Source organism: Dromiciops gliroides, chromosome 1 (assembly GCF_019393635.1).
Source record: "Dromiciops gliroides isolate mDroGli1 chromosome 1, mDroGli1.pri, whole genome shotgun sequence".
NCBI lineage: Eukaryota > Metazoa > Chordata > Mammalia > Microbiotheria > Microbiotheriidae > Dromiciops > Dromiciops gliroides.
The window spans coordinates 248,622,016-248,691,292 of NC_057861.1; the positions used below are offsets into that span (position 1 = coordinate 248,622,016).

Consider the following 69,277-nt stretch of genomic DNA (forward strand, 5'->3'; position numbering starts at 1 on the left):
TTTTTAGTAGAAATGAGACATAAAGAAAACAAATGGATGGATGGATGGAAGGAAGGAAATAAGTATTTATTAACTATTTAATACATGTCAATTACTATGCTAAGTGCTTTGCAAATATTTCATTTGAGCTTCAAAACAACCTTGAAGCAGACAGAGGTTAAGTGACTTGCCCAGTATCACATAGCTAGGAAGTATCTAAGGTCACATTTGAACTTATCTTCCTGCCTCCAGACCCAGCACCTTATCCATGGTTATCACCTAGAATAGAATAGAAATGTTAAAGCTTAAACCATACTCTCATGATTCAAAAACTAATTTTTGACTGACACTGTGAGAGTCTATCTTTCAGGATGGAAAGCATCACTTTCTTTGGTGTGTTGCCAACCAAGGAATGATGACAATGATAGGGAGAAACTGATTACTAACCCAAAGAGCTAGTAATACATTTAAATAAACAAAGAATTTGTGATATTTGTCACTGCATAAGAAGACACTTTGGGGAGAAGGTTGTCTTTTGGGGGGGGCTGGAGTAGAGAGGTGGTACAGACCTGTGAATTCTTCAATGTGGGAATCTGCTGGTATAGAAATTCTCTGTCACCAATGAAGATAAGCAACTTCTCTTTAATTTATAGTCTGGAAGAGTTGCCTTGGGGCACTGAGAGGGCAAATCACTCACCCATGGTCACACAGCTAGGATGTAACAGAAGCAGGACTCAATGGCAAGTCTTTCTAACTATGAGGTCAGCCCCTCTCTCCATTGTACCATACTGCTTGCTAGCTAAATATTTAATTTTTGCTAAATTTTATTTTCTTATTTGCAATGTCAAAGGCTCTTCTAATCCAATCAGAATGTGCAACTATAAATGTATAAGCTTTGAGTAAGGGAATTCACACATTGAGCTTCATACCACTTTTCTGTAAGAAGGGCTTATGGGTTAAACTCTGAGGACTAAAATGGGACTATAACATATACTGAAATTTTAGGGCACTATTGCAAATTATTCTTATGTGTCTTTTACACAAAAGGCAAATTGGATAAAGCATAAATTCTGCCTTCTTTCCTGAAATTCTCTTGATTATATTAATCTAAATAAAATATCATTAGATGAAAGCTAGGAAGTTTTGTCAAATATTTAAAAGATATGATTATAATAATAGATGATGTCTTATAGTATGTCAAAGCTTACAAAACAATTTTCCTGCATTATTTAATTTTGTTCTCATAATAATCCTGTGGCAAAAGTACTACAGGCAATATATTCCCATTTTACAGAGGATAAATTGAGACTCATATCATTTAAGTGACTTGCCCATGGTTATAAGTCCAGTAAATGTTGTAGGTGGGATTCAATCTCAGGTGTCTCTTGATTCCAAGTTGTGTACTTTCCACTACCTCCACACAATTTATAATATGAATACATCTGTGGTCTTATTATGCATAAAAAACTGTAGAAAAACCTTGTGACCAAACATTAATTGTATATTATCAATAAATACATCATACAAATGAAAGGCTGTAGTAACAATTTATATTATATCTTTGAGCACATGACCATGAGCCTATGTCCACACAGCACAGTCACAAGTGGAGATAACAATTATTCAGTTGTTGATCAATAGTGACACCTTAATATGAGGGTGTAGATACTGAGCTCTGTGCCTAATCCCATGACCCTTTCATGGGAAAAATATGACACAGATTCAAAGACCCGAGATGGTTAATGAGTCATCCAGCATAGTCATCCAAAAGAAACACCATCTACCCACTAGCCACTTCACTGTAGAAAGAAAGGTGCACTGTAGATAAAAGGTAAGTATACAGTTCTATTATTATGAAGAAACATCTCCCAAACAGACAACTAATGGACAGTTCCACCCCCATTCCACCCCCACAGGTGAGGTAAAGGAAAGGCTGAGCCAAGACAACAGAGGCCAGGAGAAACAGTGCGGCTTCTATTTTTTTTTAAATACAAACTTGAATTGTATTCAAGACAGCAAATGACAAAAGCAGAGTCTCCTTCAAAACTGACATTTTCTTTCATTTAAGAGCTAACAAGTGAATTGGATTTGCTGCCTCAGGCAGCTGACAGATACAGATATATGCAGCTAGTGCTTATAATGCTCATTAACACAACAGCTGACAAATATACAGAAATTTTTAATTGAGAAAACAAGGGAGAATAGGGGAGAAGAAAACCAACCTCAGAGGCCAAGGAGGCTCCACACATCACTGTGTTCTGAGTCCAGCATAGGCAATGGGGAGACTGGCAAGAAACTCCTAGAGCAGCTTCTGGGAACAGTGGATACAAAGCAACAAAAGACATACTGGCCACTGGAAATTTGTTCTTAATTTGGGGAAAGGGATGGGGCAGAAAACACAGCCCCTGCCTCTTCGGCATGGACTCCCAACTGCATTAAACTCTCAGTATCTCCAGACAGTTGTAGCAGATGGCTATCCAGTCAGGCTGAATTGATGCCCACTGTACATTATTGATTTCACCTTCTGCCATGTAGGCTAAGATAGGATCCTCAATGGCTGGGGGCATTTGCTGGATATCCCAGATGAGAGCCTGATGGTCATCTGCTACACTACAGATGTTGCAAGATGAATATGTGGTCCAGGCAATGCCATTGACACATGCTCGGTGGTTGTTTAACCTGGCAACAGGGGTGCAGGGAACTCGTACATCCAAAATTACCACCTCCATTCCATCCATGGCCATTGTAGCTAGATAGATAGGGTCCTGCTTGTTCCAACAGAGATGTAACAGAGGATGATGCTGTGGGTCTTCATAAATGATGGTACCGTGCTCTAGGTGGCAGAGATCGATATCTGCACAGAACCATCTGCACCCACTGAAGCAAACATGTCCCTGCCGCCCCTGCCGGACTAAATGCAATGTCATAGACCTCTTTGTCACGTGCTATCAGCTGAGTCTTCACATAGCCAGATACTAGATTCACTCTCCCTAGAACCTGACCAGTCTCCAGACCCCAGATAGTGCAGATTGTATTAATGCTTGAGGTACCTAAGAGATAAGGATCTACCTCGTTCTAGTCAAAGGAAGTCAAGGGAGCACAGAAGTTAGAGTTTGTGTTACTGTTTAGCAAACACTCTAGTCTGGTCTGTTTCACCAACCCTCCACACATGGAGATAGTCACCACTGGTTGCCAACAGATCTGGGTAGACTCCTTTTGTGTCAGGGATCCCCATCAGCTTTGTGGTGGGGTAAGGACAGTCGAAAGTGTTTCTGCAAATAAATTCGGAACTCTCCTCATCTAAACCTACAAGCTGGACCTTGTTCTTGTACTCCTCCACAAAACTGCCCATTGTGGGTGGAAGCGTGTGTTGGGCTGCACACTCCAGTTCATGGCATAGACCAGCCACGATGCCTCATACTTGTAGATCTCCTTCCGTTTTCTGTGCAGGGACATGGCAGCAGCAGGGCTGCCCTCCGGACCCAAAAAGCCAGAGGGGAGGACAGAGCGAGAAGCAGTGCTTCTTAAGGAGGAATATGTTAGATTCTTTCCAATGACTATAAAGATCAGACATTTGGAGACCCAGGATCTAATTCCATCTCCACCATTTCCTAGCTATACACAACCTTGGGCACCTCTCTTATCCTACTTTTCATCTCTTTTCCTTGCCTGTAAAAGGATATTAAGGTCTAAACCCTCCCTAGCTAACAGGGATGTTGGGAAGTTAGATTAGATTCTATCTGTTCTATTTGAACTCTGAAAAAAAAAAGCTGTCATGTCAATTCCAGTTGGCCTTATTTTTCACCTTTTGATTTAGTAATTTTAAAAAAGCAAAAGTGTCTTTGTCTATTTATAATAAAAAAGAAACATAAAGTCTTTAATGTGTACCTGACTACAGTAGATTCTATCATTGCTGGGGTGAGTTTGGCACATTGGCAAACACATTCTTTCTTGTAGACCCTGCCCATCAGTACTACATGTGCTATTCCAATGGCATCTTAGTGATCTGAAGGATTCTGTAAGGATCCAAGGAACAGATTGCTCCTGTCAAGATCTGGTCTAGAGAATAAAGAATCTGCCAGGAGATGATGCCACTCTGTTTCTCTTAGAAACAGGAAGTGACCTAATTGGCTTGAATAAGTGAATACCATTCATTTGTACTATAGGTCAAAGAATTTTTGATAGAAAACAGTCTTCTCTTAAACTAAAGTGCCCATTTTATTAACAATGAAGAAATACATTTTCATTTGAATGTGTTTTGAATTATGAATTATTTTTAATATTTTAAAAAATGTTAGTCTGCACATTTGTTTTGCATGACTTAGTATTCGTAATGGGTTTTGTATTCTTGCCTTCTCAATGGGTAGGGGAGAAGTGGAGAGGGAGAAAATTTGGAAGTGAAAAATAAAATGAAATTGAAAGAAAAATAAATAAATGTAGCAGTTTTTGAGGCTTCCTACAGTATTATATAAAATGTTAAAACTGAAGTCAGGGGCAGCTAGGTGGCGCAGTGGATAGAGCACCAGCTCTGGATTCAGGAGGACCTGAGTTCAAATCCGGCCTCAGACACTTGACACTTACTAGCTATGTGACCCTGGGCAAGTCACTTAACCCCAATTGCCTCACTAAAAACAACAACAACAAAAAAAAACTGAAGTCAATTACGTGGAGTGATTTGGAATAGCCTGAATTTTTTTAATCCTACGCTAAGTGTAATTTTCACATTCCACCACTCAACTAAATCCAGACTAATACATATGATAAAAGTTTTTTTTAATTACTTACTATCTTAATCATTTCCCTATTAAATGTTCTGGAAAACTGTAATTCTCTACATCTACAGAAAATGATGTGGGAAGTTGATTTAAAAACTAAATGTTCAATCTGTTTAAATTTCTTTAAACTGCTATATTTGTGTTCATTATATCCCAACTGGGCTTCACAACCAAGCTCAGCACTTCATATGGGTTCTTGACAAAAAAGAACATTTGCCATTAAAGAAGCTGATCATGATGATGGAGAGGATTCAATGCATTCTGATGCAACTCAACTGGCTGAGGGCTTGGAAACAGCTGAGGAGATCTGAGAGAAAGCAGATGTTTGTAGAAAAGGGAAAATGACTAAGATTGGGTATTATTTTTACTATATGTATTGCATAAGTTTAGAGTTCAAGGTAAGTGAAATTGAGGACAGGACCTACTAGTGTAACCTGAAGGACTAGAATAATTGCCTCATGTAAGCGAAATGACAAGAAGAACTTGGCCAACAAGGCAACATTTTCCTGTATTCCTTTAATCTCCTTTCCTTTTCCGGTTCTTAATGCAGTTATGTCTGCTTTCTCCACTTTCTCACAGCCTCTCTGTTTAGTAAAGAACACTTAGTGAAAATAAGAAGTATCAGAAATAGACTAAAGGAAACTGGGGGTCCCTCCTCAAATTTTAAAAAGCACTTCTCTGAATCTCTCCATTGCGCCCATCAGACTTTACCTTTTATTGTACATATCTGCCTTGCCCCCCACACTCCTGTCACACCAGTAAAAGGTGAGCACCTTGAAGGGATAGACTGTGCTGTTAATTCATTTTTGTATTCCCAACATATCTAGTGTACCCAGAAATTCAGTTCAACACCACAGACATCTATTAAGTGTCTTCTTTTTGCAAAAGACACTGAGCAAGACAATATGAGGTAGTCCAAAGATACTTAATAAATGTTAATTAAATTTCTGAATGCATTTATAAGTGGTCTCCCCATGTCTTCTTAATCAATATCCTTTTTAGCTCTATAATTTGGTTATTTTCACTACTCTTAAAATGAATTTTAAATTTAATCTTCTAACTAATTATAACTAAGGTGTTGCCACACAGATTTCTGAACTATATGCTGGAATTTTTTGTGGATTATATGATATCTTTATTACACATTTTTATTTTTACCATTTCTTATCACCTTTTATACCTTATACAATATTTTATTATATATTCTACCATTTTATACATTATACTTTTTATTATACACTACAAGTAAATATCACTTAGCAACTTCAAAGGAAATCCAATTTTCCAAGTGGCACATGATTTAACAAAGAAGGACTCAGCTGCTGATTTCAAAAAGGACATAATTTGTATTGGCCAATATTTCTATTTACTCATAACATCAGAATGTTTTAGTAGGACGATGTGTGGCAAAAGGGATAACAGGGAGAAGGAAAGAAATGGAGGAATGAAAAGAAGTAAAAGGCTAATTGTAAAGAGAATTGAAGGCAAAGATATGTATCCTAAAATTAGTTAATAAAAAATAATTATTTTATTTATTTGTTTTATTTGGTTTCTAGGTGGTGGTGGAGATTAACGGTGAATTTCGAGTTCAGGTAAAAAATATTTTTTTTCCAAAATTGAAGTAAAATGGAAAATGATTAAATTATAAAATTCACATTTATATATGTCATTGTATATGAAAGTCATATTTACTTAATCATTAGAACAAGTGTAACAAAAGTGAACAGTATATCAAAGGAGCATAGTCAATTTGGCATTATCCTCTCTGATATTAGTTAAAACTAATGTTAATACCTAATAAGTATATATTGTGAATAAAAAATGAGTGCATGAAGACAGAATTATAGAAACTATGACTCTTTTTACCCAAGGTAAGAGACTATAACAGCAAAAATGGCACCATAAAATGGCATTCGATAAGAAGGCAAAAGCGGGAATGGATCAAGTTTGCAGCAGCTTGTCGAGAAGGGGAAGATAATTCAAAGAGAAATCCAATTGCTAAAGTAAGTGGCAGTTATGATAAGAGAATAAAAACTGGAAGTTGAGTTGATCAATCTTGAAATTAGTGAAGTGAGAACCCTTTGAAGATTTCATGAACCCAGTTCCCTGCAAGACTATGAAGGCATAAGAGAAATAGATAGAAGTGATATGTGATCATTCAGATCAAGCACTGCAAGATTATGATAGCTTTAAAAATTCTATTGGAGCTTTGAAAAATTGCTTCATATAGACAGAACTGTGTTGATGTTGCTTTTATGAAATAATGGCACTACTGAAATTGTTAATATTAATGTTCCATTCATTCAATACATTTAAATTATGATTTCAAATGTGTTAGCAATTAATTCAGGTACCTTTTTTAGCTTTCTTGTCATTACAATACCATTCCCTCTATCCCTTCTTTTCCGTCACTTCTCTCCTTGCCACTTTCTCCCTCTAAATAATCAGCACTCTTTTATTTCTAATCCCAATATATCTTGTCTTGTGCTTAACCTGTTATTGTTCCCTCCATGTAGGGAATGAGGATAAGCTATAGTTTAGCCTCTTTCCATTGTCAAGAACTAGGAGAGGTCTCACAAAACCCTTTTTCCTCTTGGTTGGAATTGACCATTTTGAAATCTATAGAAAGTTGCTTTCTGTGAGTGTGTGTCAGGCCAGGACATTGGGAAGGATGGCCCATATTTAATGGCTGTCATGCGTATTGATATATTTGTTTGAGTAATGATTTGCCTTACCCTTTTTTATACCATTGGTCATCATTGCAATATTTGCTGTTATGATCAACCTGGGAGACAATAGTTTTTATTGTTGTTGTTCAGTCATTTTATTACACATTTTATAACCCCTTGGAGAAGGTAGTTTTTTGGCAAAGATATTGGGGTGGTTTTGCATTTCCTTCTCCAGCTCATTTTTACAGATGAAAAAATGAGACAAGCAGGGTTAAATGACTAGCCCAGGATTATATAGCTAGTAAGTGCCTGAGGAAGGATTTGAACTCATAAAGAGGAATCTTTCTGATTCCAAGCCCAGTGCTCCATCCACCATACCACCTAGCTGCCCTGTCATTCTAATCACCTACAACTTTTTTGCCAAGTGACTAGAAGGAAATCATATTCAATATTTTTAAAGAAAGATAGTGCTGGGATATTAAGGGCAGAATTGCTAATTCTCTTTGCTATCATATGTTTTCTGTCTCTCACTATAGATTCACTCAGACTGTGCCAAGGACCAACAAGTTACATACCGCATCTCTGGAGTGGGAATTGATCAGCCCCCTTTTGGAATCTTTGTTGTTAATCAAAAAACGGGTGAAATTAATATAACAGCAATAGTTGATAGAGAGGTCACCCCATTTTTCATCGTGAGTACTTTATCTGTTTGTATGTGAAACCAACTCTGTTCATTATTTATGGGAACTCTTAAGCTCAGACTGAGGAATGTAGCATCTTTAATCAATCAATTAATGAGTATTTATTGTCAACTTTCTTCTACTTTTATTAATTCCCTGGATGATTTATTCAGCAAGCATCCTATGTGAGGCCCAAAGGGAGCTGGAAGAAAATTTCTGAGAGTAGGAGATGGTTTTCCCCCTTATCCAAAGTCATTAACAATACCTCGCATTATAGAATAAAGGTCTCTAAGGTTTATAGAAATCATCTCATTTCATCTACAAAACAACCCTGTGAGGTATCATTATACCCATTTTACAGAAGAAAGAACTGAGGCTCCGAGAAGTTAAATAGCCATAATACTGCTAGTGGATACCTTCTAAACAAACACACTTAACTGTTTTTCTTTACCCTAAGGAAAGTGTAACTAACTACAGGTTTAGTTAGAGACTTGAAGGGGAGGATGCTAAGGGGGAAAAAGAGGGCTTATCCCCCTAGCTTTTAATGCAGTTGAAGGGGAGAGAAAAAGCCTTTTCATCTGATTTCTACAACTGGAGAATTTTTTCAGGTTCAGTATGATGTCTGTCTTCCTGTTCTCCTAGATCTATTGCCGGGCTCTGAATGCACAGGGTCAAGATCTGGAAAGGCCTTTAGAGCTCAGAGTCAGAGTGCTGGATATAAATGATAATCCTCCAGTGTTTTCAATGACTGAATTTGCAGGAAGTATAGAAGAAAATAGTTATGCAAGTAAGTAACTTCCACTTTGAAATATCCTATATATGTCTTTATTGTTTATAGAAATAGCAGGTACTATCATGTTAAGGAAGAATTACCTTACACGAACCTCAGTCTGTCTCTGCAACTCCTAAACACTGTCCCCAATTTTGCCCTCTGGGATCAAGCTGGACCAATCTAATTCCTCTTCAGCATGACAGTCCTTCAGTATTTAAAGCTTTTTAAAGCGGCTTAACCATTCAGTTCAGCTCCCTCATCCTCTGACACTGCCATTGCCCTGGTGAATATCCTCATCGCCTCCCTCCTAGACTATTGGCATTCTGATGGCTTTCCCTACCTCCAATCTCTCCTCATTCCAGCCCATCCTTCATTGGCTGTCAGACTGGTCTTCCTAAAGCACAGGTCTGACCATGTCACCCCTTTATTCAATCATTTCCAGTAGCTCCCTATTAACTCCAAAATAACATATAAAACCTCTTTGACTTGTAAAGGCCGACATAACCTCGTGTATTCCTATATTTTCAGTTTTCTGCAGCCTTACTTCCCTCCACGTACTCTTTGATCCAGTGACACTGATCTCCTGTTATTCTTCACAAACGACACACAGTCTCAGCTCTGAGCAGTTTTGCTGGCTGTCCCCATGCCTGGGATTCTTTCTCTCCTCACCTCAACCTCCTGACATCCTAGGCTCCCCTCAGTTCTCAGCTAAAATTCAACTTAATACAAGAAGCCTTTCCAGATCCCCCTCAATTCTAGTGCCTTCCTCTGTTAATGATATCATTGATCCTCTTCAAAAACAAAGGACAAATAACAACAATCTCCAATTTATCCTGAATATATCTTGTTTTACATGTCTCCCCCATTAGGCTGTGAGCTCTATCCACTTTTCCATCTAGCTGACTAGATCACAAACATCCAGCCAGGCTTGAAAAGGCACCGTTTACATTATGCCAATAAGCACATCTGGGGGGCAGCTAGGTGGCACAGTGGATAAAGCACCGGTCCTGGATTCAGGAGGACCTAAGTTCAAATCCAGCCTCAGACACTTGACACTGTGTGACCCTGGGCAAGTCACTTAACCCCCACTGCCTTGCAAAAAAACAAAACCAAAACAAAATAAGCACATCTGGTCTGTGAATGCTAAAGAAAATCTTTATCTGAGAAGTAAATTTCTTGATGTAATACAGTAGAAGTTTAAACTTTATAACAACCAATTTCTCTTACCTTTTAGACACTCTGGTGATGGTGTTAAATGCTACTGATGCTGATGAACCAAATAACCTGAATTCAAAAATCGCCTTCAAGATCATCAGTCAGGAGCCTGCAGATTCACCAATGTTTATTTTGAACAGATATTCTGGAGAACTTCGAACCATGAATCCTTTTCTGGACCGAGAGGTAAAATCGTTGTTTGTTGTTAAAGTTGTTGTTGTTTTAGCTGTTACTGTTGTAACCGTTGCTGTCGCTGTTGTTTAAAAGAGTGGTTAGTACTAACAGATTTTATTCAAAGAGGCACAAATAAGAGGAAGAAAAATACTTTGCTAGAAATATAATAGCAAGCATTTATATAGTGCCTACTATGTATACAAATATCGGTTCTCACAACAATCCTGGGAGGTAGGTGTTATTGTTATCCCCATTTGCAGCTGATAAAATTGAGTGAAACTTAAGTTAAATGACTTGCCCAAGGTTGCTTCCTGGGAAGAAGACTTCAGAAGTATACTTTTTGTATGAAATGAAACACACCTATACTTCAGGTTAACACTAGAACATGGGGAAATTATTTCATTTCTACTGATAGTCACAGTAATTATAATAAAGGAAAATAGATAAGCATTTTAACCCTCTTAAGGCTGAATATTAAAGGTAGATGAAAGAGAGTCAGAGGAAGATTTTCAACACATTGGGCAGATATGCTTTGGAAGATTTATGGAAAGAATAGCATAGGGTAAGAAAGTATGGAGAGTTCTAATCTGCTCCAGTGGAGGATATGATCACATTTAAGAAATTCTAGATTGGGGCAGCTAGGTGACACAGTGGATAGAGCACCAGACTTGGAGTCAGGAGTACCTGAGTTCAAATCCGGCCTCAGACACTTTACACTTACTAGCTGTGTGACCCTGGGCAAGTCACTTAACCCCAATTGCCTCACTAAAAAAAAAAAAAAAAAGAAAAAGAAAAAAGAAATTCTAGATTTATCAAAGTATCCATGAAAATCAAGATAGTATTTCCAAAATCTGCTAATCATTCCTGAGAAGAAAGTAGTGTGTCAAAAAAAGAAAGGAAGGAAGAGGGGCAGCTAGGTGGCGCAGTGGATAAAGCACTGGCCCTGGATTCAGGAGTACCTGAGTTCAAATTTGGCCTCAGACACTTGACACTTACTAGCTGTGTGACCCTGGGCAAGTCACTTAACCCTTATTGCCCCGGAAAAAGAAAGAAAGAAAGAAAGAAAGAAAGAAAGAAAGAAAGAAAGAAAGAAAGAAAGAAAGAAAGAAAGAAAGAAAGAAAGAAAGAAAGAAAGAAAGAAAGAAAGAAAGAAAGAAAGAAAGAAAGAAAAGAAGAGTCTCTAGGAAGAAATGAAGAGAGGTAAGGTCAGCAGTGCCAAACCCAGCAGATAGCTTAAAAGAGATTCAAAGTGAGAAAAGAACATCAGATTTGACATTAAGAAAATCATTGATAACTTTAGAAAAAACAGTTTCCGTGGAATGAGAGGTCAGAAGCCAGACCGCAAATATTCGGGGAGTAAATTAGAGAAAAAGAAGTAAAGGCAAAAACTGTAGAAATCTTTTTTTCCTAGAAGTTTGAGTAAGAAAGGGAATGAAAGGGACCAGTTAAGATTGTTTTTCAGGTTGGGAGAAATGTGGCGATGTTTGAAGGCAATAGGGAAAGTACTAGTTAGAGAGAGACTAGGGAAAGAAAGGGATGAGTGAGGATGCAATCTCCTAAAGAAGATGGAAAAGAATAGCTCAAAGGGTTAGCCTCAGCAAGAAGGGCCACCTTTTTTGTTGTAGATGAGAGTGAAAAATGAAGGCAAGGGGTTTTGAAATGTGAAGAACGGTGATGGGAGAAATGAAGAGGAAATTCAGATCGAATTACCTCAATTTGTTTCAGTAAAGTAAGAGGCAAAGTCCTCAGCTGAGCAGTGGGATGAAGAGGCATGGGAAGGGCTGCAATAGGCAAAAGAAAGTTTGGGATAGGTTCTCTGGGAAGTGAGATAGAGAGTCGGGAAGGAATAAAAGGAGTGCCTTGCTGTGATGAAAGCCCAGGTGAAGTTACATAATATAGTTCTGGGATTTCCTCCAGCTCCATTCAGCTGCCCCTGGGAATGAGTAGAAGCAAGCATAAAGTGAGATCAGTCCAGAGCTGAGATCTGGCAAGAGAAGAGAGGTGCTGGGACAAGGGGGCAAGGACAATGATAAGATATTCAAAAACAGATTTTAAAAATTCTATTAAGTGTAAGAGTTGAAATGCCTAACTATTAGGTTAAGGTTGAAGGGGAAGAAGTAAAGTAGGATTGAGGGGGGCAGCTAGGTGGCACAGTGGATAGAGCACCGGCCCTGGATTCAGGAGGACCTGAGTTCAAATCTGAACTCAGACACTTAACACTTACTAGCTGTGTGACCCTGGGCAAGTCACTTTACCCCAATTGCCCCACCAAAAAAAAAAAGTAGGATTGAGGGTAATGGTAAAGTACTGAAAGGTGGAAGGAATGAGTCAGTCAGTTAGCAAACATTTATTAAGTGCCTACTACATGCCAGGCACTGTGCTAAGCTCTGAGGATACAAAGAAAAGCAAAAGATAGCTCCTAGTCTCAAGGAGCTCACAGTCTAACGAGAGCAAAGAAAGGTATAGGAGGGGTAAAACATAGGAAGAGGTGGAATGATAGGAGGTTATGGTCAGATGGGTGAATTTCAGTTTCTAATTAGGAAAGTAGAATACTTGTAGGTAATGGTGAGATCCAATGTGTGATCTTCTATATGTGTGGCTGGCTTGGAGTGAAGGAGTAGGTCAAGGAATAAGAAAATGGGAGGTTAGAAAGTTTGAGGGATCATCTTACTAGGAATCCCCTAGTATAAAGGGAGGAGTTGGAGAGGACAGGAAGGTGGTGAACCAGGTATTCAACTCCTTGAGAAAAGAAAGAGAATGACTTGGCCCTTCTTGCTGAGGTCAATATATTACAACAACCATCATTTGTATTGAGCAGAAAATTTTAATTGTGTAGACTTCAAAAGAGGAAAAGATTACTGAATAAAGAAAGCATGGAAAGATCGTCAAAGTGACCATGGGGAGCAAGAAAAATTTTGAGTTCCCCTGCAAAAGCAGTTACCTTGGTGGGAGAGGGCAAGTAGTATTATCCACAGGTATAGCTGGTGAAAGATAGATAGATAGATAGATAGATAGATAGATAGATAGATAGATACATAGATACATAGATACATAGATACATAGATACATTGATAAATGATAGATATATAGATAATTGATAACTATGCAAAGGCATAAAAGTGTGAGACAAAATGCCAAATTCACCTTGAACAAGTAATGTACATTAATTAATAAGCCTAGAAAGGTAGCCTGTAGTCAGACAGGGAAAGGATTTAAATGCCGAGCTGTACAGTCTTCATTTCATTCTAGAAGAAATAGACAATCTCCTCTAGAATAATTCTAAAGGAAAATGAAAACTCTTAAAAATAGGAGTGATGTGGCCACACCTTTGTTTAAAGATTGGAGAGGGGAGAGATTGTAAAAGATGTAGTAGGGATATGGGATGAATAATCTCCACATCGGACAGTACTTTTGTACCATAATAATAGATGACATTTATTAAAGAGCTTTAGTCTTCAAAGCACTTCATATAATTATCTGCTTTATTTTTCACAACAACTCTGGAGAGTAGGAAACATCCACTGGGCTCCATGAGTTTGCCCAAGAGACTATCTTAAGTAGACATAGAGCCAGGCATACTGACTCAAAACTCCATGCTCTTCCCTACTGAGCCACACTGCTGCTTATGGATTGTCCCTTCATTCAAAGAATTCACCAGGCACTTATTAAGCACCTACTACACACAAAGCATTATTTTGTGTTAATAACTTTCATCTCATTTCCCATTATGGTTCCTTTTTTCTTCTATTACCCACTTTTGGTACACTACAAGGCTTATTACCTTGTCCACCAGAGAAAGCAAAACTCAAACCAGTTAGTGTTTCTGACTAGCACTTCTGGAAAAAGTGTTGATGGAGGTAGAGGTACAATCTGCAATACTAACTAATGTGTGTTAATTATCCATATTTTATCCACCTGTCTCAGAAAGAATGGATTGTTCTTTCTACATCCTCTTCTTGGAATATTATTAGTTTGAATAAGTCATCTGGTTAATGCTTATAAAGAGCTTTGCCTATTTTATAGTAAAGATCAGAGTAAGCACTATTGTTGCATGTAACATTTTTTAATTTTATTTTTTAGAAATATGCTATGTATAGTCTTGTTGTAAGAGGCTCTGACCGGGATGGAGCTTCAGATGGACTATCAGCACAAAGTGATTGCAAAATCACAATTTTAGATGTCAATGATAATTTTCCAAGACTTGAATTGTCCAGTGTAAGTATTTTTTTTTCATAGGATTCTACTAACTTGAAGTAAAAAGGGCATTTTAGGTCCTAGAATAATAACCCTGTATAGCAATATAGATTTTCATTGGCGGAAACAAAACTTCACAAAATTAGATTCTATACTTGGACGTGTATAGTAGCTACAGGGGCTTATGAAAAATAGATTCGTGGAAAACAAGGAGTGATGCTCATATTGTAGCTAACATATAAATATAATTCTTTTCTAAACAATTTATAATATAAGCATTTCCTTGAATTTCTAATGTATTTCTTCCCATACATAAATTAATACTATATTTTTTTAAAAAAAAATTTACCCATCTCTTTCAGAACGTAATAAGTATCCAAGAGAATATGGTTAGCCAGGAAGTGACTCGGTTCAGAGTAATTGACTTGGATCAAGAAGGAACAGACAATTGGTTGGCACTCTTCTTCTTTATATCGGGAAATGAAGGAAACTGGTTTGAAATAGTAACAGATGAAATCACTAATGAGGGAATTTTCCGAGTTATTAAGGTAAAATACAATTACAATGAATATTTTGGATAAAATCATTTTCAAAATAATGACTCATATTTACATCATTTCACAATTTAAAAATGCTTTACTTACATTATCTTAGTTGATGCTCACAACAATTCTTTGAGACAGAGAGTACCATATTTTTATCCCCATTTTACAAAGGAGCTTCCTGAGGTACAGAGAAGCTAAAAGACTTACCCAAGGTCACACAGCTAGTGAGCAGCAGAGTTAGGATTCAAATCTAGGTCTTCTGACCTAAAAGTTCAATGTTCTTAACACTTTACTATCTACAAAGTCTATAATAAAGCAGCTATGTTCACATCTCATCCTAAAGTCAGGTTAATAAGCAAAAACTATTATTCACTGAAATGAGTTTTTGTGGAAAATTGATCTAGGGTTGCTTTGCTTTTTTCCCCCAATTTAGACAAGACTTTATTTTGCTTCTCTTTCTGCAAGTAGTCTACCCTATAAAATTATGAAGGCATCAATGTTAATCAGGTACAAATGTAAGAACAAAATCAAAGTAGAAATAAACATTTTGTTTCATTTTCAGTCTCCCATCTTTGTGTTTTTATGGCATGTCGTGATACCATAACAACAGTAGACACCATTTTAATACCTGAAAATTGCTTTATAGAAATGATTTCATTTCATAATTACACATGTTCTTTTTAACAGTATATTTAACTGGAACTTAACCTTTCCTTTTGGGAAAGTTTGGACATTTTGCAGTCTGTGGGTCATAAGTGTTTAGGCCGTTGTTAAGATCCCATCTATTCCCTTCTACATATGACTTAGCTAATTCTTCACCCAAGCCATAATGTTCCTAATCATTCTAGGGATACAAAACGTTATTTGAGTCACTAGTATATCTCTGACCCACTAGTTCTAGTTCTTTCAACTGATGAGTTCCTTATAAAGAGGCAGTATGTCAGAGGATAAAATGCTGGACTTAAAGTCAAGAACACCTGGGTTCAAATCCTGATTTTGCCACTATGTCATACGACCAAGTCGTTTCAGCTTCAATTTCTTCATCTGCAAAATGTGAATAATACCTTTTGTAACTACCTCACAAGGGTAGCTAAGTGGCTCAGTGGCTAGAATGACAGTCAGGAGGATCTGTGTTCAAATCTGGCCTGAGACATTTATTAACTGTGTGACACTGGGCAAATCACTTAACCCTGTTTACCTCAGTTTCCTCAACTATAAAATGAGCTGGGAAAAGAAATGACAAACCACTCCAATATCTTTGCCAAGAAAACCCCAAATGAGGTCACAAAGAGTCAAGCACAACTACCTGACTAAACACCAATAAAAACTAACGCCCTAGGTTGTTGTGAGATTAACAGGATGAAAGATTTAGAGCTAGAAGGGTTCTCAGAGGTCATCTAATGTAATAAGCTCATTTTACAAATGAGGAAACTGGGGCCCAGAGAGAGAGCAAGTGACTTGTCTAAGATCACACGGGGAGGAAAGAGTAGATGAGATTAGAAACTAGGTCCTTTGCCCCCAAAGCAGAAATAATTTATTCAAAAAGCTTTGCAAACTTTAAAGCATCCCTTTCAAAATGCTCCTTGATAGAATTAACATTCCCTGTTAGCCAGGATACTAAAATGGAAGCTGAAAACCCCCCGAAAGTGAATCAACAACTAATGGTAGCAAGCTATTCATGAGAAACACCACAAATAAGGAAGCCTCTCTCTGCCTCAATTTCTCCGTCCATTAAATGAAAATAACTTTTCCGACGTATCGCTTGTAAGCAATTCCTATTTCCAGCTACTTAGGTCATAGGTTCACAAATAAAGAGCTAAAGGAACATCAAAGGCCATCTGATCCAACTCCCTGTCTTATCCAAGACACTTAAATACCACAAATAGTAAGCATCAAGAAAGGGATTTGAACTTAGGTCCTTTGACTCTACTGCCAATAATTTTTCTGTTGTGGGTATGATATTATTTTAAAAGCCTGAGTTATCATTCTAGATAATCTCTGGATTTTAAATTTGAAAACCTTCATATTCAATAAAGACAGAGACCGGACATTTTAGCTTCATAGAAATGAGGCAAGAGGCAAGTTAATGTTCAACTGAAATTCCAGTGGGATATGAAACAGGAAGATTTGGAGCATGTAGAGATCATGTTTTGTGCTCATGAGTTATCTTTTATTAATGAAGAAGGCTACTAAACAATAAACTACTACTCTTAAGGTCTTTCATTGTTGTGTGCTATGGTCAGTTGAAAGATCAAATAACTAGGTGGCTCTTTTAGCTTCCAACAGCAGCTGGTACCAGTTAAAATCATCTCTCCTCTATCCTCTTTCACTTCTAATTCTGAACCTTACATGGGATAGGAAGGAAGCAGGAGGTAGGAAGGGGGGCTGTAAGGTATAAGCAGACTAGAAAAGTAAGAAGGGGCCAGGTTATAAATGAATTTAAAATTCAAATATAGGATCTTATATTTTATTCTGGAAGTGATAGGGAACCACACTGGTGCTTACTGAATAGGGCAGGGGATCCCGGATGATATGGTCAGACCAGCATTTCTAGGATGATCAATTTGAGACTTGAGACAAGGAAATTAATTAACAGGTTATTGCAATAATGCAGTCATGAGGTGATGAGGGCCTATACCAGGGTGTTGGCAATGTCAGAAGAGAGAAAAGAGTGTATATGAGAGATTGTTAGAGTGACAGTACTTTTCTTTTTATATTCTAGCCTCTTAATTATGAAGAAATGCAGAGCATACAGCTTAGCATTGGTGTTAGAAACAAAGCTGAATTCCATCATTCGGTTATGTCTCAATATAAAATGGAAGCAACCATCATCACAATATCAGTTGAAAATGTAATTGAAGGATCAGTATTTGCTCCAGCTTCTAATACTTACATCATAACTAGGGATATGGGGAAAAATCAGGTCATTGGAGAAATGGTAGCAATTGATCTGGACACAGGAGGACCTTCAAAGACAGTCAGGTAAGATGTCCAATTATAAGCATTCATTTTTTAATAAAAATGCATTTTTTCAAATTTTTAATAATCTCATGAATTCTTCAAAATACAGATATGTAATTGGAATGAATCCTGGTGATTTGCTAGCAGTTAACGAAAGAACTGGCCAACTTATCCTGAAAAATGTAATAACCAGAGAAGTATATCAAAGGCTCAATGGACACTATGAAGGAACTATTCTATCCATAGATGGTAAGATAGCATTTTCTAAAATTTTATAGCTTAAAAGTTTACTAATAAGAGGGACAGCTAGGTGGCGCAGTGGATAAAGCACCAGCCCTGGATTCAGGAGTACCTGAGTTCAAATCCGGCCTCAGACACTTGACACGTACTAGCTGTGTGACCTGGGGCAAGTCACTTAACCCTCATTGCCCAGCCCCCCCCAAAAAAGTTTGCTAATAAAGTCATATTCAAGTGAAATAACAAAATACTCATCATTTCTCACTTACTGAAATAATCTCCCTTTTGAATGAGTTACCAAATTAGTCAATATAGATTGAAACCTTCAAAAATACATATATAGCTATAGATATATTATAATTTCATTAATTCAGAATCTATTAATTTGATGTTAAACTTTTATTACAGCAACTTACATAAACAAAAACCACAAAATAGCCCTCAGTCATGTCTAAGTTCTTTTTCCCCCCCACAGACACAAAGTACTAAAAATAAAATAGTTCTAATTGTCTACAAATATTCCAACTATTGATAATGTAATATCTTTGTCTAATGGCCAGTCACTTGGCACCCTACTAAAATGATTGAGCCATCTCCTTATTGGCATTTTTGTTAATTATGAAAGCAGCAAGTGTAATAAAGATATAACAGTTAAATAGAAGGGCAATTTAGAGTTTTTCCATGGAAAGGTAAGTAAGAGTATTTATGGAATTGTTTTTTACCAGGCACCCAAATGCAACAAGAAACATAGTTTCATGGGATAGTTAATTGTCTTGACTTACTGTGCCCACTGACAATCAATAAATATATTAAGCACCAACTATGTGCCAAGCTAAGTGTTGGAGATACAAAGAAAGTTAGAGACAGTCCCTGCTCTTGAGGATCTTACAGTCTATTGGCAAAGACAATGTGAAAATACAAATAAGATATTTATAGGCTATACTAGAAATAATCAACAGAAAGTGAAGGCACTAGAATTAAGGGGAAATAAAAAAAACTTCCTGCAAAAGAATCTTGAAAGAAGCCAGGGAATTCAGGAGATGGAAATGAAGGGGGACAGGAATGGTGGACAACAAATGAAAGTATTCAGAGTCAAGAGATTGAGTGTCTTATTCAAGGAAGGACAAGGAGGCCTGTGTCATTGGATAACAGAATGGGGGTGGAGTAGGGGATTAAACTGTGTTCAGATTGGAAGGAGGTGACAGGTTATGAAGACTTTCCAATGCCAAACAAAAGATTTTATATTTGATTCTGGAAGTGAGAGGGAGCCACTGGAGTTTCTCAAGTAGAAGAATGCCATGATCAGACCTATTCCTTGAGGAAGATCACTTTGACAGTTGAGTAAAGAATAGACTGGAGTGAAGAGAGATTTGTGTCAGGGAGATCAACCAGCAGGCTATTGCAGTAGTTCAGGTGTGAAGTGAGAGGGCCTGAACTTGGATGGCATCAGTGTTATGGGAAAAAAGAGGACATATAGGAGAGATGTTACAAAGATAAAAATCAATAGGCCTCAGAAACAGATTAGATAGGAGGGGTGAGAGTAAGGAGTCAAAAATGCTGAGGTGGTGAGCCTGAGTGACTAGAGGGGATGGCAATGTCCTTAAGAGTAATTGGGAAATTAGGAAGGAGGCGGGGGCCGGGGAGAAATCCAGTTCAGTTTTGGACATGTTGAATTTATGCCTATAGGATATCCATTTAAGATGGCTAATAGGCAGTTGGAGATGCAAGATTGGAGGTTAACAGAGGTTAGCTCTCTCCTGGACTACATCAATAGCCATCTCACTAGTCTCCCTGCCTCAAGTCTCTCCCCACTCCAATCCATCCTCAACTCAGTTGTCCAGGTGATTTTTCTGAAACTTAGTCTTAGCCATTAACCTTCTTGTTCAGTGAACTCTGTTGGCTTTCTATCATCTCCAGGATCAACTATAAAGTCTTCTGTTTTGTTTTTGATTATTTGGTCCTTTCCTATATTCCAGTCTTCTTACACCTGACTCCCTTTCATGAATTTTATCCAGTTATATTGGCCTACTTTCAAGTTCTCAAACATAATACTTCATAACCTATCTGTGACTTCGCACTGGTTGTCCCCCATGCATGGAATGATCTACTCCTTTATTTCCATCTCTTCATTTCAGTAGGTTCCTTTAAGAAACAGCTCATATCCCATCATCTGTAGAAGGTCTTTCCAACTGCATCCTTCTCCTTTCATATTACCTTCATCTACTTTCTACATATCTTTAACATATATAGTTATTTATGAGTTTTCTCCTCAATTAGAATGTATGCTTTTTGAAGAGAGCAATTTCTTTTTTTGGGGGGGGGAGGTACCTTTTCTTTTTATCCCTTGAACTTAGCATAGTGACTAACATATAATAAACATTTAATAATTGTTTATTGGGTAACTGAAATCAAAGATTTACTCAAGTACCAGGGCCCCAAAATAAAACACAATTATAATTCTTAAGACCATTCCACAACTAGCATGTGTTCTTCCATTAAAACTGACCTTTCTCCTAATTAATTCCAATTAATGAAGCTTTATAATAAACATGATAAAAGATTCTTACCAAAGAGGGAGCACCTTTGGACTCAGTGCTATTATGGTCTTAAAACATTTGTAATGCATGTTGATGAATCCCTACAACCTCTCCTCTATATCCAGCTTATCTGAATAACTCCAACAGTGGTAATATAAATGGTTGGAATTGAAATAATTGATAGAAATTCTGTCCTATTTTTTCTTAACTTGCCCCACATGAAGTTGAGGCTCCTCCTTTGCCTAGATGTTTTATTGCTCTTTTGCTCTTCTATACCCCTTATAGGCCCCTAGCTTTACTTCAGTGTTGTTTTAGTTTGTAGATACTTGTGGTATATTTACATTAGGCAACTAAAGGGACTTTGCTGTCAAATATCCTATGTCCTTCTCTCGTGTTATCCATAACATGGCATTTACTTCAGCAGAACGGAAATAACTTCCAATTAGCTATGCTAGCAGAGTGCCAAAATTATATGTTGTGAATATTAGCAATTTAATGCTTGTGTTTAATTTTGGAAATATATTATGTGGTTATTTTTATAGTATGCTACCTTAGGAAATATGCTTAGCATATCATTCATGATAATCTACATCACCTGAGCAGACATCAGGGGATAGTGATGGCCAGGTGAAGGTAGCTGAAAAGCATGCCGGGGGAGCAGAAAGCCAGCCAGAAGATATAAAAATTGTCCCAAGCACAGACAAAAAAAAGCATTGACAAAAGTTAAATAGATTGAATGTCAATTCCATCAAATGATGTATCTGTTGATTCATGGTCTATGGCAAGGAAAAGTATCAGTGTCAAAGTTCACCAAATAAAGACTGGAGCTTTAAAATCCTCATGTGAATCTCACCTAGTGGATTAACTTCCTTATACAACAGAGTATTCACTGTGAAAACTTCCTCACTGAAGGAAAAAAAAACCAACACTAATCTTTTTTGCTCCCAATGGATTCTGATCCTTTCAAATTTGTTAAATATGAAGAGAAAAAATGACATAGGTGAATCCTTGCATGTCGTGGCTATTCTAATCCCTCAGAAGTTAGGATTTTTGTAAGCTATAGCTTTTCTTAAGTTTAATTATAAGTTTAATAAGTGACATTATTACAATTCTTAAAATTAAATTTCAATGAACACAAGTCATGTGATACCCATCTTTTCTTAGATGTAAATGGTGTTTTTTTTCTCCTAAGAAATTTATCTATCTGCATCATAAATGTCACTTAAGTCTTAAAACATATTTGGACCACCATTCAGATTCAGGAAAGGAGGTACAACTGTAATGCAAATTTTAGCTGGATTTGATATCTACTGGGCCAAATTTTCTTGAAATGAGTCAAGTCCATTAAAAGTTATTTTGGAACAACTAAGTAAATTAAAGCCAAGTCACAAACTGTCAGATTCAAATGAAAATTGCCCTGTATTTAGTCAGTCGTGGTATAAATCTACATACACCTCCCTTTCCGGGCAGTTACAATTTCCGTTTGGGAAATTAGAAGGCCTAGCTCTCTTCATAGAATATGGATGCCCTTGCTTCAGAAGGAGCTTATTTTCATTTCCTTTCATCACTTTAATGAGAGAACAGTCTTTAGGACAGAGGATGTCTTGCTGCTTCAGCTGAATTTTAATTACATTTCTACAGGAGCCCCTTGTAAGACTGGTAAGAATATGACTCTTTTGACAATGCTGAAAAGTCTAAGCAGATAATGATCATATACTCAGGACTTCAGATATGTCATGAGAAAATTTTAAAAAGGAAGCTGCCAATGGACAGAAGAATATAAAAGAAACAGGCAACTTTGTGGAAATCAATTAATCAGTAATCCTTTATTAAGCACCTTCTATATGCCTGGCACTATATTAAATGCTGGAAATATATATTCCGAGCATCTGATGAACTTCATAATGACTTTGGGAGAGGGGACAAGCTGGTAGAGACATATGCTTTGGGATAACAACAGTGTTTTACATGTGACATTCCTTTAATATCTTACCATTTCAGATACCCTCCAAAGAACTTGTACTGGCACCATTATTCTTGATCTGACAGAGCTGGGAGGTGGTGTCACAGAACCGATCAATGGTGGTGGTGGAACTGGCACTAGTGATGGCTCTAACACCAATTCTTTTGGCCCTGGAACCAATGGTGGTTCTAATACCGGCATGCCCCGGGAACCTGTCTCAGAAAACCCTGAGGAAAACGGGAACACCCATACCGATTATCCTTTGACTTATAATACTGTAGATTACAATCCACCCAGACCGCCTTTTGGAGATAATATACATCTTGGTCCTGCTGGCATTGGGCTGCTTGTCATGGGATTCTTGGTGCTTGGGTGTAAGTATTCCATTTCTTTTTCTAGTATGTATAGAAGGGGAAGAAAGGGAGGAAGTGGGTATTTTCTGTTTCTCTACTAAACTTGGCCTCATAATTTCTTTACCATCTATTCAAATTTGAAATCTAGGCTACTGCTAATGTGGAAGAAACATGAGTACCCATGATAGTGAATGACTAAGAGTGTCTAGGTAACTAGTGCAGCACTTATTTGGAAAAGGGCTAGGGGCCTCTAGTTTATACCATCTTTTACTCTGTATAAGGCTGTGCCTACATAAAACAGAATTATTATTTTCATTTAAATTGCAGGCAATGTATTTGTTTCTGATGTTGTTGTCTCATTTTTTTATTGTATAGTTCTTCCTTTTGAAATAGGTTAGAATTCACTGATTCATACAAAACATATTAACTATTAAGATCCTGCTCTGTTCAGGGAACTAGAGGCACCTAGGTGGTACAGTGGATAGAGCACTGGCCCTGTAGTTAGGAAGGCCTGAGTTCAGATCTGGCTGCAGATGACTTACTATCTCTGTGACCCTAGGCAAGTCACTAAAAATTGCTGTCTGCCTCAGTTTCCTCAGCTGTAAAATGGAAATAATAATAGCACATACCTTCCAGGGTTGTTGTGAGAATAAGATAGGATAATATTTATAAAGCACTTGGCACAGTACCTGGAATAAAGTAAGCACTATATTGATGCTTATTCCCCATCCTCACTATACTAAATCCTGTGAGAGATACAAAAATAAATGATAGAATTCCAGCCTACAAGGAAATTAGAGACTAATAGGAGAGAAATGATGTAGGAAAATATCTAGGAATATATGGATAAAACAATGTATATTCATTCAAAGAAAAAAGCAACTACTTATTTGAGTATCAAGGAAGGTTTCATAAATAGGTGGCATTCGAACTGGACCTTGAATTTTTATTAAATGTTTGGGGAAGAGGCCTATATTTCATGGAAGAAGACTATATAATGAATAAAGGTGAGCTCTGGACTTCATTTATTTCTATGCCACATTATCATGAATTTAAGAGTTCAGTGAGTATAGAGATTAGTATAGCTTGGAATAGCTGGAGAAGAATCAATAGAAAACTTGATCTAGGCCTTGATAGATAATTAGGATTTCAACTAGTGGAAGAGAAGGGAATCGTCATTTAAGGAGAGAGAAGCAGCACATGCCAAATTATCATAGACTTCAAAGCCCTAGCTTTTGAATTTGATGAGGCCAACTAGAGGGAATCATCTTAAATTCTAAAGAAGGTGAATTGATGACAAGATTCTAGAAATGGCTGCTCTGTAGTATAGTATAATTGAATGCAGTCAATGACAGAAACTTAAATTGATTTCGGTGTCTGAAATATTTGTGTGTGTGTGTGTGTGTGTGTGTGTGTGTGTGTGTGTGTGTGTGAGGCAGTTGGGGTTAAGTGACTTGCCCAGGGTCACACAGCTAGTGTTAAGTGTCTGAGGCTGGATTTGAACTCAGGTCCTCCTGAATCCAGGGCTGGTGCTCTATCCACTGCACCACCTAGCTGCCCCCTTTTTTTTGTTTTGTTTTGGGTTTTTTTGTTTTTATTTTTGTTTTCTGCAGGGCAATGAGGGCTAAGTGATTTGCCCAGGGTCACACAGCTAGTGTCAAGTGTCTGAGGCTGGATTTGAACTCAGGTCTTCCTGAATCTAGGACTGGTGCTTTATCCACTGCACCACCTAGCTGCCCCATCTGAAATATTTTAAAGTTGTTTTTCTCATCTTCTATAGCAATTTCAGAACAAAATGTGTTGACCATGAGGTTTTCTCAGTTAACTATTTCCATGAAAACAGAGATCTATTGCTAATTTCAATTTATTTCTACTTCTCTTTGCCAGTGGTCCCATTTTTGTTGATGGCATGTGACTGTGGGGGAGCCAGTGGTGTGGGAGGAGGCTTTGAACCTGTTCCAGAGTGTTCAGAAGGTGCAATACATACCTGGGCAGTAGAGGGACCCCAACCTGATGTAAGTATTGATCTTTTATAAATGTCCTTTGCAATTCAGCTGAAACTTGAGTGCTAAACAATTCAGTTAAGAGGTCAGAAATGCAGCAGTCCACATTTATTAAAATCCATTGACCATGAACTTTCCTCTTAGCTTCTGACAAGTCATATGAATAGGAGTAAGAGAAGGAAAGCAAAATAAGTAGAAGAAATCACCTGTTGCTTCAAGAAACTAACAATGTAATTGGGAGAGATGGAACACACCCAGACTGGAAACTCCCTCACCAGAAGTTCCTGACATCAAAAGAAGTTGCAATTCCAATCTCTCTCTCTCTCTCTCTCTCTCTCACACACACACACACACACACACACACACACAAGCACACCTTAGAAATCTGAGGGAAATAGAAGGGATAATAAAAAATATGAAATATATAATGGAAAAAGCCAATTTTTTGTTGCCAAAGGGAAGGAATAATGTTTTCCTTTCCGTTAGGATATAAACAACATCTGTGTGCCTGTTATACCAGTGATAGATGGTACTGGAGTTATGACTGAATGTATTGACAATACTGGTAAGTAGGAAACAAATTTATTTCCTATTACATACTTAAAATGATAAGAAAAAAAATCTATATTTTGTACTGTCAAGGGAAAACCACACTTTCATTTTAAAATTTAGTAGCCTTTACTTTGAAGATTTCTCATTTGTATAGAATGTGTTTCTAGAGAAACTATTTCTAGTTTTATTCTTTTATGCTTCCATGGTCCTGTGATCTCAGCATTGGGGCCTCAGGAGTATGGTGGTAAATGACGAACAACTGGCTCTGGGGCAGGGGGAGCAGGTTGGGGTGGGGGGTAGAATGTATGCACAAAAAAAGGTGTAAGTTTAATCTGCATTCTTGACATTCTCTCCAACCCTTTCACTTTATACTTTTAGTATAGCCAATCAATACAATAATAAATCAGGACATTTATCAGTTAACCCATATTCTCACTCCTTGAACAAGCCAACTCCTTTTCTCATAAATGGCACCAATTACATTGCTTCTCCTGTGAAACTCTACCTTGGTATTGTGCTGTAGCCTGCTCATGCCTACCACACCCCATACATTGCCCTTTGGATGACCCATAATGATAAATGGTATTTGGGGTTTATAACTTAATATTTTGAAATAATAGCCATAGAGTACAGCTAGATGGCATAATGGATAGAGTGCTAGACATAGAAACAGGAAAACCTGAGTTCAAGTCCTGATTTGGACATTTATTAGCTGGCCAAGTCATTTAACTTCTCTCATCCTCACTTTTCTCATCTGTAAAATGAGGATAACTAGAACACCTATCTCACAAGGTTGTTATAAGATTCAATTGTTACAACATATGAAAAAAGGTTTGCAAACTTTAAATGGTGGTATGTAAATATTATCTTTTTAGGGTTTTATAGATGATCTGATTGGTGTTCATTTCTTTGAGCAGGGCAGGAGCATAAGATGTTAATGATGGTCAGGACATTTCCCCCTGAAGTTAGGGCGGTTTTTATTTTTTCAAAATTTTTATTAATTATTTAACTGTAACTCGGGTAAATTTAGCTAGTGCTCATTTGTAAGATTTGAATCTCCACCTTTTCATTATGAGATCGCTAAACAGATCATCAGGGTGACAGCCTGAGAAATAAGGTTCTTCTCTATATCCATAGAAGTGTCAATCTCAAAGTTGTTAAACATAACCAACTACTTAAGAATAAATATAGAACATCATAGAGACTATTCTACTTGAACTGGGATGTACAACAGACATTTCTCCCTTCCATGACAGGGTGCACAGGGAATTGCTTCTTTCTTTCTTTCTTTCTTTCTTTTTTTCTTTTTTTTTTTTTTGCAGGGCAATGGGGGTTAAGTGACTTGCCCAGGGTCACACAGCTAGTAAGTGTCTGAGGCCGGATTTGAACTCAGGTACTCCTGAATCCAGGGCCGGTGCTTTATCCACTATGCCACCTAGCTGCCCCAGGAATTGTTTCTTGGGAAGTCATTAAATAAAGGAGAAATTATTTAAATACAAGTTTGTCTTAAGGCTCTTGCCTTAAGACTAGAGACTAGACTAGACAAGATCTTGGGATATAGCCAAAGAATCACATGCATTATAATTTAAACCATTTGTTTATGTCCTTATTAGAGATATGGATTAGCTAGTTATCATGCACTGTGTACCTTTCACACATTTTCTGATAGTCATACCATTTTGTTTCTTTAAACTAAAGAATTGTTTTCTTTCATTCTTCTCCAATCATGTGACTTTTTTGTGTTCTCCATCAAATTCTCTAAACTTTATCAGAATTATGGAGAGCTTGAGGGCTGGAAACAATACTCTAAGATCTGAGCGTATCAAGTGTACTTTATGAAACAGCATCCTAGTTGTTGTTTTTTTCTTACAAGTAGCTGAAACTACCATTCGCTCATGTCCACCTCCCATTTCCTTCCCCTCCCTTCTCATTCACTGTCCTCATGACTTTACCCCATCGCACACAGGACCATGAACCATAGGTGCATCAAGTAAACAGTGGGTCTCCAGAATCTCAACAACTTTCTGGCAGACAAGAGCTATGTCAAGTGGGTTTTTAGATATATTTTATTTTTCCCAATTACATGTAAAAACAATCTTAATGTCCTTTTTTGAGTTCTAACTTATTTTACTTCACTCCTCCTCCTCAGTCATTGGGAAGGAAAGCAATTTGATATAGGTTTATACATGTACAATCATACAAAATGTATTTTCCCATCAGTCATGTTGTGAAAGAAAACAAAGACCAAAACCAAGAAAAATAAGTAAAGAAAAGAAGTCTGCTTCAATCTGCATTCAGATTCCATCAATTCTTCTTCTGGAGGTGGATAGCATTTTTCATCATGTGTCCTTTAGAATTGTCTTGGATCACTGTTTTGCTAAAAAATAGCTAAGTCAGTCATAGCTAATTATCATACAATATTGCTATTATTGCATACACTCCTCCTAGGTCCTAGTTCTGCTCACTTTACTTTGCATCAGTTAATGTAAGTCTTTCCAGCTTTTTCTGAAAAGCATCTTGCTCATCATTTCTTATGGCACAATAATATTCCATCATCATTATATACCAGAACTTGTTCAGCCATTCCCCAATTGATGGGCTTCCCCTCAATTTCCAGTTCTTTGCCACCACAAAAAAAACTGACATATTTTTGTACACATAGGTTCGTTTCCTTGTGTCCTTGTTTTTATCTCTTTGGGATCCAGACCTAGTAGCTGGGTCAAAGGGTATAAACAGTGTAATAGCTTTGGGGACATATTTCCAAATTGCTCTCCAGAATGGCTGGGTCAATTTATACCTCCACCAACAGTGCTTTAATGTTCCAATTTTCCCACATTCCCTCCAACATTTGTCATTTCCCTTTATGCCATATTAGCCAATGTGGCAGATGTGAACAAGATGAAATTTAACAGGGAGAGAGGTAAATCTTTACACTTGAGTTCAAATATCAGTTTCACAACCATCATCTGGGGAGAAATGTATCTTGTTTAGACAACATTTTGTCAGACAAATATTCTAGTGGAACTACAAAACAAGGTTTTAATAGGCTTCAAGCTGAATATGAGTTGACAGTACAATGAAGCAATCAAGAAAGCCAATGGGAATTTAGGCTTCATAAAGAGGGGAAGAATTCAGGTTTTATTCCCTTTGTTCTCTTTCCCAATTCGACTACATCTGGATTATGATGCTTAACTGTGAGTGCCATATTTGAGGAAAGACAATAATAAACTGGAGAATATTGAGAGAAATACTACCATGATGGCCAAGAATAGTTAGGGGAAGTGAGGATGCCCCAGGAGACAGAACTATGAATAAAATGTTGAAGTTCTTAAGAGGCAAACTTAGTGGTGGTATGAGGAAAATGCCCTCACAATTGGTATCATGTTATCATAGACTTTTTGTTTTATTGACATGTTTTGCTTTTTAAATTACAACCATTTAGATATTACTCTTATTCTGTGAGGTGTTACTTATTGCAAAGTAAAAACTAACATAGTGACCTCATCAGAAAGTACATGCAATACTCCACATTTCCTACCCCTCAATGTCTCTATTTTTAATTAACAGAAATCTATTCTTCCCACCCTCAAGTGAAAAAATATATAAAAGTAAAACAAATTCCTTATAACAAATATACATAATCAAGTCAAACAAATTTCCTCATTGGCTGTATTCAAAAATATATATGTCTCACTCTGTACTCAAAATCTATCATGTCTCGGTCAGGAGATACATACTATGTATTTCACTCTTTTTGCACAGGGCGATTCTTGCTTCTTCTAACTTCTTTGTTTTTAAATGCTCATGAATATGTTGTGCCTATCTAGATAAAAAAGTACTTCAGTAAACTTCTTTGGAATCCCAAACATTTAAATTAATTATGTTTTTAGGAGTTTATACAGATGAATATGGAGAAAGAGGGATGAGAGATATAGGAGAAGGAGGAATCAGAACATCAGAATTGGAAATATCAAATGGAATGAAACCACCTGTATGTTGGGGAAAGCCTGGATCATTAAGAAAGAATTCCATGAAAGAATACAGAGAAGGAGACCAGAATATGAAATTCATGGAAAGCTACTTCTGCCAGGTAATGAACATAATATCAGCTTCTGCTTTATTTATGACTATCAGCATAAGCATATAAATGATATTTCAATAATACATAATCTCCTACTCCATTCAGTTCTTTTTTTTTTTTTTAGTGAGGCAATTGGGGTTAAGTGACTTACCCAGGGTCACACAGCTAGTAAGTGTTAAGTGTCTGAGGCCAGATTTGAACTCAGGTATTCCTGACTCCAGGGCCAGTGCTCTATCCACTGCGCCACCTAGCTGCCCCTTTAAGTTCTAATATTATATGGCCTTATCAGACAGAAAACATGAATATGGTGGGAGGGTAGTATTAGGACAGCCAGATTCCCTAGAGTATGTTTTTGAACTTTCTGGAGTACAACCAGCTACCCGAAACCATAGAGGAATGCCAAAGCCTAGAGTGATGTCACTTGGTTTGGCCATCTCCAAACATTTAGGTAGCAATGATTTTGCAACATCCAATTCTGATGCCTTTTTGGAGGTGTATCAATCAATTAATCAATCAACAAACATTGACTGAGCACCTATTACATGTCAGGCACTGTGCTAAGAACTGGAAAGACAGAAGCAAAAAACAAAATAGTCCCTGCTTTCCATCAGGTAATACACATGGGCATATATAAGTATTTACAGAATAAATAAACACAAGGCAGTTTAAATTCTAGGTAATTATGGAGAGGGGACACTAGTATTAGGTGGATGAGGAAAAACTTCATGAAGAAAATGATCTTTAAACTATCTTGAATAAAGTGAGGAATTCTATAAGGCAGAGGTAAGGAGGGGGTATATTTATAGGCAAGGAGGACACCCAGTTAAAAGGCATGGAGGTGGGAGATGGACTGCCATGGGTGAGAAACAGAGCGAAGGACAACCTGTCTGGAAGTAGAATGAAGGAAGTGGAGTTATATAATAGGGCTGTAAAAATAGATTGGATCCAAGTTATGTAGGCCTTTAAAAGTCAAATAGAGGAGTTTATATTTGATCCTAGGGACAATTGGAAGCCGCCGCAGTTTAGTAAGTAGAGTAGCAATATGATCAGAACTGCATGTAAGAGAATTAAGTCATTTTGTCATCTGGAGGAGACCCTGGGATGGAGATAAACTTGAAACAGGAAGATGAATTAGGAGTCCATTGCAATATCTCAAGTAAAAGGTGATAGAGGCCTGAGTTGCTAAGCTGGCTCTTTTAAATAATGAGAAGAGGATAGAGGCAAAATTCCGTGAATGTAGAAATGATAAGATTTGGCTGCTGGTTGAATATGTGGGGTGAATTTTGGTAGAAGGATAGATTTGGGGGAAAGATAAGTTTCTGTTTTAGACATATTAAATTTGAAATGTCTGTGAGACAGGCACTTTTAAATATATGATAGTTGGTGATATACAAAATGGAGCTTGAGAGAGACTTGGACTAGATATGTAGACCTTGGAGTCACCTGTATCTAGATAATAATTAAACCCATGGAAGCTAATGAAGCCACCAAGTGAGAGAGTATAGAGGGGAAAAAAAAGAAGAGAGGCCAGAGCAGAGGCTCAGGGGACACCTAGAGTTACATCCCACAATATGAATGATAAGCTAGCAAAAGGGGATTTAAGGAGAATAGAAAACCAGGGGAACAATGTCATAACAACTCAGAGAATAGAGAGAATGCTTAAGAAGAGAAGGGGATCAACAGTTAAATCCTTTGGAGAAGTCAAAAATGACAAAGACTAGAGAAGAGGCCATCAGACCAGCCAACAAAGAGATGATTTGTAATTCTGGGGAGAGGATAGATTCAGTTCAGTCAGGAGGTCAAAAGTCAGATTGCAAAGGAAGAAGTGAGTGAGAAAGAAATAGAGAAATCTATAGACAGGTTTTTATAGAAGTATGGCTGAGAAAGAGAAAAGAGACATAAGATGATATTTTGAAAGGATGGCAGGGTCTGGAAAAGATTTTCTTAAGGATACATAAGACTTGGCAAGTTCAAAGTAATAGAGAAATAACCATTACATAGGGAGATAGTGAAGATTAGAGAGAAAAAGGATGATGGAGGGGACAATCTGTTGGAGAAGAAAAGAAGATGTGATAAAAGTGACACATAGAGGAATTGGCCTTAGGAGAAGATAGAAAAGGGACCACCTCGTTATCAGAGAGTGGAGTAAAGGAGAGAATTGGGGGATAATGTGAGGAAATATTAGGATAAAGAAAAAGGGAGAAGAGGTAGCTCACAACAAATACTTTTATTTTTCACAGGGAAGTATGAGGTCCTCCACTGAAAGGGTGGAGGAAAGGCTAAGTGTTGGAAGCTTGAGGAGTAGAGAGGCCTGTGTGAGGAGTAGGATAGAAAATCAGAGAGGAATCGCCCGATGCAGTGAATGACCAATTGAAAGAAGGAAGGAAATAAACATTTATTAAATGCTTTTATGTGCCAGGCACTGTGCTAAGAACTTTATAAACGTTATCTTCCTCAATCCTCACAACAACCCTGGAAAATAGGTGCTATTATTATCCCCATTTTATAATTGAGGAAACTGAGGCAGAGAGTGGTTAGGTGACTAACAGTCACACAGCTAGTAAGTATCTGAGGCCAAATTTGAACCCAGGTCTTCCTGACTCCAGGTCCAGCACTCCATCCACTTCACTACCTAACTGCCTCTGTTAAAATAATTTGTTGTTGTTATTGTTAGCTGCTACATATGGTATTTTGCTAGCGCCTATGCAAAGTATATTGACTTGGTCCCTCATTCTAGAAATGTACATTTCAATATCATAGACAACACACAAGAAAGAGTAAGTGATTTGCCTGTAGGTTCTTTCACATAGCAGAGGGTCATATGAAGAAAGGCATCAACCAGAGTCGAATTCTTCCAATCTTTTTGTAGTCAATATTTTGGATAAATCTTCCTGGCCTCTTGATATAATTCCATCTGAAGGTTATACACAGACAAACCAAGATGAGCTCCATTCTCCTCTTTCACAGTTACTTACTGTAACGAGAGGCATCATAGGTGGAGATGCACAAAGAGCAACATCAGCTTTAAGTACCTTCTTCCAAACATTCAAAGAAACTGTGGCAATTACCCAGATGAAGACTAGCTATCCCACCTGTATTATCATAGTGCATTCTATCCAAATTGAGCCAAACGCAAATTGACCATTAGAGTGAGTCCATAAGGTGGTCACTAATTTCTCCTAGACTATGTTGAGTACACCATCAATACTAAATGTCACTGAATTGGTGATTCCAAATGATTGCCAACCAAATTGTTGGGAGTGACTTCCTCATGTATGTTATATATTTTTAATGTTTGGTGAAATACAAAGGGCATAGGATTTGAAGTAAAGGGTCTTAGCCCCTCTCTGTCTCTACCTTTGTGAGCTTGGACCAGTCACTTAACCCTTTGGGTCTCAGTTTCCTCCTCTGTAAAATGAAAGGGTGGGACTAAATGACCTCCAAGTTTCTAAGTTCTTGTGAAATTTAAAATCTAGATTTACACTTGACAGTTACTAGCTGTGTGACCCTGGGCAAGTCACTTAACCCCCCATAGCCCTGCAAAAAAAAAAAAATCTAAATTGTGTGGTTGCCTTAAATTAGAAGCTTTAGCACCAGTCTTTGGGCATTAAGCATTTATTAAAGCATACCAGGTATTAAAAGAAAAAAAATGGGCAGCTAGGTGGAGTAGTGGGTAAAGCTCCGGTACCTGAGTTCAAATCCGGCCTCAGACACTTGACACTTACTAGCTGTGTGACCCTGGCCAAGTCACTTAACCCCCATTGCTCCGGGGGAAAAATAAACAACAACAAAAAACACATAGAGTTAAGAAAATACCTATCTAGCCTAGAGTTCCAGCCTGGTCTGGTTCTTCCACAAGTCCTCTGCCACAAGCCTGCTTCAATCCTTCAAAAACTGCCTATGGAGAGGTTTCTCATTCTGACCCCAGTAGCATACGTTAACTTCAGGGTGGGCCAGGTGTGGCCCCTCCCAAATGAGTCAGCTAAACTCCAATAATTTTTACCACATTCTGAATCTATGATCCTATGATATCCCTTCATCAGATATGTTTTTATAAATCCCAGAACTCTCATAGAACTCTACCTCTCATATATTTATCATGTTCTGTTTTGTATTTTAGTTTTTTCTGCAGATGCTAAATCTCCACTGCTAGACGGCATCCTTTTTAAGAACAGAGATTAGGTCCAATTTTGAATCAACATGAATACAGTGCTTTGCATATAACATATGCTTTTGAAATAAAGGAATGGGGGCAGCTAGGTGGCACAGTGGATAGAGCACCAGCCCTGGAGTCAGGAGGACCTGAGTTCAAATGCGGCCTCAGACATTTGACACTTACTAGGTGTGTGACCCTGGGCAAGTCACTTAACCCCAATTGCCTTGTCAAAAAGCAAAAAAAGAAATAAAAGAATGAAGGTGGTGAAAGAGAAAGGCCTAGAAGGAAGAAGAGAAAAGAGAAACTAGGCATCTTTTAGATTTTTAAAAAATATTCATATTTATAACTTCTTCCATTAAGAAATTAGTAAAGACAAAAAAGAAAAAAGGTACTATTTAACATATTAAAATGTATACGTAACTTTCTTTTTTGTTTTTATTTTTACAAATTTAGAAAGCATATGCCTATGCTGATGAAGATGAATGTAGACCATCAAATGATTGTTTACTTATCTATGATATTGAAGGGGTTGGCTCTTCTGCTGGCTCCATTGGCTGTTGTAGTTTCATTGGAGAAGATGAGGATGACAGCTACTTAGACACCTTGGGGCCGAAATTTAAGAAATTGGCAGATATCAGCCTGGGAAAAGAAGTTGATTCCTATCCAGATGTTGATCACACTTGGCCACCAGAGAACACCGAACCCAGTTGTCCTCCCCAGGGAAATGATATTGGACACCCACCAATGTCTCCGCATTTTAGTACCACCAAAGTTGTTTCGGAGAGCACCTATCCCTCTGGGCCTGGTGTTCATCATCCTATGCCTATAACTGATCCTCTGGGTTATGGAAATGTTACAGTGACTGAGTCATATACCACCACTGGGTCCCTGCAGCCCACGGTACATATTCATGATCCCCGGCATGGCTCCAATGTTGTGGTAACAGAGAGGGTGGTAGGACCCATCTCTGGTTCAGATCTCCACGGAATGTTAGATCTAACTGATTTCAGAGAAGGGTCCAATGTTGTAGTGACAGAGAGGGTAATTGCACCAAATTCAAGACTACCTACCTCCCTGAGTATCCCTGACCCCAGAGATACATCAAATGTGGTAGTGACTGAAAGAGTAATTAGACCAACTTCTGGCCTAATGGGCAATCTAAGTATTCATCCTGACTTATCCAATGCCCATAATGTGGTTGTTACAGAGAGAGTTGTCTCTGGCAGTGGAGTAACTGGGATTAGTGGTGGTGGTGTTAGTGGTATGGTTGGCAGCAATGTGAGCAGAAGTGCCATTAGCATGAGTGGGGCAGGTGTTAGCATGAATGGAGGTGGAATAGGCTTGAGTGGATCTGGCATAAGTGGGGGTGGCATTGAAATGAGCAGCCTGGGAGGTGGGGGAGGTGGCTTGAGCATAGGTCTGAACAGCAGTGGCCTGAGTGGCAGTTCTACACTTGGCCATGTGAGGAATTCTGATCATTTTAACCAGACCATTGGATCAGCCTCCCCTAGTACAACTCGAAGCCGGATCACAAAGTACAGTACCCTACAATATTCTAAGTAGTGAATGTATCTGAACCTTTTCCTGTGGCAATCATGACCAAAATTTAGCTATTTCGCCCCACACCAAAATAGCATATCAGGATTATTTAGGACACACATCTAAATGCTAAAGTTATACTGAAGTATAATGGGGTGACCCTAAAGTATCACAACATGAGAGAAAGATCCTGTGGCACTGTTATCAGGAAAACCTCTCCTGGGTACAATTCAGTCATTTCTTCTATTAGTGCTAATGAAAAGCTGAAAGTGGAATAAAGACATGAGGTAAATGTTGCATTTATTTATGTGTGGCTTGGGGTATGTTCCAAGTTGGGAGTAAAATAGGCCCATAGACATAGAATGTCATCTTCTTTGTGCTTGGGGTTTTCATTGGTTAGCTTGCTCTGGATTGAACTGTCTGCCACATTGCTCTGGTAAAAGGGCACATGTACCATGTTGATGCATTTGGGAAGAATTTGAATTGTGTACAAAGTACCATTTTGCTTTCATAGATAATATATATGAAAAAATATACCATGGACTGGAGTAAAAGTTAACCACTGCATGATTCTCTTGGACTTTATCAGATACTATTTTAAGAATTCCCTAAATCTCCCCATGTCAATGGTAAAAAGAACTTTAATTAAAAAATAGCCCCCCAAAAGGAAAAACTGCATAAGAAAGTGACTATAAGAAGACAATGTTTCAGGGCAAACCTGCCCATCTTGCTGGAATATAGGACAAAGAGAAGTCTACAAGGCACCCTAGGACTTGGTGTAATTCCCTCCAAGGTCCTCAGAGCCATCAGCACTCTAAGAACAACAACAAAAAAGCGTTATATTTCCTGGCTGGTGATGAACAGCAAGAATGGACCTGATTTCCTCTGTAAACTCTGACTATAATAGTGGTGAAGGCTACAGAGTAATGGAGCCAAAAGATTCAAGATATACACCTTTCTTTAATTCATTCTCCTATCCACCACTATTTGTGATTACAATAGAAACAATGAACAAAGAAACAAACAAATCTACTAGGAAAACTGCTTGTGCAGATCGAAAGAAGTCACAATTGCTATTGCCACTCAGAGCTAATTCACCTTTGTAATCAGTGACTTTGCACTAGATTATCTCTTAAATATCATTTTCAGCAAGCGTTATTCATGCATATCCAGTCCTTTATACCTGTCTCGCACCACAATTTAGTTAACAGGGCTGAGAAAAATAGAATGCTCACAAACACATCTTTTGGGAGGCAAGGGGAGTACTGTGGGAATTCCCAAGGGGACCTAGTTTGATACAAGGAAAATGTTAAATGGGGCACAATTAGAATGGAACTTTTCTGTACAGCATTTGCTTATAATGTCGGTGGCTTTAACTGAGCTTCAGGTCTCTCTCTGCCTTCTGCTCTCTGCCTTTTTGAAGGGTTTGACAAGGAACTTAAACTGTTGTCCTTTTTGTGTTAGCAAGAATATAATAGCACTGAACAAATCCCCCTCCCTAACCCCCAATGCGGAATATTTTATTCTCAATCACATTACTCAGACATCATTGGTTTGACTTCTGGTCACTTCTTGGTCTATCTTACATGCTCCATTTTTTTTAGTTATTTTCCAAATGTTGACATGTGCTAGTTTTATCCAGATACAAAGCAAAGGTCAGCAACGTCTTGTTTTTTGTTAAATTGTTTATGTATGGTTGCTATATACTTTGTTATGTAGTCATAATTTCTAAAGTCTAACTAATAAAAAATCAAAATTAATATTCTGTGCTTTGAGAAATATAATTTTGAGAAATGTATCATATTTCTATATGATAAAGATATGTTTTCTCTAAATGCTCATATGTCTTGGAATTGTTCCCAGTGAAGTAAAATTGAGTGTGCTAAAAAAAAATTAAGTTATTATGCACTAGACTTGTGAATAAAATTCTTCATTTAGCTTTGTTTTCCTAGCACACAAAATAAACAAGATGCCGTGCTTATTCGTTCCTTAAAAATACCAGGAATGGAGATCCAGTTTCCAATACTGGTCAGAAGTGATTTTTTAAAAATTTAATCTCAATTATTATTATTTGCTATTTTTCCTACTATGGATATCTCACCTAAAAAAATACATTTAGAATTAAAATAAACCAACTGAAATAATTTTATTTGAACTCTGTCCACTATGGAAAGTACATCCTAGAAACTCAAGGGGCACAGTCAGTGAATCAATAAATTTTATTAAGCACTTGCCTCCAGAGAAATAGACACTATGCTAAGTGCTACAGACAGAAAGACTGAAAACCTCTCAAGGAGTTCACAGTCTAATGGGGGAGAAAACATGCAAGCAGCTATGTGATAAGCTAGAGATAATCAAGAGAGGGGAGGCATTCGAATCAAGGGGCATCAGAAAAGGCTTCCTGTCAAAGGTGAGATTTTGCCTGGGACTTGAAGGAAGCCAGAAGGTGATGAGGAGGAAGAGGATTTTAGGAATGGGAGGGACAACTGAAAATGCCTAAAGAAGGGAGTCTTTGTTCAAAGAGCAGCAAAGAGGTTAATGCCACTAGATAACAGAGTACATGGAAGCGTGGAAGGTATAAGGAGACCAGGAAGTTAGGGGAAGGGGCCACATTATGAAGGGTTCTAAAAGCCAGAGTATTTTTTTTTTACATAAATAGGGAGCTGCTGGAATTTATTGAGTAGGGGGAGGGCGGGGAGAGGAGGGAGAGTGACATGAATGTCACCTGCACTTTAGGAAGATCAGTTTGACAGCTTAATAGAGAGTAGACTGGAGTAGAAAGAGATTTGTGGCAGGCACACCAACCAAAGACATCAAATACAATAAAAATCACCCCAGAGAACTTTCTTTGCATTTCCTTTCTATTCTTCCCCTCACATTTGATTCAGTAATAGCTAATGGGTAGACTCCTTAGTCAGTCAGGTATCAAGCACTGATTTAGTGCTCAATGTATGAGAAGAGTTCTCCTTTAGGAGCAGGGTGAAATAGAAAGAAATCCACCTGAATCCAATCCATCATCATGCATCCAGATAATTTAGCACAAGTCATAAGTCATCTCCATAGAGCGTTCTTATAAATAGAGAGTGTGGCTGGTCTTTGAAGAATTGGTGGGGGGGAGAAGAAAATCTATCTATACAGATCATCTACCCTATGGGATGTTTTCCCCTTAGTAAAAAAGGGTTATGGTCACAGGAAATATAAGGGGCCCTTTCCTTGGTTTTAAAACTGAAAAGGCCTTAGGGATCATGTGGTCTAATCCCCTGGTTCGACATATAAGGAAAGTGAGATTCAGATTAAGTGACTGGTAGAAGGTGACAAAGTAAGTAGCAGAGAACAGCATTGCTTATCTTTAATCCTGTTAGAAGTATAGTCCCCAAAAGTTAACTAAGTAGGCTCTCAAATTAGATTCCCTTTTCTAGCCTACATATATTTGTTCTTACTTTTTTAAGTCTTGAAAAGTTTTGAGTTATATTTATGACCATTAGCAGCTTTGCTAACAATAATTTTTTTAATAGTTCTGGGTTCCAATTTTTATCTTTCTTTCCCTCCCTACCCTTCCCGCTCCCTGAGTCAGCAAACAATCAGATATAGGTTATACATGTAGGATTATGCAAAACATTACCATATTTGTCATTTTGTACAAGGAAACTTGATTAAAAGAGAAAAAAATGAAAGAAAGTAAAAAAATAGCATGCTTCTAGATAGATAGATAGATAGATAGATAGATAGATAGATAGATAGATAGATAGATAGATTTATGTGTTATGGGCACAGAGCACCCCAGAAGTTCTCTGGGGTACATCAAAGAACCTTCTCCTTGAGAAACTAAACCAAAGGATAGACACACCTAAAGAGGTAAGTGGAACCAGATCGCAATGGAGCTAGCTTTGGGACCAGGACCCTTCATTCTAGTCTCCCTCACCCCTGGGGAGATAAGATTAGGTGTGGCTGCTGCCTTTGTGGCCTGAGGAGGAGAGAGATGGTTTGAGAAATCCACAGCCACCCCTCACCCAACTCCTTCAGCCACTACCAGTGGGGGATGGTCCTTCCTCAATAGGGCAACTTTCCATAATCAGACAATCACTTCATTGGACCACCATCAAACCTCTATAAAAGTATCTGCCTGTCTCCTGCTCAAGGTATCTCAGAGTCATGCTCTTTGCCATGCCTTTCTCCCCATGAGAAGAAATCAAAGGATTTCTCTCTTGGTTTCCCTTCCCCAGCCCTTAAATAAAATTGGATTTGTGTGCAAGGGGGTGTAATTCTTTAAAGAAGAATTCCTAAGAGCCCCAATCTGAACCCCAAACCCAAACCCCTACCCTATTTCCCCATAACACATGTATGTATGTGTGTCTAATGATAGTCATCTCTAGGACTGGAGGGAAGGGGAGAAGTATTAAAAATCCATAACAGAATAAGGTAAAATTCAGATGGAAGCATAGAAAATAGAGTAGCTTTGAAAGTGTACTTACTGTATAGAATTTTAGAGTATAGTACTTATTATATTTTTTTCAAAAAAGCAATGTGAAATAGCAGTTCTTAATTTTATAGTGAATCTCTTCATCTTGTGCTGTTTACATGGAAATGTTCTCTTTTATCTTTTTGTATTTAGGTTCAAAATAAATAAAAAGAAAAATCAAAGCTACAAAAAAAATAGCATGCTTCAGTCTGTTCCATCAATATCAGTTCTTTCTTTGGAGGTGGATAGTATGTTTCATCAATAGTCCTTTGAGATTGTCTTGAATCATTGTAAATAGTTGTAAACATTCAAGTCAATCACTTTAAACTATATGTGTATGTGTGTATACACACACAAACACACACGCATATTTTCTATTAGTCTTTTGAGGAAAGTATTATTCTTCTACCTCTCAGTTTTATGCTAAGTCATCTGTTTATCAGTTCTTAGGCACAGGACAAAATCAATTTATGATGAAAAGAAAGAGTATTTCAGACTAGTATCAGAAGTTCACGTTAAATTGCAGACATTCCTTTCCATTTAAGCTACAAAAGGAGAGAGGCTGGGGTGAGGAGGGCAAAGCATAATAAAAAACTTTCGAAGTAAAAATTAGTGTAAGTTCCTTGATATTGAGCAAAATAAGATTTTTAACATTAACTATGACGTTGAATTCTAATTCTCTGCATATCAATTAGTCACTCTAAAAGATAGAGATATAGGATGTAACTAGTTATTGTTTTACTGGTTTTGTATTGTTCTCTCTACAGGATGCCATTTCCTAAACATGATCTAAATTTTGTCTTTGTCAGGCTGTCCATTTTGGGGTTTTTTTAATGAATTTGTTTAGGATGACTTTTAGAATGCAGTGAAAAAAAATTAAACTTACATCTGCTCTAACACTTGAATTCTCACTCTTGATTCAGTAAGAAAATGAACCTTTTAAATGGCATATGCAATTGATCTCTTACAATTCATTTATGACACTGTAAAAGATTTATTATTTCCATAGTTAGCCAGGGCATTTTCCTGATATACTTACAGATTTATTTCTCAACGACCTCAATGGGAATTCAAGGACTTGTAGAAATTACAGAGTGAGATGTTCATTAGCTGTTTGGCAAAGGCCTTTGAAATCCTTTTTAAAGCAAAATATTTAGCTAATTTTTTGTGAGAGTCGGCATGGTATGTTTGATAAAGAACCCCAATTAGAGACTGGAAGAACAGCTCTAGTCCTGGCTCCATGACCCTGGTCACATGGCTTAGGCCTACTCTAGCAACTCTCTAAGGATTTTAAATTGCAGAGCAAGTACAAATCTGGCTTGATAGAGTTTCTCCCCTTGGGAGTTCCCTACAATGAAATCTCATAGGTCCTTTCCAAAATAAACTAATAATGGAAGCACTTAGATACTTGGCAGGATCTGTTATTAGCTTCCATATTCCCTCCAGTGATGCAGAGTACAATCTATCCATGCTTTCCCAGCCTATAATCATAATTCTTGTCTATGGACTCCTGATAATCCTCTAAGGAAAACCCTTCAACATGCTGGTGGCCTTGCACTAGAGCTCAAATCTCTTGACACTTTATGGATAATAATGGAAAATATAGGCTCTTTTTCTGTTATCTCTTGTTCTCCCTACATGATTAGTCCATCTTCTTTTCAGGTCATATTAAGCTAAGTATTACCTTTCTTTTCTTTTGTCCTAATATTCTCTACTAGTGCCTCAGCACATAACAGATGCTCAGTATTTGTTGAGTTTAATTGATTTGATACCAATTTAAGTACTTTTACTAAGTCTCATTGTACTAGAATATGCCAGTACATCTAGGGAGGGATATTCCAAGTCTCAGATTGTTTGAGCTATTACAGTTTGCTTTTAGGCATTTCTCAAATGAGTTAGAGACAATAAATGATCAGGCTGTTCAACTGTTTACTCTTTCCTTCCCACTGAAATGATTATTCACCAATTTCAATCATATAATTATTGATTTTAAACTTCGTTTTCTTTTGCTAACTACTCAGTGTTTCACTGTTCTTTAATTACTTAGGGGATTTTTAAACTTAATAACATTTTTCAAGCTTCAACATAAAGTTCAACTTGGTTATCCTCATCATCGATGCCTCAGTGTTCTCTAGACTTTTTAAGTCAAGTTTGCTTGCAATTTTAAAAGTTAGTTTGCGGGGCAGCTAGGTGGCCCAGTGGATAGAGCGCCGGCCCTGGAGTCAGGAGTACCTGAGTTCAAATCCGGCCTCAGACACTTAACACTTACTAGCTGTGTGACCTTGGGCAAGTCACTTAACCCCTATTGCCTCACCAAAAAAAAAAAAAAAGTTAGTTTGCAATTTCCAAAGAGTTTATAGCAATAAAAATAATCAGTACAGACCTCTTGGGTTTTTGTTATGATTTATAGAATCCTAGGCTTTCAGGACTGGAAAGAACCCTTACTGATCATTAACCCCATTTCCCGTGACCTATCTCCAATATACCTCTTCCACCTATGGTAGTAGACTTCATCCTCACTCCTTAACCTGCTGGTTATCCACATCATCTATGCCTCAGTGTTCTCTAGACTTAGAAACTTCTACTCATTGATCCTAGTTCTGCCCTTGAGAGTAAAGTAGAGTCTGTTTTTTCTCAAGATTATCTTTCAAATACTCTTATCCCTCCTAAATCTCTCTTCCAGAGAAAATAGCTCCACTTCCACCAACCAGCTCTCATATGGCATAATCTCAAAGCCCCTCACCAACTTAGATTCTTCTTTCTTTTGGATATTCTCCATTTTTGTAATTCTTACCCAGAACTGAACAAAATACTCCAAATGTGATCTGATCAGGTCACATCCCTGATTGTGGACACTATGCCCTTCTGACCCACGGGGTAATGTAGAATCATATGATAGCTAAAGGTGGGTTACAACTGTTTTTCTAATTATGATTAGAAAAAGAAGTAATACCTACAAGAAGTAATATATAAAAGATCATCCAGGAAATGTATGAATAAAAAAAGTATAGAGGATAGTCAAAGAGTGAAAATGAGGGATGATGGAGACACACCCCAGGTGTTACATTGGTAGCAACTGGTAGTCATAAAATGAAAATCTCAAGGATAACTCCCAGACTTTTATATAGATCTTTACAAAGGAAATTATCTATATATGTATCTTACTATATTCTACCCAGTGTTTTAGCCAATTCTGGTCTCTCTCTTTTTTGTTTTTTTTGACTCTACTATTCAATGTCTTGGTAGTTACTTTTCATAGTTTTATGTTATTTTTCAATCTGATAAGTGTGCCATTGGTATGTATTGATAAGTATGCCATTAAGACAGCTGATAAGCTGTGACACCAGGCAAATCACTTAACCCCTTTTTGCCTCAGCTTCTTCATCTGTAAAATGCGGAAAAGAATAAAACCTACCTCACAGGGTTGTTGTGAAGATTAATTGAGATAATATTTCTATGAGAGGAGTGTTATCAACCTAATATTATCAACACACCTTCTCTTTTTGAGGTGGGGTACCCAAAACTGCTGAGGATGCAGACTAACAATAAGGGATTTGATAGATGTTTCAAAGGAATTTCCTAACCTCAAATCAGACAATTGGAAGGGGCTAAGGATCTTAAATGAAGGAAAGAGTTAATTCTAGTCCAGAGCCTTTGCTGCCTTCATTAGGTGTGCTTGTCATAGCCTCAGGCTACATGACCTCAGGCAAGGCTGGATGGAGTGCTGGACCTGGAGTCAGGAAGACCTGAGTTAAAATTTGGCCTCAGATACTTAGCCCTTCCTGGCAAGCTAAGATATTCCCAGCACACAGAGGCAGATAGCAACATATAGCTTTGAAGGGATGGCACAACCAAAGACCAGCAGATGGTAGCAAAGAGTAACTAACACCAGAGATCAATGGAAATGGGATGATGAAGTGCTTGGTGGAGTGAGTCTGACACCCAACAGAGAGTGTCTCCACCCAGTAAAGATGATGTGATATCCAATGGAGATACACAGCCTAGCAGAGGGAAGCAGAAAACCACACAATGACATCATCCAAGAACAGTGAAGGTTCTGTGGCATCAGATATACAAGGTACCATTTGTTTCCTGGTTTTGGAAAATTTGAATAGCATTTGTCCTTCTTCAGACTTGAAATACCTCTTTCTTTCCCCAAGATCTTTCAAAGATCACTATTGTCAGGATCCCCATGCCAAGACCACCTCTCTTTTTAGTCTTCTCTTTTTACTATTAAAAGACACCCTATTTTCTACACCAGTACCAGCAGAGCTTTAATACCCCACCCCCCACCCCCGCCCTGCCCCGGGCCAACTGCTCAGTCCTCTCACTAGACTGTGAGCTTAGTTCCATACAGAACTGTTACTGCAGCTGATTCAGAGGCTCTGGGGGTCTCTTTCCCTGGCGAGGCCTTCCTGGGACTGGATCTGTGTCAGCATGACCTCAGGGTTGGGCTCTACTCCCACACCGGCATAGCAGCCCCCTCCAGCCAACCTGCTAAGATGTCTTTGGCTGGAAAATGGTCTCAGCCCATTCTTTTATGGGTTCTGCTGCTCCAGGAATTGTCCTATGGCATTATTTGGAGGGTTTTTGGAGTGATTATGTAGTTAGTTCTGAGAGCTTACAGCCTTTCCTCTGCTATCTTGACTCTGCCCAGAAAATCTCAATGTATCAGGAGTTCTAAAACTTGTGTCCATTAATTTCTTTTTTATATTGATAACTATATGTCCTTTGTATTTCCTTTCTATTTTTCTTTATTTTTGTGCATTTAAATACATTATTCTAAGAAGGAGTTCATAAGATTTACCAGACCATATATGGGTTGTAGCATTTTTCTAATTATGACCCACAGACAAGAAGTAATATTTTTAAAAAATATTAAGAATCCCTATGCTACAATCTTCATTCATCCTACCTTTTTTCTACCAGCACAGAATGAAGTAGTCCTCCCCCCAAAGGTTAACTCTTCCATAGATGTCTTGATATTATTCCCTCCCATCTCTTTCAGGGGATTGCCCCATTAACCATTCATTTTCTCCCTTATCTTCAATTTCTCACTATCTACTAGCACTATTCACTGGTTACAATAGTTCTCAGGTCTTTCCAGCCTTTAAAAAATGATAAAACTTTTCTTTATCCTATTGTACCCTCAAGCTAACATCCTATATTTCTCTTCCCTTTTACTGATAAATTTCTGCAAGAGCTATTTACTCTTACTGACCTCATTTCTCACCCCCTACTCACTCCTCTACACCTTTCTCTATGTCTTCTGACAACTATAACCTAGATCTCTATATAGTTATCATAAATATCTCAAATGCTATATCCTACAGGGTTTTTTTTTCTGGATCTTCAGCCTCTGCCTTTATAAATAGGCAAAGCTGGGGGGGCAGCTAGGTAGTGAAGTGGATAAAGCATCGGCCCTGGATTCAGAAGGACCTGAGTTCAAATCCAGCCTCAGACACTTGACACTTAACTAGCTGTGTGACCCTGGGCAAGTCACTTAACCCTCATTGCCCTACAAAAAATAAACAAACAAACAAATAAATAAGCAAAGCTTTCTGAAGTTTGAGAGTTCCTGATTCTGTTAACCATTTCTTCCTCCAATATAATCTCTCTTTTCTTGACCTCTGTAACAGTGCTCTCTACAGGATTTTCTACCAGTCTAATCATTCCTCGAGCTTCTTTGCTGATTCATCATTTATTTCACAGCCCTTCTGTGTGGATATCCCCCATAGCGTTTATTCTGGGGCCTGTCTATTTACCGTCTCTTCTAGGGCAATCTCAATCATTCCCTTGGGTGCAAATACCACCTTTACTCAGTTCACTCATAAATCAACATGCTCAGTCCTAGTCATTCCCCTGGGCTTCAGCATCTGTTGTCCAGTGGACACATCCACCTAGATTTTCTATCAAGATATAAAACTCAAGATAGAAAAAAATTGAATTCCCCAATAAATAAACCCACCAAACTTCTTTATTTCTATGGAAAGCACCACAATCCTCTTCATTTCCACAAGCTTGGAAACATCTACCCCTTCCCCAACATCCATTTGCATTATTAATTCTGTTAATGCTACTTCTGTAATCCCTCTCACATTCATATACTTTCAACTCAGTCACCACTCAAGTCAGGCCATTATCACATCTCACCTGGACTATCTTAATACTCTCCTAATTAGTCTCCTTAAATCAAGTTTCTCCATAACCCATCCAAAATTATGCCAAAATAACCTTCTTAACATACAAATATAAATATACCACTACCTGTCTTTCACTGGGCCCCTATAGTATCTAAGAAAAGAATGCAAACTCTTTAGGATGCAGTTTAAAGCCTTTCACAATCCAGTACCAATCTATGGCCAATGCAGAAACTTATTTTCATTAACTATTTATATTTTTACAAGGGTTTTGGTTTTCTTTATTTTTCTATGGAGGGAGTGGAAGGGAAGGAGAGAAAATGATGATTCCTAATTGCGTGGGAGCAGGGAGTGTGTGTGTGTGTGGGGTGTGGACAACCAAAACAATCTGCTGCCAATCTATCTTTCTAGTTTAATTTCTCCCTCACACATTCCAGCCAAAGAAGACTGTTAGCTGTTCATCCTTTCTTATTTCCACACATTCACATAGATGCCACTTCCCTTTCCCGCTTTCAGCCTGCAATGCACTCCCTCTTCATTTTTGCCTCTAAGAATTCTTGCCATCCTTTAAGGCTCAGATTTCTATAGCCTTCCCTTTCTTCCAGCTCAAAGTATAGAGCACATATGCCACTATCCTAACCCATAAATATTTCCAAATATAATTAGGGTGACATGACATATACACAGGAAAGTTAAATAATACAACGAAGAATGAACAATCTCTAATTTACCAACAGATTCAATTGCCAAGGTACATTGAGGTCTTTCAACTAGAAAATTTAGTCTAATAGAAACATCACTATTCTTAGTTATCAGGCTCCTGGGCTAGCTCATAGAAGCCTATCAAAGAATGTATATACTGTAAGCACAAGCCTAATAGCACTATAGAATCTAGCCACCATGTGCTGTGGTGCTTCCATGGGAAAAGGCCTTTAGCATTCTAACTGAGTGGGACCTCATCCTCAAAGCCAGCCCAGCCAATAGGAATGAGAATTTCCCCTCCTCTGAATCTCACCTTTTTCTAAGCAATGACAGTGGGACTTCCTCCAAACTACAGGTGGTGGCTGCTATGGCCCAGAACAGGAGGTGCAGAATGATAGGGATAAGGAGCCAAAGGATTAGGATTTGTGGGTGGCCACGAACATCTGTTACGAGAGCCCAGTGGAGAAGCTTCACCTGTTACCCCATTTCCTATTTTCCTAAGGTCCCAGATGTTAGCCCACTTGTTTCTGCTGCCACTATCTGCTTCCTCCTAGATTTGTAGAATCATAGATTTAGAACTCAAAGGGATTTTAGAGATTATCTAAGCCAATCCTCTCATTTTACAAATAAGGAGGTTGAGACCCAGGCATGTTGAATGACTTATTCATGGTCAACCTGATGGTAAATGGTAAAACCTACCAACTAAGTTTTCTGTCCTTTTTGTGGTAAACTTCTGGAGGAAAAGTGAATCCTCACAGTTTCACCCCTATTCTTTGGTCCCTGAAGTAAACACTCAGCCCACTTGAAGTTTTCTTAAAAAAAAAAAAAGTTCTCCACTTCACCAAAAGTTCCATGAAGGAACCAATCTTATCTTAAATTTGTGACTTTCCCCAACACATAGTTGAGTACTCTACACAGAGGAGAGGCTTAATACCTTTTAAACTGAACTGGATTTTACTTCCAGTAATGGTGGGGACTATATTAAGGTAAAAATAACAAAGGAGAAAAATGTTTTAATATTTCGAGAGGGCTCAAAATCTCACAATCAGAATTTTCCCAAGATTTATTAGAATATAAATTTAACTATTCCTTAATCTTTTTTTTTTTGGTGAGGCAATTGGGGTTAAGTGACTTGCCCAGGGTCACACAGCTAGTAAGTGTTAAGTGTCTGAGGCTGGATTTGAACTCAGGTGCTCCTGACCCCAGGGCTGGTACTCTATCCACTGTGCTACCTAGCTGCCCCCTTAATCTTTATTAACATATCCTCCCTCCATAATCATATTTTTAACTTCATAGCACCTGATATCTTTGTGATTTTTTTGCATTTGCAAGGCCAGCAAATGCCATAGAAGTTCAGAGAAGGGAAAAGTTTTGATGGTAAACATTTTTTGAGCAGATGGGACTCTGGCTGTGCCTTGATGACGAAGTAGAATTTGGATAGAATTAGAGAAGATGAGAAAATATTTCAATGGAGGAAACAGCATGGTCAAAGTCACAAGGGTAAAAATAAATATAGAATGTTCACAGAACCATTCTATCCATAATAGAAGCTCAAATGGGGGGATAGAGAAGCATAAAACTGGAGTGGTAAATTGAATATGTTATAAAAGTCCTTGAAAGATATTCTGAGGAATCTAGACTCTACTGTTAGATTGTTGTTGTTTTTTGTCCTTTGTTCTCTAAGAGGACCATGACAGTAGGGTGATGTCATGACTTGAACTGTATTGGATTTAAGTGAAGGAGGGCTGTACAAGATCACCAACCTCACTCTCTCCTCCTGAACCATCTGGGTCCAGTGGCACGCTATATGCCAGGATGAATGGAGATGGTCCCAAACGTTTAAGGTAATTGGGGTTAAGTAACTTACTCAGGGTCATACAGCTAAAAAGTGTCTTAGGTGAGATTTGAACTCAGGTTCTCCTGACTCCAAGACCAGTGCTCTATGCACTGTGCCACCTAGCTACCCCTACAGTTAGATAATGAGGAGCTACAGAAGTCTTCTAAGGAGGGTTATAGTTACTGATAAAAAGCATGCTTTTTAAATATTTCAGCAGCGCTGTACATAATGAATTGGAGTTGGGTGAGAGCATAGGCATGTAGACCAGTTAGAAAGTAGTTGTAGATAGGGGCAGCTAGGTGGTGCAGTGCATGGAGCACCAATCCTGGAGTCAGGAGGACCTGAGTTCAAATCTAGTCTCAGACACTTGTCACTTCCTAGCTGCGTGACCCTGGGCAAGTCACTTAACCCTCACTGCCCTGCAAAAAAAAAAGTAGTTGTAGTAATTGAGATGTGAAGTGATAGGGCCCTGACCTAAGTTGGTAACAGTAGAAATAGAAGAAAAGAGAAGGGTATGAGACTTAATCAAAAAGCAGAAACAAGACATGGTAATCGTATGGATGTGAGGGATACTGTTATTGTTGCTTGTCCTTTGTTCTTGAAGAGGACCATGATATCAGGAGGTGATGTCATGACTTGCAATGAATTGGATTTAAGTGAGAAAGGGCTGTGTAAAGTCACTAGCCTCACTCTCTCCTCCAGAGCCATCTAAGTCCAGTGGCAAGATATACATCAGGATGATTGGAGATGGGCCTAGAAATTTTTAAGGCAATTGGGGTTAAGTGACTTGCGTAGGGACAAGCAATTAGTAAGTGTCTGAGTCCAGATTTGAACTCAGATCTTCCTAACTCCAGAGCTAGTATTTTATCTACTATGCCACCTAGCTTCCCCTGTGAGGGATGAAGACAAGGAAACCACAATGTTGCTATCCTGGGAGACTGAAGAAAAGTAATATCATTTAATCAACAAGCATTTTTTTTAAAACCTATACATGCCAGGCCCTAGACACAAGGGATGCAGATGCAAAAGTGAAAAATTCCTGTCCTGAAGGAGCTTGTATTCTATTTGAGGAGGTAGTTGGTTGTTGCTGCTGCTGCTGCTGTTGTTGTTGTTGTTGGAAGTAAAGTAGGGAGATAATGGTCATTTCTGGACATACTGAATTTTAAGTGATAAGACATCAATGTGGAAATGTCTAGTAGATAAATATAAGACTATGGCTTAGACAACAGTTCAAGAACAGAGATAGAGACTTGAAAGTTATTCACATAGGGAATCCAAGGGAATACACAAGCTCTCTTAAGAACAGAGAATTAAGGAAAAATGGACAGTGACCAGAGAGGAATACTGCTCTAGTTAGAAAGACAGTGGAATGGTTAAAGAAGTTAGAAACTTCTCTGACCACCAACTTCCTCATCTGCAAAATGAGTTCTCTCTGATGATGCCTAAAATCCCTGCCAGTCTAATATGACAAAAAAGGAAAATGACAAATGTTGGAGATGTGGGGAAACTGGAACACTAATACATTGTTGCTTGAGTTGTGAACTGATCCAATCATTCTAGTGAGCAATTTGGAACCCCAAAGGGGCTATAAAACTGTATATACCTTTTGATCTAGCAATAGCACTACTAGATCTATATCCCAAAGAGATCACAAAAAGGGGGAGAGGACTTACATGTACAAAGATATGTATAGCAGCTCTTTTTGTGGTGGCAAAGAATTGGAAATTGAGGGGATACTCATCAATTGGGGAATGGCTGAAACAAGTTGTGGTATATGAATGCAAAGGAATACTATTATGCTATGTGAAATGATTAGCAAGTAGATTTCATAAAAACCTCAAAAGACTTATATGAACTGATGCTGAGTGAAGTGAACAGAACCAGAAGAACTTTGTTCACAGAATCAACAACACTGTGTGATGATCAACTGTGATAGACTGAGCTCTTCTCAGCAATACAATGATCTAGGATAATTGCAAAAGATTTATGATGGAAAATACTCTCTGCATCCAGAAAAAGAACTACTTAGTCTGAATGCAGATCAAAGTATGCTATTTTCACTTTATTTGCTGTTGTTATTTTTTTCTTTCTTGTGATTTTTCCCTTTTGTTCTGATTCTTCTTTTACAACATGACTAATATGGAAATATGTATAACATGATTGTAACCTATATCTGACTGCTTGCCATCCTGGGAAAGGAGGAGGAGAGGGAAGGGAAGGATGGAGAAAATTTTGGGACTCAAAATCTAACAAAAATGAATGTTGAAAATAATCTTTATATGAAATTGGAAAATAAAATAAAATACTACTGAGAATATAAAAAGAAAGCAAGAGTGAGAAAAAACACCCTGCCAGTCTCAAAATCGAATGAGTCCACATGAAATAGAATAGTTTAATATCGTAGAAGCCAAGGGGGGAAAGTTTCAATAAGGAGAAGGTGGTCAAAAGCTTTGGAGATATCAAAGAGACACTGACCAAAAAAAGATTACCTTTTAATTCTGACTTCTTTAGGGGTTGATTGCTATTTTTTTAAACTGTGATATGCAATTAACCTACCCTTTCATAAAATGTGCTTGCAAGAATTGGAAATTGAGGGAATGCCCATCAATTGGGGAATGGCTAAACAAGTTGTGATATGTTAATGTAATGGAATACTATTGTGCTGTAAGAAACAATGAGCAGGCAGATTTCAGAGAAACCTGGAAGGACTTACATGAACTGATGCTGAGTGAGATGAGCAAAACCAGGAGAACATTGTACACAGTAACAGCAATATTGTGTGATGATCAACTGTGATAGACTTGGCTCTTCTCAGCAGTAAAATGATCCAAGACAATTTCAAAGAACACATGATAGAAAATCTTCTCCACATCCAGAAAAAAGAACTGTGGATTCTGAATGCAGATTGAACTATACTGTTTCTACTTTATGGCTGGTTTTTTTCTTTTTTGAAATTCTTCCCTTGTGTTCTGATTCTTCTTTCACAATATGACTAATGGGGGGCAGCTAGGTGGCACAGGGGCAGCTAGGTGGTGCAGTGGATAAAGCACTGGTCCTAGATTCAGGAGGACCTGAGTTCAAATCCAACCTCAGACACTTGATACTTACTAGCTGTGTAACCCTGGGTAAGTCACTTAACCCTCATTGCCCCACAAAAACACAATATGACTAATGCAGAAATATGTTTAATGTGATTGTAATGTATAACCTATATCAGATTGCTTGCTGTCTTGGGGGGGGCAAGGGAAGAGAGGGAGGGAGAAAAATTTGGAACTAAAAATCTTATGAAAACAAATGTTGAAAACTATCTTTACATGTAACTTGAAAACAATAAAATATTTTTACGATTAAATTAAAAAAGCAATAAACTGTGCTTGCCAAGAAACTGACAGTAGTTCCAAATAGCAAATATTCCATCAAAGAGTGATTTTTTTTAATGGGGAAGTTACTAGGTTCTGCTCACATGCTACAGATAGATGATTCAGATTAACCTGAAAAGGCAATATAAGACTGTAATCCTGTGATCTTATTCTGTCACATCCCTTCTAGCTGTAAATCTATGATTCTGTGACCTTATGTGGAATGTGATATGATTTGGGGATTCCAGGAAATCTTCCACTATTTTCCCCACTGTTCTGCCACACAGCTCTTAAAATCCCACCATTAGAGATTCATTCTTTTGAGGTCAAACATTGCTTCCAGAAAGTCCCCCTTTAAAATGTGGGCATTAAAATTAACTTCTGGGGGCAGCTAGGTGGTGCAATGGATAGAGCACTGGCCCTGGATTCAGGAGGTCCTGAGTTCAAATCCGACCTCAGACACTTGACACTTTTTTGGGTTCCTGACTTCACTGTGGTGGCGGCAGGGGACGAGACAGAGGAGTTGAGGAAAGATGCACATGGCCTGGTTTTCTGGCCCACCTCAATCTCCTCCACCCTTTCTACGTCACAGGACACAAGGATTCCCAGGTTGTAGGAATTCTGTTCTCAATCTTTCTCTTCTTTTACTATCTTCCAATAAACCCTTAAAAACCTAAACTCGTTTTATCAGTGATTTTAGTCAGTTTCCCCCAAAACTGGGGGAACAGATTAGGACCCACATTTAGAATTTTAAATTATACAGCTGTGTGACCTTAGGCAAGTCACTTAACCCCAATTGCCTCACCAAAAAACAAAACAAAATATTAACTCCTAAAACATGGTTCATTATTTTTAGGATTTAATCAGATTGTTTTGGATTTTATCAGACCACTGTCTTCTGGGGTCTGGAGAGCATGAGAGCATTGGAAAACTGGGGGAGAGTAAGAGGTATAGCTTTAATAGTGAGAGTTGGGGTTGGGGGGAACAGATCACAGCCAAGAGAGGAGGGCAATAGAAAAGGAAGTAGGAGGTACCAGACACAAACCACACTGACTTCACAATTTAACCTAACCCTGCCAGGGACACCAGGAACAATAAACAAAAATATATCAGATTGTGGAATCTGATGCCTGTCTTGATTGCCATGAACTTGAGCTCTGGATGAAGAGTCAGGTGATATTTCTCCATGACAGCCTCTGAGATTAAATCAAATTGCAAGTAGAATACCATGTGTGGCACAGATCGCAAAAGTACCATAGTGAATTCTCAACCTGATTCAATAGGTTATTTGCTAGTGTGTAAGTTTGATTTGGGCTATAAATTAAAATTATCCTTGTGTTATTAACACTAACTACCCTTAGAAAATTTTACCTTAATCCTTAATGCCTGCTACCACCCATTGGCTAGCCTGGTTTTCTATCTGCTGCCATAAATCAATTAGCTTCAATGAAGAGACAAGATGTTTATCTTTGGAGCCATTATCTCAAATTGTGCAGACAGACAAGTATTCAGAGCCACTACTCTAGGTCAAAAACAACATAAGCTTTATTGTTTACATGCCAGACCTTTTCTTCAGGCCTGTGGAAATGAAAGCCTTTGCATCTGCATCATCTCATGAAACAATTTGACAACCTAAGTTTAGGGCCATGAGTATTTTTTGTTCCTTTTTCCTTCTAACATCTAAATAGTCTTTCAAAAATAGTACTAGTCCTAGGGGCAGCTAGGTGGCGCAGTGGATAGAGCACTGGCCCTGGAGTCAGGAGTACCTGAGTTCAGATCCGGCCTCAGACACTTAACACTTACTAGCTGTGTGACCCTGGGCAAGTCACTTAACCCCAATTGCCTCACTAAAAAAAAAAAAAATAGTACTAGTCCTTAGAAAGCAAAAATCTATTACCAGACAAAGAAATCATAAAAAGAGAAAAGGACCCACGTGTACAAAAATATTTATAGCTGGTTTTTTGTGGTGGCAAAGAATTGGAAATTGAGGGGATGCCCATCAATTTGGGAATGGCTGAACAAGTTGTGGTACATGAATGGGACAGAATAAGATCACAGGATCACAGTCTTATGTTGCCTTTTCATGTTAATCTGAATCATCTATCTTTAGCATGTGAGAAGAACTTAGTAACTTCCCCATTAAAAAAAATCACTCTTTGATGGAATATTTGTTATTTGGAACTGTTATATGGACTGTTATTGTGCTGTAAGAAACAATAAGCAAGCAGATTTCAGGAAAACCTGGAAAGTCTTACATGAATTGATGCTAAGTGAAACATGCAGAACAAAGAGAACATTGTACACAGTATCAACAACATTGTGTGATGATCAACTATAATAGACTTAGTTCTTCTCAGCAATACAATGATCCAAGACAATTCCAAAGGACTCTGATGGAAAAATGCTCTCTACATCCAGAAAAAAGAACTAAGGAGTCTAAATGCAGATTGAAGTGTACTAGTTTCACATTTGTTGTTGCTTTGTTGTTGTTGTTGTTGTTGTTTCTTCTTTCTCATGGAATTTTTCCTTTTGTACTGACTCTTCCCTTACAACATGGCTAATGTTGAAATATGTTTAACATGATTGTAATGTATAACCTATATCAGATTGCTAGCTGGCCTTGGGAGGGGGGAGGCAATGGAGGGTGGGAGAACAATTTGGAACTCAAAATCTTACTAAAGTGAATTTTGAAAACTATCTTCACATGTAATCTGTAGATAGTTAAAGGTCTGGTAAAATGGGGGAGGAAGGATCTATTGCCAGATGCATCATCAATAGCATAGAAGAGTTCATCAAGAAGCATTGATTAAACATACTACTACTGTGTGCCAGGAACCATGCTTTGTTGTGGTTATGTTTCAGTCATTCCAGTCGTGTCCAACTCTTCATGACCCCATCTGGGGGTTTCCTGGCAAAGATACAGGAGTGGCTTGCCATTTCCTTCTCAGATCATTTTATAGATAAGGAAACTGAGACAACAAGGTAAAGTGACTTTCCTAGGGTCACATAATTAAGTAAAATGACTAAAGTAAAATTTGAACTCAGGTCTTCTTGACTCTCTTCCCTATACTCTATCTTCTGCACCAGGTAGCTACCCCAGCCTCTATGCTAGGCCCCAGGAATACAGAGACAAAAATAAAATGGTTCCTGCCCTTAAGAGGCTTATATTCTTTTATATTTTTAAGGTTTCTGCCAAAAAAAGTGACATTTGACATGCTAACTAAAAAGATATCTAAAAGGAATTGCAAAAATATTTGAAAAGTTGTCATGTAGAGAAAAAGAAGTTTATACTTGTTCTGCTTGTCGCAAGAGGAAAGAACTAGGAGAAGCTGTGAAAGATCAAGTTGGTAGAAGTTGCTAAAATATTAAGCTTTTCCTTGCTGTAAGGGGAAAACATTAACAAAAATCTGGAGAGGTCCAAAAGTGAAATGGATTGCTTCAGAAAATAATACCAACCCTCACAATGGAGGCTCTCAAAGATAAATGTGATAACAGCTAGCATAGTACTTGCTGGGATATTTTAGAAGGAATTTGTTGTCATGTACAGATTTGGGCCTTCCTTCCCAAGCTTAGATTCTGTGGAAATACACTTCAGTAATGGGATAATCCATGGACCCAAGTGGAAAAAGAATGAGTGGGGGGCAGCTAGATGGCGCAGTGGATAGAGCACCGGCCCTGGATTCAGGAGTACCTGAGTTTGAATCTGGCCTCAGACCTTTAACACTAGCTGTGTGACCCTGGGCAAGTCACTTAACCCCAATTGCCTCACCAAAAAAAAAAAAAAAAAAAAGAATGAGTGGACAATTCAGCATTCAATTATATAGTACTGTCACTTTGGGATAAAAGCAAAATGGTAGTCACTTAGCATTACCATGGAACATATATGCATGTGTCCCCTCAATATTTATGATAAAGGTCCTTGAGTATCTTTAAAAGACAGCAGTCTATATCAGAGAGTAAATGGGTCTGGGTTGATTGCTATGGAAAAAGTTGAATTGCCTTTTATTTTTCATTATACCCTGCTAATCTATTGATAGGAAGAAAAGTAGGGGAACCAGAACTTTTACTTAAATGGAAGAAAACAAAAATAGGTACAGATCTAATTGATGATTGGGTTGGGGGTGGGGAAGGGAGAGAGAATACTCTTTAAAAGTCTTCATACCAGAGTATTTTTAAATTACAGAGTAATCGTGGCACTAACTGATGCTGCTTCTTGCTTTCTTCTCTCTCATATAGTGAAATTCATGAAAGGTAATGTACATAGGATGTGACTGATTCCATTATAGTAAATTGTCAATAGGTATTTTGTTTATTCTGACTGTGCTGAAATTTTGGATACTGGTCACCAAAAGCTATGTAAATGCAGGATTATTCTTACAAATAATATTACTAACATTTCTTGAATCTAATGCTACTTAAATTGAAATGGAATTCACACATTCAAGAGACACTTTTTTTTTTAACTATTTGGGATACCATTCCTGAAACAAGTTAGGAAATGATTCCTGAGCTTGAGTGTTCTCACTAGTTAAGCACATCACATTACTGCAAACAATGGCAATGCTTTTGGGACAACTTCAGTTGATTATATTAAACATCTAGGAAAAGTTACAGATTCAATTCGATTCAACAAGATTTTATTACCCACTATGTGTCAGATGCTGTGATAGGACAGGGAATAAAAAGACAAAAATAAGGCCATACCTACCTTTTGGGAGCTAACATTGTACTGGGGCCCACTGTAATTTATCATACATCATAAAATCTTAGATTTGAAGACAACAGAGGTTATCTAGTCCAACCTGAAATATGAAATAAATGCTCTCTGCAACAATAACAGCAAGTAGCATTCATTAATGGGGAGCTCACTACCTACTTAGACAACTGAGTCCATTTCTGAATAACTCTGTTTAGTCGGTTTCCCTTCCTCATAGTGAACTGCAATCTGTACCACCTTATGACCCATCTACTTTATGCTGACTTCTATAGATAACATGATGGCTCCCAATTCTGAGCTATTCCAGGTTATTCAGTCCAATTAAAAAAAAATTTCAAGGGGCAGCTAGATGGCGCAGTGGATAGAGCACCGGCCCTGGAGTCAGGAGTACCTGAGTTCAAATCCGGCCTCAGACACTTAACACTTACTAGCTGTGTGACCCTAGGCAAGTCACTTAACCCCAATTGCCTCACTAAAAAAAAAAAAAAAAAATTTCAAATACAGTCAGTCAATTTTTTTTCTACATAATGCTGAGCTTTCAGATCTAACATCTGTAGGGATCTGAATAGTGACTGAATTTTTCACTTTTAATTCAAGCATTTATTAGTGTATGTACAACACCTAAATGATGCCTCTACCTAGGAATTAGTTTCTTTTTTCATATTTTAAAATAATGCCTTTTCCTCATAAGTAGGTACATGTCCATTATCTTACTCTTTTATTCTAGGACACATTGTCAGTCCTCTAATTATTTTAATCCTCCTCCCTGCACTCTTACAAATGTATGCATCTCTTTCTAGTAAGAAATTCCCAGAAGACAGCACAGCATTGTAAGTACAATCCATTTCTACAAATAAAGAGAATGCCTTGTTCATGAGCAAAGGAATTTACAGAAAGGGTGTACAGAGGGCTCAGAATAGTCCCAACCAATGAATATATTAGCTTCATTTCCAATTCATTTTCCTTGTAGTATATTGTCAGCCGAGTACCCCCCTGACCTAATGAAAACAAATGAGTATAGAATTTCTTAGGATGTACATCTTGTACCTTGAAGTTGGTACTTCTGGTAGGTATGTGTATTTGTAGACAGTATATATAATTTTGCTTTTTTAATGCTGGCAGTAAGAAGAAACCTACTAATTTTATTCAAGATGATGATAGGTGCTAGCATTTTAATTATTTTTCATGTTGTGAGTAATTTATTATTCATTGGGTATCTTCCCTGTAAATCTTGTCCTCACTCTGTAAAATTTTCTCTTTGGTGTCCAACAAAGGGTTTCATTGCAATAAGAAGCAAGGTGTGTCTATGCTTTTACCTGGAGCAATAACGATGGACGTCTTTCAGACCAGCCCAGGGGTTTAGGGTGGGGAAACAGAGTCATTATAGAGCATCTTTAGTCTTTCACCCAGAGGAAGTCAGAATGAGCTCCAATGCCCTCCTGGAAAGGCATCATTAAGCACACCTTCCTCTTCAGTGGGTATCCAGGTGCCCAGGACTAAAATTGAAAAGCATTTGGATTTGTATGTAAGAAAAATCAGAAGCAATGGACTGGCTCCTTTTCAGAACTATTGGCATTCTAGTCATTTTAATGGTAAGTAGAAAATTAAGAGGGGGAAAAATACATTAGACATCTTCATCTTTATTTACTGAATTGGTTCAATATTAATTCTCTTTCTGAGTGGTGACTTTCACTCCTAGAGGCTCCAAGAAACTTCTAAACATCTTCTCTTCATGGAGGCTCTATGAGGCTGTAAAGTCGCAGAAAAACAAAATTTTTTCTGGATTCTAATTAAAAGTTATAGCCAACATGATCCATATGATAATTCAGATGATTATGGAAATGTTCTACTCTTTAAAAATGAAGCTGAGGGCTTTAAAATTAAATATTTGCAAAAAAAAAGTGTGCTTAGCAAATATTGCATGACCAAAGAAAGAAAATAGGACCTATCAATTTGGGAAATTACTTTGGTCCTCTCTTAGTCCTTAAATGTTTTACAAAGCGAATTTGGAGTCTCTAATACCATATGAATAGTTGTCTTCATATTGATTCAGTTTTCTTTTCATATGTTTTCATATGTTTCATGTTTCTTCTTTTCACATTTTTAAAAAACATCCATTACAAATATCTCAATTTCAAAAATAAATGTCCGTTGTTTTTATAAACGGGGTATTTATTTTACAATTTTGTAAAAGGCAAATTATTAGTGTTATATATTATAGTTATAATCACCTTTTAGTCATTGTATGCTGTATGGGGAAAACCTGTCACAATTATACTTTTCTTGTATACTCTTCTATATAACTTATGTGTGTAGTTAAACTGTTAAAAGTGATATAATCATTACAATTTTATACCCATTTTATTGTTCCTAAATTTCTGTGCTTATCTTTTTTTAGTGAGGTTTAAGTTAATGACAAAGGATTGATACCTTTAAAGAATTTTTTTAAAAATAATTCAACTAAAGTTCTAGGAGAAATGTTAAGTTATTCTAATATTAGCTTGTTCACATCTCAAAAGGATTTTTTTGAAGAGTATAGGTTATTTTAAAAAGATATTAAGAAACGGAGAATCCTAGTTTCCCACTCGTTAAAGAAAGGCTGGCTTATTTACACCATGTGTTTGGGAAGCACTGTAAAAACCTTATGATCTGGCAAAGAAAAAAGGTATGATTAAAATTAATGGGCATGGAAGCAGGCATTATGCCAAGTGAAGAACATCTCTAACTTCTCAATATTTAGGGGCCTACTTATGTTTATTTACATAGTAAATGATCAACATCTCATCTTTGAGGTCAGGAAAAAATACTAAATAAATAAAATAAATATCAAAAATGCTAAATGTGAAATCTCTCTTCTAGTCATAAAAATGTGCATGAAGTCACTTTCTCAGAACCCTAATTTCTGAGAGGTTTGGACTCAATAATTTCTGCAGCAACTTCCAGTTCAAAACCTTCTTATTGTTTTTCTTTTTTTTTTATTTTAATGCTATGGTAGTTCAGTTACATCATTTGTAATAGGCTATCTTGGGCTATCTTGGGAGTCTAACTATAATTTATAATAAAAGTTCTACAAAAAAATGTATTCCAAGTTCCTAAAGTGAAGTGACATGTCTTGGGAGGAGGTCTGTTTGTCCTCACTAGAGGTCTTCATTCAAAGGCAAGGCAACCTTTTTACCAAGGTTCTAATCAAAAGGAGATTCTTGTTCAAGTATAAATTAGACTAGATGACCTCTGAGGTTTCTTTTTTTCTCTGGGATTCTGTGACTCTTTGTCTAGATTCAATTTCTTTTCAGTATAGAAAATGAGTAAAGCTGTTATGTTTAGGATTCATCCATCTTCTCAAAATAGTGTTTTTTTAATTGAAGGTTAAGAATAATATTTTGCCACAGGCAAATTATTATCATTTCTAAAATTGAGAAAAATATATTTTTAAAGATGTTTGCTCTTGGGTTTCAAACATTGCCCAATGCCTCTTCAGCCCCTAGACCAGAGGTGGCCAAAACACAATCTACCTGCATGGGGCCCACAACCATTCCTAGAGTTGCAAAACCAGATTAAAATGTAATTGGGAAGCATTTAACAAAATCAATAAACATACAATAAAAATTTAGATAATGTTAATATGTGGTTTTCTAATATGTGCCTTCAAGGATTCTTATGTATGGTTTAGTGGCACCTATTTCTATTTGAGTTTACTGCCATTTCCCTAGACTAACACAAAAACCCTCTTAAAAGATTTTAGGTTTGTTTGCTTTCAAAATAGCAATGATTTAGCTATGCCAAACCTTCCAACCATAAATGTAAAGTATCTTTTTAAAAGTTACTCATGAGACTTTAAAATCGTATGGGGTGGGGAAGAGAAAGGAAGACTTGGCAAAATGAAATTATAATGAAATAAGAACTTATCTAGCCCTACCTTGAACACTTCCAGTATGAAAATAGTGGGTTCAGTTTGTAAGATCATAGACTTGTAACTGGAAAGGACCTTAGAGGTCATCAACTCCAACCCCTCATTTTATAGTTAAAGCAATTCAGGAACAGAGAAGTTGTGATTTGCCCAAGGTCACACAAGTAGGAAGAGGCAAAGCTATGATTTGAACCCAGATGTCTTTTATTTCAAATCAAACATTCTTGAATCTGAAGTAGTCATTCCCTGGGAACTAAACTTGGAAGTAGGCATAGAGTAAGCAACCCAGAGGTGTGCTCCAATTCCACTGCCATTTACCCCCAAAGTAGTAAGAAGAGTATGAGCTCCCATAAATCCACAGGCAAATCCTCTACAGGGCTTATGGAGAGGAAGAATGGTTCCTTCTGTAATCAGGCACAGTAAAAAATGCTTGCACTATGTCAAAATACAAGCCTAGTCATACAACCTGAAAAAATTTTAAGGATGATGAGAGTCAGGAATTGATTACCCTTCTATCACAAAGCCCTTATCCCTACCTTGCTACAGTAAGAGTTTCCTGCAGGCTCCAAAAGCAGCACAGAAAAAGAGGTATTGCCAATCGTCATTCAGTTCAACATTAGAATTCAACATAGAGGCAGTCAATTTTCTCCTTCAGACTTGCTATTTATTACATGTTATTGTCCATCCTCTAGAGAGAGAAAATGATCTATTTTCTGGCTTGCCTTTCAGTAAAAAGGGTTAATTACTGGTTTACTACTTTTGACATTTGGGGGAAAGGATATTTCCCTCCCATCAGTGCAAAAAAGTTTTCAGTTATCTGTAAGGAACTCTAGTAAATGGGGTTTGGAAGCCAACTGAGAAGTGACTTTTCCCTCAGGGTGGTCTTTGCACAAACACATTTTGGGGTAATAGACCTCTTAATTAAATGGCTAATCTTCTTGTTAGACTGTTTAGTACAATTACAGCTCCCATTTCTATAACACTTCAGGGTTTACAAATACAGCCTCATAAGGTAGGGCAAGTACTGCAATCACACCCATTTTTGAAATGAAGAAGGTAAGTGATTTGCCCGAGGTCACAAAACTTGTAAGCCTAAATTCTGAGACTCAAGCACAAATTGGCCAATTCCCACATCCAGGGATCTTTCCATGGCATTACACTGTCTCTACTTCTACTTCATTATCACAATGGCTAAATTTTCATGAACCTCTTTTTGCAGTTTCATTTTCTACTTCTTGGAAAGTTTGGTTTTGCCCAACTTTAGTTTTCCCACTGGTTTGGATGTTACTTTACTTTTGACAGTTTTATGGCAGTCATCTGAACCAGTACGATTCCAGAACTTTTCCATTTTAGCAGACATTTAAGTGTCTAATATGTTCCACGCTCTTTGTTGGGTTCTGGGGGAGATACAAAGATAAAAGTTGTTGAATTTATTCCATTCAACAAAAATCAACAATGGTCAAAACCATATAGAATAGGCCTCTAGCATGTTTCAAGACCAAGGTAGCATGAAAGAAATTATTTGGGAGAGGTAATACTAGGGGTGTGTTGAAAATAAGAATATTACAACCTTTGTAGTTAAAGTCCTATGCCTGAACTCTACCCCTGTTCATTAAGATCTAAATCAAAGACCATTTGTGCATTATTAGGGTTCCTACTAACCTGGGAGTGGCCGTACCTTTCAGCCTGATGGGTACTCTGTATAATATAGATGCCAACCACAAAGAATTACTTTGAACAGAGTTTTGGCTATGACTTAAACCAATAAAAAAGCAGGCCACTGGAAGACAAAATGGTGTTCTTTTTCTATTATCTGATGATATGGGGTGTGTCATGTCTTGCTGTTTAAAAGATCCCAAGAAACACTTTAAAACTTTTAAGTCTTCATTATCTCAACTGAATGTATCCTTCAAAACATGATCAGATGGCTAGTGATTAGGCACAAAAACATTAAATCTAGGTTTTGAGATTCATTTTCTTGACAATTTTTTTTAGTTTTTTTAAAAAATTAAAAATTTGGGGAATGCTAGGATTTATATCTAGTATACTAGGAAGTATCATAGCAGGCAGAGGAGACTGTAAACAGGATCTGGGTAAGGCCTAGACTGTTCAGGGATATGGAAAACACAAAACAGATATTTTGCAGCCATCAGATAAGCATTTGAGTCAATACGACACTGTTTGCCAACATCTTATCTCCAATGATCCCAAGAACTTCAGTCAGACATTCTATTTCTTGAAAAGTCTAGTAAGGAGAAGTTTGGAATGCAGCTATTTGCCTGTTTTAAGTAGAAAACAGGCCAACTAGGATTTTAAAAGGACTACACTAATGTTTACCTATTCACCCTAAGCAAGTAACAATATGGGTCAGATAAGTAGAAAGGAAGGTCCATTTCATTTAGTTCACTGCCAGGGTATCTTTTAATGAGCAGAATGATGAATGTCAATAGGTTGGTTTGTTTTCAGCTTCAATTTAAAAGAATTCCCAGCTTAAAATGTTTATAAGAAACCTTTTTCTGTTGTTCACTTTAATATTTTTTACAGAGAGACTTACCCTATTCATGTAGTAATGGTGAAAATTTTGCTTTAATTCTCTTATTTAAAACTCAGGTTTCCTGTATCTACCAACATTCCTGAAACGTCAATTGGAATCATGGTAGATACAGAAAGCACCAATATCAATTAACAAACACAAGGAGCAGGTACTATCTTTGGTATCCCCAGTGTTTATCAAAGTGCTTGCCATATGGTAGGTGCTTAAGAAATGTTTATTGAATGATTTATTGATTTATTAAACACCTGCTGTATCAGGTCCTGTACCAGGCATGGGGTATATACAAATACATAAATGAAACATTTCAGGGCCTCAAATAGCTTACATTTAACTAGAATGATACAATACAAATACAATCAAGTAAATACAAGATATAAGAAAATAAATACAAAGTCATTTTGAGAGAGGCACTAACAACTGGAGTAATCAATGAAGTCTTCTTGAAGGAGAAGGCTCTAGCTAACCCTCAAAGAGAGCTGGGAATTCTAAGATGAAGAAGTGAGGAGGGGAGAGTATCTAGGTGGCAGAAGAAATGTCATATAATAGGGATCACTAACAAGTGGGCAATATTTCCTGGAACATGGAGGTCAAATGCCAATTGTACAAGGAAAAAAAGGTAAACTAAGCTTCTTGGTAAAGCTGATTTTAACCTCAATATTAACCAACATATTCCACATAGGATCATTTGGATGGTGTCAGGGTTCCTTATCAAAGAAACTTTTTAAATTATAACTCACCAGAGGTTACATTGATGATGAAACTTTAGCTGTACTTTCATCCTTTTATTTATTTTAATTGATCAAGTAGTTTTGAACTCAAAAAGAACATTTTTAAACAAAGACGGGAAAGTGTACACTTTTGCCATCTGCATGTCTCAAATCAGTTTGTAGCATTAGGGAGCAGCTAGGTGGCGCAGTGGATAGAGCACCAGCCCTGGAGTCAGGAGCACCTGAGTTCAAATCTGGCCTCAGATGCTTAACACTTACTAGCTGTGTGACCCTGGGCAAGTCGCTTAACCCCAATTGCCTCACTTAAAAACAAAACAAAACAAAACAAAAAACAAACTGTAGCATTAGCGATCTTGAGCTGGAAAGGACCTCAGAAGTCATCTAGTCCAACTTCATTTTTTTATAAATGAAGAAACTAAGACCCATAGAGGTTAAATGAATTGGACAAGGTCACAAAGGTACTGAGAGGCCAAGCCAAATTTGAACTCAGTTTCCTCTGTACTATGCTAATCGCATACCTTTTTCCAACATGGCATTTAGGAGTGTTTAGTAACAACACCATGGTATGTAGCTTTCTCTGAGCTCCTCAACCATCCATTAGCCAGAAAGAAGCAATTCTTTATTGATCCCAAAGGGCAGATCTGGGATCAATGAGTGAAAACCATCAAGAGACATATTCTAGCTCTTTATGAGAAGAAACATTTTGGAAATTTGAGCCATCCATAAGTGGAGTGGGGTAACTTAGAAAGCAGTGAGTTCCTCATTATTAGAAAGTCATCAATTAGAGGCGAGGTGTGCATTTAAAGAGAAGATGCACAATTCAGGTGTAGGTTTACCTAGACAAATTCATGATTCTTTTTCAACCCAAAGATGATATCAGTCCATGATTTATATAGAGTACATATTGATCTGTACACTGAGTAGGTCGGAACAAAATTCTGGACCCTTATAACATTTCATTGTTTTTAAAACTTAGGAAGTTCACTGTAACTTAACCATTGAAACATGTATTTTCACTTGAGTTTTAGAGCCCAAAGACTCTGGAGAATGGATATGCAGCTTCTCTCTGGTGTTTAAATACTGTAGGTGGAGCTACTTTTAGACTAGAGTAATAAAGCTGAAGAGGTAAATAGCAGTAGTGTTTCCTCTTGGCTTACAGAGGGGAACTATTTAGACTTCAGTCTCTGACTAGCCATACTGATCACAGGGTTTGTGAAGGAGTGACTGGAAGGGTATCTTTGGGATATTGCTTGGGCTTTAGATTTGCTGTCCTCCCCTTTTAATGTAGTAAATTATTAGGCTCTCCAACTTGGATTCCATCACGTACTCTATGTGCCTTCAATTACACAGTAAACAGGTATAATTAGATTTGAACTTGGCACTTCTACAACATCACCATATGGATACCAATTACTTTACTCAACCTTTTTATAATTAGTATTCAGAAGGAAACTCATTGTTAATAAACCTATGAGTAGTGAGAGCACAAGTGACTTCAAAAACTAACTTCAAAAAGGGAAGTTGGACGAAGAAAGAAATAACCTGTGCTTAGCATTTGATGCTTCAAATAATCCAAATGAGAAAAGGGAATATCATATATACACATGCTGCCTAAGGCATATGATGATTTTCAATCACAAGATCATACATTTACAGCTGGAAAAAAACATTAAAGGTCAGCTAGTTCATGCCCTTCATTTTATTAATAAGGAAACTGAGACTTACAAACATCAAACAATTTGGGGGGTTTGGGGGGGGGGAGGAAAAGGCAATGAGGGTTAAGTGACTTGCCCAAAGTCACACAGCTAGTAAGTGTCAAGTGTCTGAGGCCATATTTGAACTCAGGTCCTCCTGAATCCAGGATTGGTGCTTTATCCACTTCATCACCTAGCTGCCCCCACAATTTCCTAATCGATAGCAGAATTAGTACCTAAACCAAAATCCTCAAACTACAAAATCCATGACTCATTTTCTGTACCATAGATACAACTTCCTACAACTTTAGTGAGAAGTGTATTTATAGAAAAAGAACAAAGAAGTTGATACAAGGATCATAGTTTTAAATTGCTCTCCAAGGAACTTCAATGGGATATTTTTAAATAGGTACTTTAATAAAGCCTTATCAATTAACTAATTGAGGTAGTGCAGAAAGCACTAAAAGCCAAGAGACTCTTGGGTTCAACTTAATTCAATAAATAATTGTTAAGTACCTAACATGTGCACTTCCCTTTTGCCAAGTCTCAGTTTCTTCATCTTTAAAAAGAGAATGATAATATTTGTATTGTTTTGTTAGACTGGGAGAAAAGTGATCTGTGATTCTCACAGTGCCATAAAGCAGTGAGTCAGTCACTGCAATGATACTAAATGTAAGAGGGCACTGTGGAATTATTGAGAAGACAAATGGAACATCCAGGAGTTAGAAATCATGCATTTCTCACACATACACATGTATATATATATATATATATATATATATATATATATATAATACCCAAGATTTATATAGCACTTAAAGGTGTACAAAGCTCTCTACAAAAATTAACTCATTTTCATCCTCATAACAACCCTATGAGGTAGGTGTTATTATTATCGTCATTTTCAAACAAAGAAACTGAGCCTGAGAGAGGTTAAGTAACTATACTGAACTATGTCACCAATTAGTAAGTGTCTGAGGCAGGATTTCACTTTCGGACTTCCTGATGCCAGGTTCAACACTCTATCCATTTTGTGAAGGGAGAGACCACTCTCAAATCAAGATGATCCTACACTGTTATGACAGTCACCTTTTTAATCCAATCACGTGACTAACTGCATGAATGAAAAATAACTTATTAAACACTAACCACATGCTAAGCATTGTGCTAATCCCTGGAGTTACAAATTGAAAAGGTAAACAGTCCCTGCTCTCAAGGAGCTTACACACTGAATGAGACAATGCATACAAGCATCAAAGGAAGTTCAGCTTCAGAAAAGATGGAAAGACCCAGGAAGTCCTAAGGGAACAGCTGCTGTGGGGCAGAGCCAAGGTCGAGAGGTCCTTAGTGTATATAAGTAGATCAGATAATTGTTGTAGAAGACTTTAGGGTATAGAAGAAAGGCAGATGATGATGCCTACATCTTCTCAGGAGGAATAAAACTGTTGACTCCCATCTCATTCAAGACCTTTGAGTAGTTACACAGCTAAAGTGAAGGATGGAGGGAGCAAGGGGAGAAAACATGGTGGCTCAGAGACCCCCAGTGGTGGTGGGTCTTTCTTTCACTCAGGCACCCTGGGCACAGTCATATGGGCCACTGCTGAAATGCATTATTCATTTCATACTGTTATAACATATTTCAAATAATTACATGTATGATGGTAATATGGGCATTATTTCCTCTTCATAAAGAAATAAGTTGGAACCCCTTTCTGAGGCATATATATAATATACAGCACATACACACATATGCATACACACAAATACATGAAGGATCTGTGATTTCTTCAATATAAGAATTCCCTCCCTAAATGCAGATTACCACTTGTCTATGACTCATAGGTTCATAAAATTGTCCCATCCCTCATTTTGCAGACAATCAAATGGAAGCTTAGAGAGGTCACATAGGTAATAGAAATCAGAGGTGGGATTTGAATCCAGGTACTCTGAATTCAAGGACACTGTTCTTTCCCTTGTACCATAAGGATTTGTTATGTATTACTTGAGGTCCATAGAAATTAAGTGACTTATCCAGGTAACAATTAGTCAACAAGCATTCATTAAACATCTACCATGTACCAGGAACTGTCCTAAGCAGTGGGAATACAAAGAAAGGTAAAAGACAGACCCTGCCCTGGAAGAGCTCACAATCTCATACTTCTCAAGACAAAATTTAAATGGAGGTCTTCCTGACTTCAAGTGAGTCCTCCTCTCATTATGCCATACTGCCCATCTCTATAATACCCAGCACATAAGTGCTTAATAAATGCTTTTTATTTATTTCAGATTGGTTTTATACACACCTATACATACACACACACAGAGGCTCCTAAATTTATTAATTGAAACCTTGTTGCTTTCAAATGATTTGCAATGTACTTGCATAATCATGCAGAACTCTCTCTCTCTCTCTCTCTTTCTCTCTCTCTCACACACACACACACACACACACACTCAAGACACAACTTCTTCTGGAATGACAGATGTCAGAAAAAGAAGAATCAAGGATGCATGAAACTAGATTGAGGACCTTTCTGCATGTTTTTAATTGGGTAGGAATCTATTGATTGACATTTTTTTCCTTAAAATGGATTCCTTAGAATACAGAAAGTGCAATTTTGCCCTCCAGTCCTCGAAGACATCTGAAGAACAATCTCTAATGACAATGGCAAGAAGTAATATTTTTTTGGGGGGGGCAATGAGAGTTAAGTTACTTGCCCAGGGTCACACAGCTAGTAAGTGTCAAGAGTTTTTGAATCTGCATTTGAACTCAGATCCTCCTGAATCCAGGGCCAGTACTTTATCCACTGCATCACCTAGTTGCCCCTGAAGTAAAATAATTTTTGCCAGATTTTCTTTTATATGACTGGCTTACACTAGAAGACACACTTACAAAGACATATATACACATACACATGCACAGTTGAGTTAATTTTATCATGAGATTCACCTCACCATAATGTTCTATTTGTCAAATGCTAAAGAACTCAGTGGTTACTGAGTAGATAGGGGAGTAAAACTGAGCCCTGAATACACATTGAATATGTGTATGTAGTTGGGAAAGAAAGATATTATCTTTCTATTCCATTATGTAGAATAGAAAACAATAATGTGATATATGGGAAACACAGACCATGAAGCTAAGAAGCAGTAATTTTTTTTCTTAAATTAATTGAAATGTATGTTAGAGGGGAGAATTCTCAGGAGGTGATAAATGATTCAGTTTTGTTATGATGTATTAACAGTAAGAGAATGTATGTGGAAATCCAGTGCAGTTGGGCCATATTTTGCCTAACCAAGAAAGGGAATCTCACTATGCTATTTTCCTTATAGAATAGTGGATAATGAAGTGCCGTAGTCCATTAACATTGTTGGTTCAATAAGAGGGAGGAAGACAAGAAGAATGTACCTGACAAGAGAGAAGAGGAATGGAAAGAATGACATTGGAAAACATTAAAAGAAAGAATGTATTTGGTGTATAGTAGTAGTTACCAATAATTATTTCAAATGCCACTCAGCAATACCTATGCCTACCACTTTTTTATTATTCATTTCAATTTAATTATGCTGCTTGAGATTATAGTTGGTTCTCTTATTACCCATCTTTTCAGTGAATAGCATACATTTACCAAACCATAAGAATTTACACTTAACAGAGAATTAGATGACTTGCAGAATGCTTTTCTCACTGTAAGGTGAGTAATGCAAGTTTTATTATCCTCATTTTTATTGATGAGGAAACAAAATACACCATTCAAGATCCCTTATAATTTGACTCCAGTCTACCTTTCTGAT

At 37.6% G+C, this 69,277-nt stretch overlaps 1 protein-coding gene and 1 pseudogene across 1 annotated transcript; one reads left to right on the top strand and one right to left on the bottom strand.

Annotated features, from left to right (window-relative positions):
* Nucleotides 1-2,264: 2,264 nt before the first annotated feature.
* On the bottom strand, nucleotides 2,265-3,435 carry LOC122734491 (annotated as a pseudogene).
* On the top strand, nucleotides 3,434-35,409 carry DSG1 (desmoglein 1). The gene is made up of 13 exons (XM_043993709.1): nucleotides 3,434-3,517; nucleotides 6,311-6,346; nucleotides 6,626-6,757; nucleotides 7,960-8,115; nucleotides 8,746-8,890; nucleotides 10,110-10,276; nucleotides 14,345-14,479; nucleotides 14,821-15,006; nucleotides 17,726-17,985; nucleotides 18,074-18,213; nucleotides 22,740-23,075; nucleotides 24,942-25,069; nucleotides 34,300-35,409. The coding sequence occupies exons 1-13, from the start codon at nucleotides 3,434-3,436 to the stop codon at nucleotides 35,407-35,409; spliced, it is 3,015 nt and encodes a 1,004-aa protein (XP_043849644.1).
* Nucleotides 35,410-69,277: the final 33,868 nt, after the last annotated feature.

What these genes read in the sequence shown, in the direction of transcription:
- DSG1 (XM_043993709.1), top strand. Translation starts at nt 3,434, where the DNA reads ATGGCAGCAGCAGGGCTGCCCTCCGGACCCAAAAAGCCAGAGGGGAGG. An exon ending in ACGGTGAATTTCGAGTTCAG is followed by an intron (nt 6,347 to 6,625) that starts GTAAAAAATATT and finishes TTTTTACCCAAG; the next exon opens with GTAAGAGACTATAACAGCAA. An exon ending in GGACCTTCAAAGACAGTCAG is followed by an intron (nt 17,986 to 18,073) that starts GTAAGATGTCCA and finishes TTCAAAATACAG; the next exon opens with ATATGTAATTGGAATGAATC.